Source organism: Schistocerca piceifrons, chromosome X, assembly GCF_021461385.2.
Source record: "Schistocerca piceifrons isolate TAMUIC-IGC-003096 chromosome X, iqSchPice1.1, whole genome shotgun sequence".
Taxonomy (NCBI): Eukaryota; Metazoa; Arthropoda; class Insecta; order Orthoptera; family Acrididae; genus Schistocerca; species Schistocerca piceifrons.
Genome location: NC_060149.1, coordinates 530,676,333 through 530,748,421, shown reverse-complemented (window position 1 = coordinate 530,748,421; position 72,089 = coordinate 530,676,333). Strand labels below are relative to the sequence as shown.

At 41.7% G+C, this 72,089-nt stretch overlaps 1 protein-coding gene and 1 non-coding gene across 2 annotated transcripts; one reads left to right on the top strand and one right to left on the bottom strand.

Moving 5' to 3' along the window:
• Positions 1–29,226: 29,226 nt before the first annotated feature.
• On the bottom strand, positions 29,227–29,301 carry Trnai-uau. The gene has a single exon. It is a non-coding gene; the product is annotated as a tRNA-Ile (tRNA).
• A 3,166-nt stretch (positions 29,302–32,467) lies between these two features.
• On the top strand, positions 32,468–50,296 carry LOC124721538 (adrenodoxin-like protein 2, mitochondrial). Its single transcript, XM_047246567.1, has 4 exons — positions 32,468–32,815; positions 32,896–33,008; positions 33,374–33,506; positions 49,165–50,296. Exons 1-4 carry the CDS (start codon positions 32,673–32,675, stop codon positions 49,253–49,255), a joined length of 480 nt encoding a protein of 159 aa, XP_047102523.1. The 5' UTR covers positions 32,468–32,672; the 3' UTR covers positions 49,256–50,296.
• Positions 50,297–72,089: the final 21,793 nt, after the last annotated feature.

Sequence of the window (72,089 nt, the reverse complement as noted above, 5' to 3'; positions counted from 1 at the left end):
TGCAACAGCACCCTAGGGTTGGAGAGGAGAGGGGACACAATAGGATTGTTGGAGTCGCGTTTTTGGATTGTGTAGATTATCTGGAGGTGTTCTATGTAAGTGAGAAGAGAGGTGAATTTGATGAGTTGGTAAATGATCCTTGTGGCGAAAGATAAGCAGATACAGAAAGTGAGGTGGAAAGCATGGCATTCGAGGCTCAGAAGGAACTTATAGAACTTGGGTGAGGCAGATATCCATGTGTCATTGGCATAGCAAAGGATGGAGTGGATCAGGGATTTGAATGTCTGAAAGATAGCGAAAGTATGTAGTCCTCATGTTCGGCCAGTTAATCGTTTCAGTCTGTTGTTAGCTTTCTGTTCGATAGTAAATGAGATTTCCACGTTAGTTGCCAGTCGAAGGTTAGTCCAAGGTATTTTAGTGTGTTAATGAGCTGTACAGGATGCTTGTAAATAGTGCGGTAGAAGTCATAAAGACAGAAGCTACGGGTGGTAAGTCCGATAACTATTGCCTAGGTTTTGAAGGGGTTCATCTTGAGGAGCCTTTAGTTACACCAGAAGATAAACCGATTGAGGCAGAGCTGGAGTGATCTTTGGGACTTCTGGAGCATAGGATAGAGAGAGAGGAAAGCGGTGCCATCAGCATACCGAAGGAGGTGGAGAGGAGAGGGTGGTTTGGGCATGTCGGCAGTGTATAAGAAGTAAAGAGGAGGGGAGAGAATGGAACCTTGAGTCACTTCTCCAATTGGGTGTCAGGTATGGGAACAAGTGTTGTTAATAGTGACAAAGGATGGGCGAGTGGAGAGAAAGCATGCAATAAGGCGGACATACTTGACTGGAAGTGCATAATTCTGGAGTTTGAAATGGAGACCAGAGTGCTGTACACAGTCATATGCTTTCTCTAGGTCAAGGGAGACAAAGATGGCGGATTTACGGTTTTTGAGCTGTTAGGAGAGGAGATGGATGAGGTTCAGGAGTTGGTCATCAGCAAAGGAGGAGGCATGGAAGCCACACTGGGTAATAGGAAGCAGATGAAGTACGTTCTATGTCCTGTGCTGTGATTGGTGTGTTTAATTCTGTATCTGGTATGCTGTTGAGATAATGGAAGCTGGGGACGAGGGGGGACTGTTGTGTCTGTATGTCCATTGACATTAGGAAAATGGACTGGCCTACTACTACTTGGCGGAGTACAAACGTTTTCATGTGTGTGTGAATTCCTAAGGGATCAGACTTTTGAGGTCATCAGTCCCTGGTCTTAATCTCTACTTAAACTAACTTATGCTGAGAACAAAACACACACCCATACCCAAGGGAGGACTCAAACCTCCGGCAGGAAGGGCTACACAGTCCATGACATGGCACCTCAAACCGTGTGGCCACTCTGTGTGGTGGTTGTTCATCATTACAGGTGTTGCAGCTGGGTGGGGAGCCTAGGTTGGAACATTACTTAAGGAAGTGGGTCTGGAGATTGCTTACAGTGGGGACAGGCAGGAGGATTCCTACAATCTGGAGTAAGATGGTCATTATAGGGGAGGCATTTTTGTCATCGCTGCTGGGAGCATGCTCTGTAAATATATACATGAGGGAAGTGGGTCCAGAGTCACTGAAGGTACAGCAGGCAGTGCAGATTTCTGAGGAAGAATTGGAGGTAAGTTTCGGGCTTTCAAAAGAAAATGTGCCCCTCAACTACGTACTCTCAGACTCAGAGTTGAAATATTAAAAGTTTTGACTGGTTTCGTTGTGTAGGGGCTGGGATACGTAATTGCCACATTTCATGCCAGATACTGCTGAGTCTACAGTATACAATATAAATACACACATGAATCGAATGATCGAAGGTTACTATCACTCGGCAATTGTGAATTTTGAATGTAACATAGAAATTTATGAACGAAAGATTGCACATAAATAAAATCTGCAGGTACTATTTTAACGACTTTAAATGATGAGTACGCTAGCAGAAGTACCTTTAAGAATGCCATTTATTAGTGCACAACACTTACTGGTGTCGATGGTCCAGCAGTTATCGTATAAGTGGAATAACAGAGAAACAATGGACTCTTACTTCACGTAATTAGTTATGAGCAACAACGTAGCTCACGAGATATTCACTTCTAAATGCATACTACGTCTTCACTGCAGAAGCCACGGAAATCTCACAAGTGCACAAGTCAGCACTACGAAATATTTCTATCTCCCGCGACCACGCGCAAACTGCTCAACATTCTCCAAGTATTTCCTGCGACTGTCCGTCACGCCTTCCTGTCCAGCACTCTCCATCTCCCCCATTGACTATGGTAGTGGCCTACTCTAATTGGCTAGAGCGCTCCCGCCATCTCTCCAAGCCAACGCACACTCACAAACATATTGAAGCACATACAAAATACAGGATTTACATTTAAATAACTTGAAATTAGATAAATATTCCTACGGCTGGACCATAAACACGCTCTAACACACATTATTAAATACATAAACAGATTAAATAATCATATATCAAAGGAACAGAAACAAAAGTAGGCCAGTAGCCTAATACCTCTGCGTTTTCTAAAACAGAGTAAATTTTGACCAATTTCTTCATGAATAGTATATATCGGATATAAACAAAGACATAGACGAATAAATATTTATAAGCACGCTGCTACCGTTTTTCTTGTGTAACTATGGAGTACTTATGGCCTGACGCGATCAATAGTTCAAATGGCTCTGAGCACTATGGGACTTAACATCTGAGGTCATCAGTCACCTACAACTTAGAACTACTTAAACCTAACTAACCTAAGGACTTCACACACATCCATGCCTGAGGCAGGATTCGAACCTGCGACCGTAGCGGTCGCGCGGTTCCAGACTGAAGCGCCTAGAACCGCTCGTCCACACCGGCAGGCGCGATTAATAGTAATCGGCCACTTTGACCTCCAATAACTCATGTACTATTCAAGTTACATGCCTGTAATTCATACAGTTTAGGTTTACACTAATAGCTTTCTAAAGACATGTCGATCGACAAAACTTGATGAACAGTTTAGATTTTGGAAATTCGTCTTTGGGTGTTACTTGTATAATTTACAGTCAGATACTAAACTTTAAACTAATATAGATATTGAAAATCTGATTACACCATCAGAATCGTCGAGCAAATAATGGTAATATACATGTTTCTTTTTAAGGTATCATGATTTCTGTGGCTATTATTAATTTCTACATGAACTGTGAAATGTCTGCCGTTATGGTTTCACAAAGTCCGCTATCTTTGGCACTCATGGCATACAAATCTCCTTGATCAACACAAAGCACAGTCCTCGACACACCGTCAACATGGAATTCCCAGCCATGCTGTTGGCCTGCACCACGCGCTGGGGCTAACCCTCTTGCTCCGGCTAATGTTTGGCACCATGCGGTTGCTGATGAGCACTGGCTTGCCGAGCGGCCCGTGGAACCACGCCAACTCCGAACTTAGAATATTTTCAGGGCGCCACAACTCGCTCGTTACGCCACAAAGTTCAGCGACCACCTCCTCTGCCATGATCTCTGTGCCAAGCTTCTTAATCACAGCAGTGAGGGTGGGGGGGGGGGGCAGTGGATATAGGAGGGCTGGGGTTTTTTGGATGTGGGGTTGATGTGGAGAGGTGGTGCAGGGCAGTTTGAAGGTGATGTAAGGGAGTTTGAGGAGAAGGTCTGTGTAGAAGGTGTGATTGGTCGATTTTATGAGGACAGTCTTTACAGGAGATGATTTAGGTGATAGCGAGATGGAGATTCTTTCTGATTTCATGGGTGAGGTATTTGGCGTTGAGGAATACAGGGCCAGGTGGGATAGACTGAAGGTGTGGACAACTGGGAGAGAAAGTGTGTGAGAAGGAGCGGTGTCCATTTGGTCTATAGGACCTGGGTCAGTTTGATGTTTCTTGGTGGTAGCGGTGGCTGTAGTATCTGTGTTGTGACGCTTCTGGTGTGAGTTAGAGAGGGTGGAATATGGCACTGACAAAGTCCTTGCATTGGGTTGGAACCAGTGCAGCTGCTGGTGGACGATGTTGCGGTGTCTGGCATAGTAACTCTGGCCCAGCAGGAGGTAATCCACGAAGGTATTACTGGTGCACTGGTGAGTGTTGGAAAGGATGGGACTGGAGGGTAGGCAAACGAAAATGTGGGGGTGGAGGGGGTGTTGGGGGAGAGGGTAGGTGATGGATGTGACTGTTGATGGAGAGAGCTGTGGCGAATGGGGAAGTGGACATATTTGGTGGGCTGGAGGAAGTGTGCTGGGAGTCATTTGCTGAATCTTAACGGTAATGACCCAAACACTAAAGACTGACAGGTTGGTGAGCTAAGGCACAAGGATATGTCAGGATCAAATTCATTTGCATGGATTTTTAGGGCGGTATAACCCACCCACTAAGAAGTAACAGTGTAGGCGGCGAGTGTCCGCGATTCCTGTCGCCTGGAGACTGTGGCACTACAATTCAGATCGAGGTATAAGAGGCACTAAGATGGCTGCTGTTGCTCGAGGAAACATCGACATTGATAGTGTGCATGTTGGAAGCTCTGTAATATTGGTAGAATTGTATTATAGAGGTATATCCCAACTGAATAACAATGATAACTTCTCATGAAACACAATGCTCTCAGTGAAGACACTGATACCATTATGATGTTGCATATGTTGCACAGTGATCATTGAAATAAGATAAAGGAGATTAGGATGCGTAGAGGGACATATTGATAGACAATCAGTCGGTATTGTCGGTGTTGACGAATGGCAGGTATCTCAGATTTTCTTTGTGCAGTCCTCGTATAGTAAAGGTGCAGCTCTAGGGAGTCCATGGCCACTAAAAAATCTACATATTGCGTAGCGATCATAGAGGAGGTTAGGGTATACGCAGAGGCATATAGACATTTTTACTTGATAATTACGTATGTGACTGGAAAAGGAACGAAGAAATCGAAATTAATGCTAGGATACAGTACATACTGTGCATTGGTTTGCAGAACACCTGTTTTGAAGTAGACTTCTCTCTATAGCAGGGTTGCGACACTGGTAAGCTGCAGCGATTTGCAGAGTACTGGGAACTGGCAGGCATTGGAGCTGAATGTAGATAAATGTAACTAATTAATCTATAATAGCTGAAGAGATCTACTACTGTTCTATTGCGTAACTGACCACAAATTACTAGAAGCAGTACTAATAGTAAAATGTATCTGGACACGAGCATCCACATGCGAGAGAATTAGCTGGGGTCTGTCACTGGGCAGAGGATGTCTCTTACTTGTCAAAATCATGTGAATTCAAATGCTATATATTAAACACTGGATGATTCGTGAGAATGTGATAGTAGTGGAACAAGGGTGGTGCGGCCCCACTCTCCATTGTTGCCAAATTTATTCAAGATGGCAGCGATAGATATGGCTATGTCTCAATGGCGAGAAGTTCAAATTTTGGAGGGAAGCTAGGTCAAACGGGCTATCTCCACTAACCTAACCCCTCACCTCCCCCTCCCCCCTCCCCCAGAAAATGGTGGGAAGATCAAATTCCACACCATAGCTACTTCCACTTACATAAGAAAATGGTGGGAAAATAGGTCACTTGGGCTACCTCCACTAACTCATCCAACCGCAACCTCTTCCTAGGAATTGGAGGGAAAAGGACTCAGCCTGTGCTGGATAGGATGGACATAAGTCTTTATTTTCAGTCTTTATTCAAACAATTAGAGGCAGTACCACCCTCAAGTGTGTTCACCATGAGGTCCGGAGTCCAACTGACCTAGAACACAGTACTGCCACTAGAGTGCACTCTCATCTCATGGCGGTCTGCAGGGGAAAAATGACAGGGAAATGACTCAACCTGTGCCAGGCTGCTGGAGAAAGGGAGGAGTGTACTTTGTTTATTTTTGAGCAATTTACTTAGTGACGGATTTGACATAGTATATTTATCACACTGATACAAAACACTCGCCCTGAGGTGCTTGGGGTCACAATACACAGCATAAAGACAAACAAACTGTTGTGGACTGACAAGACAGCCAGTCCACAGTGACGGGTAACCGAAAGGCACGCGTTATACTCACGCAGGCTGGCGTGAGGTCTGAAACAGGATACGTAATGAATGCTATAAAGGAAAGTACGTAGCTTCTGGAATACTTAACTCTAATCCACATTTGTAGAACATCGCTCTTGATGATACATGTTATAACCACAATATATATAGCAAAGGATTATGGTGCCTTGCTAGGTCGTAGCCATTAACTTAGCTGAAGGCTATTCTAACTATCTTCTCTGCAAATAAGCGAGGCTTCGTCAGTGTTGCCTCGCTAGCTAAGTCGTCCGCACAACTGGGGCGAGTGCTAGTAAGTCTCTCGAGACCTGCCGTGTGGTGGCGCTCGGTCTGCGATCACTGACAGTGGCGACACGCGGGTCCGACATGTACTAATGGACCGCGGCCGATTTAAAGCTACCACCTAGCAGGTGTGGTGTCTGGCGGTGACACCACACAAACAACTCGTAAACCACCGAAATAATGCAGTACACTGATGTGCAAAGACGCAAACAACTACTAAATTGCAAAAATAATGCATGTAAAACGCTCTGCAGACGCTAATCAACTGTCGAAATCCTGTATTGCACAGCCTACAGACATGCTCGCAAAATAATGCAACAGACACACAAACAACTTGCAAACTGTCAAAAATAATGCATGTGTAATGCTATTCAAACATGTGCACAACCCTTAAACGCCCGAATATTGTTTAGCATACAAACATTCGGTGCACGTAAAAAACGCAACGTATCAGCGAACTGCTCCAATGCATGTACGTGCTTTGCAGGGCCAGCCGGATACAAGCCAGCACTGTCACGCCGCTGCCGATAGCAGGTGAGAGTCGTGTCTACAGTTAGAGTTCTTCGACTGTTATACTGACGTCATATGTCTATTTAAACAAGTGCCAAGTCACCCTCTTTACTGTGCCCACATGTTCACTGTTGCTAGCGCGATCCCTCTCCCTATCTGTGGTCCAGCGAAGACCTAATTGCCGAGGGACTCACCCTTGCAGAAGCTGCAGAAATTCGTTCCTTTGCTTCCCAGAATAGCTGCATTGTTTCTAGCGATCCTAACGGGACATGCGAGCTCCGACTAGCCGTGCATGCGTGCTTACCTGTCCAATGTGGCTGATGCATCGTCACAGAATGTTCGTGCAGCGACCAGGACCTGTTCACGAAAATAGCCCAGAATAACACCGACTGCATTGTTCCTGATGGTCCTAACGAGACATCACGTGTTATCTTCCTGGAAAACATGAAGTCCTGCTGTCAACATACGTCTCAGAAACGTTAAACGTTCTCACTGCTAAAAGCCTTCATCATCTGTGCACACTTGCAGAAACACCATTAATCATAAAAGCAATCTTGTTCGGAAAGATAGCATTGTCTAAGCACAGAAGGGTGGGGGGAATCAGAACAATTATGCAAATAGAATTTGAAGTACTCTCCTACAGAAGAGAAAAATGGTGGGATTTTTCGATATCCTACAGCTACTGGTCTGGAGATCTCCTAATGCCACAGTGGCGGATGAGTGACGGCATCCCCACCAGAGATGGATGGTCTGCTTCAACCAGTCTTTGAACACTTACTTTCTAAGAACTCTCTGTAGATACCTTGCCTCCATCTTGTTGGAATCAGTTTGTAGAGACTCCTGTGTTTCGGCAGAAAGGATGTCTTGTGAATGAATGGAGCATTATGATTGGCTCGTATTGAATTTACCTACTGAATTACTAATACCACAGGTGTGGAAGCACTGTCCGTCTTTTTTTTCTTTCTGCAGACGAGACATTCAGCAGTAAAAAACTATTTTGTAGAGATCACCATATCGCACCAACAATTAAACCCTGCGAAGTGGCCTACAGATAGTGAAATACGGGAAGACTCTTAATCAATTACACTGCTCTGTCACTGAGGGCGGGAGCTTGAATATTAGAGTGTGAAACTGATATCCAACCCACCAATATATCACTTTGTACTGTGTCGATGTAGTAAACATACAATTCGTATCCTGCACCATACAAAATCACCCCTTTTACATCATTTGTACAGCTATCGACCACTAGATACTCGTACATATACCGCGAAGACAGACAGCACCATATACAGGGTGTAAATTTTGAGTTGGCAAACCAGAATAACTCGAAAAATAAGCTTCACAAAAAAAGTGTAGAATCCAAAATTGACTACTTTTGAGGGAGGCATCTGCTGGTGCTAAAATTAGCCTGCCACCCCAGCCCACTGTTGGTGGGGTGGGAGGCAACTTAAAAATTTCAAATGGGAACCCCCATTTTTTATTGCAGAATCAGACTCTATATAAAAAAACTACATACATTTTGCCTTAAACATTTGTTTTGATTCTTTGTAGTTGGTGGTGTAATTCAAGGAAATCCATGTTCTCATTTTTGCATGTTCTCATTTCCACATGACTGATAGGTCAGAAACTCAAGTGATCTAACATTATAGCCTGTTTTAAGTGTGGAACCATGCAGCCTTGGGAGTAAGTGTGTTTATGTGCTCTCTTACGAATACCCTCCTGGTACTGATCCCAGACACTAGAACAGTACTTTGAAATTGATAGCGTAGTTGATTTACCTAAAATGCTTCGAACTCCATCTGTCTGGAGCTCCATCATGCATAAAATCACCCGTTTCTTGTTCTTCTTAACCGTCTGCTATTATATCACAATACTTTCAAATCTGTTACTATACACCGGTAAGGGGTGCTAACCTCCTCGACATGGGCACATCTGCAGAAATCTGGTGTAATTGGATGGGCGATGACTCAGCTAACTCCATTCAAGAGACATGGGATGTAGCAGTCTACATCTGGTCAGCTACAGATTAAATCGGTAATAGTGCAGCAGGTTGGGCTGATCAAAGACAGTGCGAGGGGATGTTTCAGTGTCTAATTTTATCCCAAGACTGCGAGAATGCCCTGTGACTCTCATCTGCATAGAGATAGATTGTAAATCATGCACTATGCTCGAGGTGCTAGAAATATGTAGAGCACTGTCTGATATACTTTGATGTTGTATGTGTTCATGAATTAGCAATGAATGGATGTACTGCACAGTCACCTCTCTACATTCGCAGTGATACTAGCAAAGTAGAGAAGTGGTGGTTTAGCTATGATACGGAAAGTGGGAAACATGCTGTCACACCATTGTTTGGTATTGAAATTACTGTAAAATTGCTAAAATTGTTCGCATTATCAACTGTGATGCTAATTATTAGAGTACATCAATAGTGTCTTTTCCATCCCATCTGTCCAGAGGTACACTGTTCGTTATCAGTTAATGATTGATTGACATCACTTGTTTGAGTTGGAGAAAGAGTTTTTGGTGGAGGGGCAACACCTTCTGGGGATGGCTAGCACCAAAAGATTGCATACATGACTCCAATATAAGGAATCAGTCTAAATGGAATGCAGAGCCATCAGCTATTCCGTTACTGTGACAGATGAGTTTAAATGTAGAGGTCGTCAGTCACCTTTGGACAGCAGTTTGGAACCTCTCCACAATGCCACCAAACTCTTCCAGTTTCCTTATGTTGTAACTGGCTTTTATTTAAAATCCTCCAGTGTGTGTGTGTGTGTGTGTGTGTGTGTGTGTGTGTGTGTGTGTGTGTGTGTGTGTGTGTGTGTGTGTGTGTGTTATGGCAGCCACAATAACAAATGATTTATGCCATGTGACGTCTAGTTTTGTGAGAGAAGCAATGGATCAAAACGTGTTAATGTCAGTTTAGAACCTGCCACAGACCTCAAAGTCATGGCGGAAAACAAAATGGATGGCAGTGTACAAAGCGTGTTAAAGCATAAAAAAAACAATGTTTCAAACAACGACACAGGGAGCATCTCTTGTGACTTAATGTACAGTCTATGGGATATGGTCATCCTCCTACAGTACAGGTGATGAAACTTTAAACTAGTCTGTGCAGTGGATCAATACCTGTATATTTAATAGGATCATCATCTGTGTTCAATGCCAGCATGCATGTGGTATTTGTTTTCGATATATGGGAGGAAAGAGATGCAGTAAAAATCTCATTGATTTCTCTATAGCATGAAATTAGTGGAGCTTTTATAGTTTGTAAGTTTTCTGTGGTGGATGATACAGAACGACGATGATTGAATGTTGGAGTGATAGACGTGAATGGGCCCTGAGGGACGTGAATCTGTAGTACCTGTTTGCAGTTTGGAGTAGCACCACAATGCAGTAGCAAAATCCATGTTCTTCCCCCAGTTCCCATACTGTCTTTTATACTACTTTGTGCTGCAGGAGCAGGCTTCATTTCCACTGAATGGTCAAAACACAGTTCTGTTGCAGTAACTCACCTTAGCCTGTTTCTACACAGATTGCAGAACGTGATATAGCTCTCTCCAGCCCCTACTCAGTTCCGATATACATTAGAACGATCGCATGCGCAGAGCTCCAGGGATGGTAGCGCGGAGTGTGAAAGGGTAGTTGCAAGATGCTTAGGGTCTACCTAAAACCACGTTGGAATTTTGCTGTAGCAGATTGGTTCGATAAAGGTGACTCGTTTCGAGATATGAGAGTGTCAGGAATATGATTCACTAGTGGCTGGAATCATTAAAGGATTTCTCCATACCATCCAACACAGACATATGGTTGAATGGAAAGACTTGATTCCGAATCCCAGACAGCACTTATACCGGAGAGTCACACACTAGAGATCTGAAAACCGTGTGTACGTTTCTTATGACCTCAATCAGCACACCATCACCTACTGTTTCTGATCCTTCTCAATCAACCATTGCATATAGCCCAGTCGATATATCACCAAAACTCTGACATGGCATCAAGACAGAATACGTTACAAATACTGGAGAAATATCTAGTGACGGCATGAGGGAATTGCAAATACCGGCTTCATACCACGCTACTTAGCCGAATCACTTCCTAAATTCGGTAATTTTACCACGAGGTTGCACCATTGGTGACGTGTAACTGCACAGCTGGTGGGATAATATACACTCCAGCGATCTCTGTCTATATTCAGTGTAACGGTATTTGTCGGGAAAAACCACTTCATTCGGAGGTAATGCCATACCTCGACTTATAAAGCCCGTAGAGCTTTTAACATGGATATTTGTGTGCACCTGTAGAACCAAGACCGCTTGTGATAGTAATATGGTCGTGTTTTCTAACATCTAGCGGTCTGTAAGACGATTACGTCTCTCTTTCTAAGATACAATGGTACCACTCGCAAGAAAAACATATGAGACATGTCCACCCAGTGCTGATTTTTTGTCAGTATTATTTCGTATCGCCGTCAATCAGTTATTGCCGAAGTACTATACTTTGTAGTAGGGGTTGCGTGATAGGTTCGCCATGAGTGTCAGCCTTATAAAGTACGTGTGTTTATGTGTTCCGACATGTGCAAAGGAAATGACTATGTTCAGTCATATGGAAGGTATGGATTTGACATGGAATACTGTAATAGCAAAGGGAAGAGTGTGTCAAGTCATAAGAATGGTACAGATATTACTATTTCCAGAGCCACAGCCGTCAGCAGGGTGTATTTCCGATACTTCGCTCATTGTTGAACGTTGTCCAATTGAGACTGCAGTCGTAATATTTCATTGTAAAGTACAGGGATAAAATATATATGAGGCCGGTTTCTTTTCCTAGGACGGTTCTGTCTATGCACGCTCGGCGTGCAGTGCTGGTGACCTGTGGTGGAATGATGCACTTTTCCGGGTAACGGTAAGAACTGTCCAAATGGAGAGGCCTGTTGGGGTGTTCGAATGTATCTGACTTAAGCGTGTCGTCATCTAGACATCCGAATAGTGAACTAACACTTAGTATGTGTTGGACAGCTTTTGTGATCGCGTGGAAATTTGAGGAGATTCAATATGGAGGTATGTTTACGGAAGACCGTTATTCCCTCTCATATAAATTGTTCGGTTGACTGCTTCTGCACATTTCGCACTTTCATTTAGTTCAGGGAACATCGATTGTGGTGTGTGCATCTAGCAGGTGAAATACAGGTGGAAGACACGCGTTTGCTGGTTCTCTAGACATGAGAAACACCTTAGTTGACTTTGTAAATTATAGGGCTGATTTGGAAGAATCATTTATGTCAGTGACATTGATATTCATGAGTGGAAATACCAGTTTCCTCTATTTGTTTTTCGAGTTCTCACGTAAAGGTCTTCATAGATGGGATAAGATTCTAATCACTCAATGGTTTACAGCATGCTCCATCTTGCTAAAGTTCCAAGTTTGTAGAGAAATAATTCCCAGTCTATATCTTCGGAATCATGTTGTGCAAGCAATAAGTAGGATACTGCTGTGTGCTTGACATCGAGAAGTGTCATGTAAATGTTATAATATTATGGCAAACCATGTGAAAATACATGTGTTCTCGTAATCCCAGAGTCTGGAGATGTTTGTAGAAAAACAAGCAAGCAAGCAGGTCGGGTCGGGTCCAGAAACAGTAACGCGTTTGTGCTGAGGGTAGCCGACCCAAAATTTGTAGAACAGGTCTGAGAGTGACTACGGTCCACTGAGGGCACTCTGGTCACACGTAAGGAGTGGGTGACTTGTGACTGTAGGCTGCAGGAAAATATCTAGTGCTACGAGGACTATATATGGTATGCGGTGATATATTGCATGGTTGGAGATTGGTTTCACACTCTAATATTCAAGCTCCCGCCCTCAGTGGCAGAGCAGTGTAATTGAGTAAGAGTCTTTCCATATTTGACTATCTGTAGGCCACTGTGCAGGGTTTAATTGTTGGTGCAATATAGTGATCTGTACAAAATAGTTCCTTACTGCTGAAAGTCTCATCTGCAGAAAGAAGAACAAAGGCAGACAGTGCTCCCACACCTGTGGCATCAGTAATTCCACAGGTAAATTCAATAAGAGCCAATCATAATGCTCCATTCATTCACAAGACATCATTTCTGCCGGAACATAGGAGTCTCTACAAACTGATTCCAACAAGATGGAGGCAAGCTATCTACAAAGAGTTCTTAGAAAACAAGTGTTCAAAGACTGGTTGAAGCAGACCATCCATCTCTGGCGAGGATGCCGTCACTCATCCACCACTGTGGCGTTGGGAGATCTCCAGACCAGTAGCTGTAGGATACCAAAAATTCCCGATATTTTTCTCTTCTGTAGGAGAGTGCTTCGAATTCTATTTGCATAATTGTTCTGATTTCACCCTCATCTGTGCATAGACAGTGCTCTATTTCCAAACAACAAGATTGCTTTTATGATTAACGGTGTTTTCGCGAGTGTGCACAGATGATGAAGACTTTTAGCGGTGAGAATGTTTAACGTTTCTGAGACGTATGTTGAAAGTAGGACGTCATGATTTCCAGGAAGGTAACATGTGATGTCTCGTTAATACCATTGGGAAGAATGCAATTGGTGTTACTCTGGCAATTTTCGTAAACAGGTCCTGGTCGCTGCACCAACAAACATTTTGTGGCGATGCATCAGCCACACTGGGCAGGTAAGCATGTGTGCACGGCTAGATGCAGCTCGCATGTCCCATTAGGATTGCTTGGAACAATGCAGCCTGTGCCATTCTGGAAAGCAATGGAACGGATTTCTGCAGCATCTGTGAGGGTGAGTCCCTCAGTAATTAGGTCCACACTGGACCACAGGTAGAGAGGGAGATCGCACCAGCAATGGTGAACATGTGTGCGCAGGTTGACTTGGCACTTATTTAAATAGACATGTGACGTCAGTATAACGCTCAAAGAACTCTAACTGTAGACATTACTCTCACCTGCCATCAGCAGCGAGGTGACAGTGCTGGCTTGTGTCCTTCTGGCCCTGCAAAGCTTGTACGGGCATTCAAACAGTTCGCTGATACATTGCGTTTTTTATGTGCACTGAACATTTGTACACTACATTATTTTCGGGCGTTTAAGCATTGTTAGCATGTTTGAATAGTGTTACACATGCATTATTTTTTGACAATTTACGAGTTGTTTGCTTGTCTATATGCTGTGTATTATGACCCCAAGCATGTCAGGGCGAGTGTTTTGTATCAGTGTGATAAATGTACTATGTCAAATCCGTCCCTAAGTAAATTGCTAGAAAATAAATAAAATAAACTCCTCCCTCTCTCCAGCAGCCTGCCACAGGCTGAGTCATTTTCCCGCCATTTTTCCCTTCCAGACCGCCATGGGATGAAAGTACACTCTGGTGGCAGTACTGTGTACTGGGTCAGTTGGACTATGTACCTCATGGTGGACACAGTGGGTGGGGCTACTGCTTCTGATTTTTTAAATAAAGACTGAGAATAAAGATTTTAGCCCAATTGACCTATCTTCCCACCAAACTTTGAAGTTCCCACCATGACATCATTGCGACTTTGCAATATCTATCGCTGCCATCTTGAATAAATTTGGCAACAATGGAGAGTGGGGCCGCACTGCCCTTGTTCAACTACTTATGATGAGTAAGCAATGTTCTGACAAGGGGGGCAGTCAAGAGGTGAGCTCTATACCGCTTCTTCTAAGTGTTGTGGGCAAACATGTTACAGCCTCTCACATAGCTCTCATGAAGAAACTACAGTGAGAAAATTAGAGGCTAATACAAAGGTTTTTACTGAAAGATGATCAGCAGCAGAAGTTCCTTCTTCTGTTTTCTCGATAAAGAAGAGATAATATTCTTCAGGGAGTTGTGTATACCTATAAATGGATGGACTGATATCTTAATAGATAGACTATATTTAAATCTACATCTATATGCATACTTTGCAAGCCATCATAAGGTGTGTGGTTGAGGGTAACCTGTACCACTACTAGTCATTTCCTTTCCTATTCCACTTACGAATAGAGCAAGGGAAAAAAAGATTGCTACATGCCTCCGTATTAGCGCTGATTTCTCATATATTATCTTCGTTGCCCTTACGAGAAATGTACACTACTGGCCATTAAAATTGCTGCACCAAGAAGAAACGCAGATGATAGACGGGTATTCATTGGACAAATATATTATACTAGAACTGATATATGATTACATTTTCACGCAATTTGGGTGCATAGATCCTGAGAAATCTTTACCCAGAACAACCACCTCTGGGCATTGAGTCAAACACGGCTTGGATGGCGTGTACAGGTACAGCTGCCATGGAGAGTCAACACAATACCACAGTTCATCAAGAGTAGTGACTGGCGTATTGTGACGAGCCAGTTGCTGGGCCACCATTGACCAGAAGTTATCAACTGGTGAGAGATCTGGAGAATGTGCTGGCCAGGGCAGCAGTCGAACATTTTCTGTATCCAGAAAGGCCCATACAGGACCTGCAACATGCGGTCGTGTATTATCCTGCTGAAATGTAGGGTTTCGCAGGGATCGAATGAAGGGTAGAGCCACGGGTCATAACACATCTGAAATGTAATGTCCACTGTTCAAAGTGCCGTCAAAACTGGCTCTGAGCAATATGGTACTTAACTTCTAAGGTCATAAATCCCCTAGAACTTAGAACTACTTAAACATAACTAACCTAAGGACATCACACACATCCATGCCCGAGGCAGGATTCGAACCTGCGACCGTAGCGATCGCACGGTTCCAGACTGTAGCGCCTAGAACCGCTCGGCCACTACGGACGGCAAAGTGCCGTCAATGCGAACAAGAGGTGACCGAGACGTGTAACCAATGGCACCCCATACCATCACGCCGGATGATACGCCAGTATGGTGATGACGAATACATGCTTCCAATGTGCGTTCACCGCGATGACGCCAAATACGGATGCGACCATCATGATGCTGTAAACAGAACCTGCATTCATCCGAAAAAATGACGTTTTGCCATTCACGCACCCAGGTTCGTCGTTGAGTACACCATCGCAGGCGCTCCTGTCTGTGATGCAGCGTCAAGGATAACTGCAGCCATGGTCTCCGAGTTGACAGTCCATGCTGCTGCAAACGTCGTCGAACTGTTCGTGCAGATGGTTGTTGTCTTGCAAACGTCCGCATCTGTTGACTCAGGGATTAAGACGTGGCTGCACGATCCGTTACAGCCATGCGGGTAAGATTCCTGTCATCTCGACTGCTAGTGATACGAGGCCGTTGCGATCCAGCACGGCTTTCCGTATTACCCTCCTGGACCCACCGATTCCATATTCTGCTAACAGTCATTGGATCTCGACCAACGCGAGCAGCAATGTCACGATACGATAAACCGCAATCGCGATAGGCTACAATCCGACCTTTATCAAAGTCGGAAACGTAATGATACACATTTCTCCGCCTTACACGAGGCATCACAACAACGTTTCACAAGGCAACGCCGGTCAACTGCTGTTTGTGTATGAGAAATCGGTTGGAAACTTTCCTCATGTCAGCACGTTGTAGGTGTCGCCACCGGCGCCAACCTTGTGTGAATGCTCTGAACAGCTAACCATTTGCATATCACAGCATTTTCTTCCTGTTGGTTAAATTTCGCGTCTGTAGCACGTCACCTTCGTGATGTAGCAGTTTTAATGGCCGGTAGTGTATGTGGTGGCAGTAGAATCCATCTGCAGTCAGCTTCAAATATCGGTTCTCAAAATTTTCTCAATAGTGTTCCTTGTACAGAACGTCAGCTTCCCTCCAGGGATGCCATTTGAGTTACCTGGAGAGAGTAATTCGACTGCAGGAAGGAAAAATTGGCCACCATGCAAAGGGACTCTCATTATCAATTTAATTAATTAGTCAAGTTGATATCAATAGCCCTATCGCTGGGCATGTGGAAGCCAGGGTGAGAATGAAACGGATATAGGATATAATTAGCGAGTTGGAGCAGTAATGAGGCGTTTCTTCGTTGCAGCGAGATGTTTTAACGAAATTTCAACTTGCCCATCGTAATAAAATCAGCTATATTACCGAATTAATACAGTGACACGTAGTGTTCCAACTCTTCTGTGCTGCTGTTTGCCTGCCTTAAGAGACTTCGCAGATGATGAGACATTTGACTACCTTAAGAGAGTACGAAAGTGAGGACGCGTCCTGCGACAGAGGTAGAACGTTCTCTTAGCACTCTGTCATGAGCCAAAAATGAGTTTAATATTCTAATCCTTTGATGCAGTGACAGATATACAGATTTTTTTTTACCAGATGAGAGAATATTTAGGGGAAATATAGTCTGAGCCATACTGTTGTAGAGAGTTTTCACAACAAGTAATGATACTTTAGAAATGTGAAAACGCTTGTAAGCTCTGATTTATTCAGTCTTCGAAAATAATGTGTATAAAAATGGAGGGATCTACACTGGTGTCCAAAATTAAAGTAAGAAACGATAATTTTGGAAAGTTGCGCTTATTTTGCCACAAAACAGTGTAAACAGATGACAGTAAAGTAGAAAAAATGTAAAGAATAGAGAATGTAAACAACTGCAACACCCATAAAGATATACAAAAATGTTCTTCGTTTTTGCCAAAGTAACATATTTGCACACACATTCCGATAACTGGATAATGTGCTCAGTATGGGGTGTGACCAACTCTGGTAGCAAAATAGGCCTGACACTGACTGGATATACTTTGAATGATGTCATCAGTATCATGTTGAGGCAATCACACAAAAATTTGTGGTAAGGTGTTATGGGACAAAACTGCTGAGGACATCGGTCCCTAAGCTTACCCACTACTTAAACTAACTTACGCTAAGGACAACACAGACACCCATGTCCGAGGGAGGACTCGAAACTCCGATGGGGGGAGCCGCACGAACCGTCACAAGGCGCCCTAGAGTGCTCGGCTACCCCCTGCGGCAGGCAGTCACACCCATTCTTCCTGAAGAGCTGCTCGCAATCTTGAAGAGTGGTTGGTGGATGCTGACATGATGCAAGCCATCTTCCTAGAGCATCCCAGACATGGTTTACAGGATTCAAATCAGGAGAGTGAGAAGGCCTCGCCATGCATGCAATATCTTCCATTTCCAAGTAAACTTCAGTCACCTGTGCTCTATGAGATCGAGAGTTATCGTCCATCAGTACAAAGTCTGGGCCCACACATCACGTCACGATACCTGACAGCAGTTAAAGCTTTCCGATTCACCCATACAATTTCATGAAGAGGGTTTCGAGTAGTAAACATAATCCCTGCCCACACCATCAGGGATCCTCCTTGAAATCGGTCTGTTTCCACAGTGCTTGGGTCCAGAAATCGTGCTTCACTTTGCCTCCAGATGCAAATCCACTGATAATCACTCTCCAGCCGAAATCGGGACTCATCTGTGAAAACAACATTGGCCAACTGTTCGAACATCCAGGTGGCATGTCCACTCTACACGTCTCTTTCTGTGAAGACGTGTCAGAGGTAGACATACAGCAGGTCTCCAACAATAAAGGCCACTCTGCCAAGGCCTTCTGCACACTGTTTGCCTCGATACAACACGTCCAGTGGGTGCTGCAAGCTCACGTGCCAGTTGCTGCGCAGTATTAAGGCGGTACTGTTGTGCCCTTACAGCTAAATAATGGTCCTCTCTTCTGAAGTCACATATGGTTGGCACTGCCCTGGTCTTCAGGACACAGTTTCAGTCTCTATAAACTCGTCACATACGAGAAACAACAGTGATTCAAATTAAGCCATCGGGCCAAATCAGTTTGCGACAGTCCTGCTTCCTTTAGACACAGGATGGGGAAATAGCGGTTTGTTGCTTTAATTTTGGACACCAATGTGCATTTTGTGTGAGAAATGCTAAGTGTGTGGACAACAATATCCCCATCTCAGATTGGGTAAAGTGGTATTTTAGACTGGGGAGTCTATGTTGGGGATTGAATTGCAATTCGAACTTTACATCCTGCTTGTCTCGCAGTGTGCTAGGAGTTAGAGAGGCCATCCACAGACAGCAGCAGGTGTAGCCACAGGGCTTTGTCTGACTGGAAGTCCCGGTTTAGCGTCTTGTGGCTGACTGGTACAAAGAAAGGCTCCAACCTGTCAGCTCTTCCAGTACACAATACGTTAGGCAGACGGCGCTGGACTAGAATGGAGACGACTGGACAATTTTTTCGTCTTTAGATGCCACTATTTAAGTAAGATAATGAGCACTACACTCATAAAATGCATCGTACGCTGTATTTCCAATGTTTCTGTTGGCTAGGATGCGACTTGCGACTCGTAAATAGGTATAAGTATGTTTCATTCCACAATGTTATTGCTACAAGACTCCTGTATATACATCAATTTATAGCATCTCTGAGACAGTTGGACCCTGTCCTAATATTGTTATCCATCCTTATGTTCTTCCCAGCAGCTGCTCATTTGCAGATCAGCAGGAGGCTACAGTGATATGAGCTGTCATAATATTATTACCCATTTTTCCTGCATAGGGTTATTGTCTAGACTGGCTGGAACAACTATATAGTGCTAGACTAATAGCAAAAGCATCTTCTCTACACCCAACAGTTGTTGACGAGACTGGCTAGAGCTACTCTCTAGTGCTGAATCAATGGAAACTATCCCTCCCCAACTTCTGTGTTTCTCAGGCAGAGGAACAAATTTGAATTTTCCATCTGATTTTTTAATTTCTGTCCAATTTTTCAATTTCATGCCGGTAGGAGGAGGGTAGTTAGACTGTGTCAGTATTGTGGTTTGACCACCTTGGATTTTAATGTCATAGTTGGACTGTGCCAGTATTCCAAAACCGATGAAATAAAGATGGTATCCTACATTCTGCCACATTAGCGATTTGCACATTAACTTTTTAAAAATAGAGAATGTATTATTAGTTATTATTATTATTTTATTCTCTGCAGTGTACCGTGTTACCATTTGAATTTACCACCAAAATTCGAATTTATAACGAATATTTGTATTCCCCACCAATTTTGAATTTCTACTGCTTTTTGATTTTCCTGTCATTTTTCTGAGAAGTGGGGAGAGAGAGGAAGGGGGGAGGGAAGAGGGGGGAGGGGAGATGAGGGAGGTGAGGGGGAGGAGAGGAGAAGGGAATGGAGTGGAGGGAGGAGTTGACAGTAGGGGTGGAGGTGGAGGGAGGGGTGGGGAGAGGGGTGAAGGGAGGGTGAAGTGATGGGGCAGACTGAAGATTTCCAAGAGGGGAGGAGGAGGAGGGACCCTCCAATGGGCTGGGGATTTCCCAAAGGGAGAGGGGTAATTTATTGATCAATTTAATTAATTAGTCAATTAATTTGGTATCAAAAGCGTCCCAGAATTGTAGATGGGGAGGGGCTAGAGCTGGAGATTTCCCAGAGGGCTGGGGATTTCCCAGAGGGGGAAAGAGAGAGTCTGCAATCCTGAATACATTAAAACTGCACCATAACTGCCTTTACCCCAAAGCTGCAAAACACTGTTGAAAGCCTCACAAGATGCTATCCAGGAAATGCTGCCAGCTCTGGGTAGAATTCGAAAGACGAAACGGTATATAAATGCTCTCAAAAAGCTCCAAGAGCGTGAAACTTGCTTTTTTCTAAATGTCTTCAAGCACCACAGGAATCTTTGTGAACAGCTTCATGCAGTCAGTTTTGCTAAATATAACAGAACCCGTCAAGGTGTGACTAAAATACTGTAGCTGTGTACCACACCATTTGTACATTTAAGGTGTGTTAGTCCCCACATGGTCACAACAAAATGTCTTTCTTGGGGACTAAGTGCATGGCAGAAGCCATGGGTTGCTTGATGGTCAAATGATGCCTTGTCACAACATGACATTGAACTCTGCCTTTGCTATGATGAGACACTCAGGCACAACTCAATGTAGATAGCATATGTGGGTGGATAAGGTGTAGGTATGATGTGATGGACCATCAAATGTCCGATGTCCCTCAGTACAACAGATAGGCGAGTGAGTTCAGGAAATTTGTTCATGATGTCTACATATGGTCTGGGTCACTTCACTGGATTAACACTGAACAAAGATTCCTACGTTGTTGAATATACCAGCTGGGCATTCATGATATTGGCTAGTAAGTTGTAGTGGCCTACGAAATCTGCATGCAGGATTGGCTCATTGGCGTCAGCCACAATAAATGTCCACACCAATGTGTGCCACAGCCCAAGCTCCAAATTTTGGTAGTGTGTGCCACAGGTTTTTATGGTTGAATTGTTTGCTGCTGTAAGAGAAAGTGACTCAGCTTTCCGGCAGTCTTGTAGTGTAGATTGGGATACAGAGATAGATTGGAACCTGTGTTCACAAGATACTTCACATTGCCAGCCTTTTCTGTTATGAAGAGACACGTGGATATTGTACTACAGCCCAGTGCGCCTAGATCTGGTTGCAGCTGACATTTGGGTTTGAGCAGTGAGGCTGACACTTTGTTGCTTTATTCTTGAAGTGAGCATGATACAAGCAAAAGTCACTTGGCTGCTGTTCAGACACAGGTGGCGTACCAGACGAACAACTGGTACTGGTTTGCCAGTTGCACTTGCAGGTTTGGCAGTAGCTGGACATAATACTGCTATGGTGTCTGCGGCCCTCTGTCTGTGTGTGCACCAACCTGTTGGCCTGTATACTTAGTGTTGCTACTTGCATAGCCAAATTCTGAACTAAGTGGCGCAGGTCATCGCCATCTGAGGCAGTGGCTCCAGGAGACATGTGTCACTACAGAGTGAAATTGCTGGCGAGGCTACAGCATCATGGGGTCCCGTGGCAGCGGTATTGGGTGCCATTGTCAGCATGTCATGCACCCAATCAGCCAATTCTCTGACAACCTCCAGCAACACTTCTGCCTGTGTGGTGATGACCACTTGCACCTGTGCTGGGAGGCTGCGCATCTAGATAGAATTAAACAGTGAGTCTGGAACCTTGTCTGACTGTAAGTCTCTGCCGGTGGTGCAGGAACTGAGATCGACTCTTGTCGCTGCTATGCTCTTTGTGCAACAAGTGATGCACCCATTGTTCCAGTAATTATGAAATTAAACAGATTAACTCCTGTATGGAGACTTTGCTAACGGGGCAGTGATTATGTTCCACACTTCAGTCAGTTTGTCTTGATCTAGCTGGCTCACAACTTGTCCAAATTTGACATGTGTCGCAGGTGATGTCCCATGATTGCGTCACGAGGCCAAAAAGGGTGGCAGCCTAGCCAACACGAATCCTGTGCTTGCCACTGCTCCAATAACAGTGTAGTTTCAGTGTGGCTGTGATTTATGCACTGTAGTTTTCCATAGGTGGCTCTTGGTGAGCAGAATCTGTGCATGGGGAGAGTCCCTGTAGCTCGCACTTCAGCCTCTGTTTGCACACTAACAACTCATCTACTGTCTTTTGCAGTTCCTGCAAGATTGCGTTCTTGCATTAGCGTCTACGTCTCTATGGTTTGTCCACAAATAAATCACTGTTTGCACGCAATGACATAAGGGTTAGACCACTCACAGTTCCATGTCACTCGTCACCATGTGTTTAACCTGTAAATCACAAGTGCAACGGAAATGCATGCTTTCCCCACTTACATGTCTGTTATATCCTGCCCCAACTTTACTGTCGGACACATGAACTACGTTCAGGACCAAGGCAATGATGACAGTGTGGTCACATGAATTGATAAAGTACATGTTTGGAGTAAATACATGTATTCTACACAAAAGATTAAATGAACAACTGACAAATTAAATGTTTCCAATGTCTATAAACTGGTGATTGCAATGGTGGTGTTTTGTACAATAGTTCTACTTGATCACTTCTCTGAAAGGTATGCACTCCACAGTGGTGAGCGCATCGACCGATTATGTGATTGCGAGAAAAGAATGGACTTGTGTCCAGAATGAAGCCAACTTTCTTCACGGTTGCTGGCCAGTGTACTACGTGGAGAAGAAAACGAATGGAGAGCCCCAAACAAACTTCCTTATGTGTCAGTGGGGAGCTCGCACTGGGCTCGATCTATGTGGTCCATGGCTTCCAAAAATAGAGTCTGGGAAATGCATCTGCACTGTATGGTGTCTCATTTCACACTTTCTATTAGCTGATGAGCAAATTTTGTGACATTATCCACAATAAAAATGGCAGCCTACAGCTAACCACAGCTTAGAACTCAGCCATTGGAAGGCTGAAACGGGTGTGGCGGGCATGCAACGAAAACATTACCTTATATGGCGTTGGAGCGGGCAGCAGTGACAACACAGAAGGCAGCATAACTACTTTAGGACAGTAACAGCAACCAAGAAACAGTCACCACATGACAATGCCCGATGAGTACTTGGCCAAAAGTTCACGGATTTTAAACCACTTGACGCAGCTGAAAGATAGAGAGAATTTTATCAATATACACTCCTGGAAATTGAAATAAGAACACCGTGAATTCATTGTCCCAGGAAGGGGAAACTTTATTGACACATTCCTGGGGTCAGATACATCACATGATCACACTGACAGAACCACAGGCACATAGACACAGGCAACAGAGCATGCACAATGTCGGCACTAGTACAGTGTATATCCACCTTTCGCAGCAATGCAGGCTGCTATTCTCCCATGGAGACGATCGTAGAGATGCTGGATGTAGTCCTGTGGAACGGCTTGCCATGCCATTTCCACCTGGCGCCTCAGTTGGACCAGCGTTCGTGCTGGACGTGCAGACCGCGTGAGACGACGCTTCATCCAGTCCCAAACATGCTCAATGGGGGACAGATCCGGAGATCTTGCTGGCCAGGGTAGTTGACTTACACCTTCTAGAGCACGTTGGGTGGCACGGGATACATGCGGACGTGCATTGTCCTGTTGGAACAGCAAGTTCCCTTGCCGGTCTAGGAATGGTAGAACGATGGGTTCGATGACGGTTTGGATGTACCGTGCACTATTCAGTGCCCCTCGACGATCACCAGGGGTGTACGGCCAGTGTAGGAGATCGCACCCCACACCATGATGCCGGGTGTTGGCCCTGTGTGCCTCGGTCGTATGCAGTCCTGATTGTGGCGCTCACCTGCACGGCGCCAAACACGCATACGACCATCATTGGCACCAAGGCAGAAGCGACTCTCATCGCTGAAGACGACACGTCTCCATTCGTCCCTCCATTCACGCCTGTCGCGACACCACTGGAGGCGGGCTGCACGATGTTGGGGCGTGAGCGGAAGACGGCCTAACGGTGTGCGGGACCGTAGCCCAGCTTCATGGAGACGGTTGCGAATGGTCCTCGCCGATACCCCAGGAGCAACAGTGTCCCTAATTTGCTGGGAAGTGGCGGTGCGGTCCCCTACGGCACTGCGTAGGATCCTACGGTCTTGGCGTGCATCCGTGCGTCGCTGCGGTCCGGTCCCAGGTCGACGGGCACGTGCACCTTCCGCCGACCACTGGCGACAACATCGATGTACTGTGGAGACCTCACGCCCCACGTGTTGAGCAATTCGGCGGTACGTCCACCCGGCCTCCCGCATGCCCACTATACGCCCTCGCTCAAAGTCCGTCAACTGCACATACGGTTCACGTCCACGCTGTCGCAGGATGCTACCAGTGTTAAAGACTGCGATGGAGCTCCGTATGCCACGGCAAACTGGCTGACACTGACGGCGGCGGTGCACAAATGCTGCGCAGCTAGCGCCATTCAACGGCCAACACCGCGGTTCCTGGTGTGTCCGCTGTGCCATGCGTGTGATCATTGCTTGTACAGCCCTCTCGCAGTGTCCGGAGCAAGTATGGTGGGTCTGACACACCGGTGTCAATGTGTTCTTTTTTCCATTTCCAGGAGTGTATATTACCGCGATATCATGTATTTATATCCCTAAATTTCTTGTTTAAGAAATCATTCATGTAAGAGACAAGAGACTCGTACGTTCATACCATTGTTAGACTGCTGCGTAGATTCCCTTAGGGAGGACATAGGAATAGGCATTCCTGACGCTGAGAAACTACTCAAACAGTTGAAACCAAATAACTCACTAGGTCTGGATGGAAGCCCCGTTTGGTTTTACAGAGAGTATTCTTTGTCTATAGCCTCTTACATAGCTTGCATATATCGGTGGATCTCTTGCCCACCACAAAGATTCAAGTAACTGGGAAAAATTGCAGGTGATTCTCATACACACTGAAGAGCGAAAGGAATTGGTACACCTACCTAACTAATATCGTCTAGGGCCCCCAGGAGCATGCAGAAGTGCTGCAGCATGACTTGGCATGGACTTGACTAATGTCTTAAGTACTACTGAAGGGAATTGACACCATGAATCCTGCAGGGCTGTCCACAAATCTGTAAGAGTATGAGGAGGTGGAGATCTCTTCTGAACAGGACTTTGCAAGGCATCCCAGATATGATCACTAATGTTCATGCCTGGGGAGTTTGGTGGCCAACAGAAGTGTTTAAACTCAGAAGATTGTTCCTGGAGCAACTCTGGAGCAATTCTAGACGTGTGGAGCATCACATTGTCCTGCTGTAATTTCCCAAGTCCATCTAAATGGACATGAATGGATGCAGGTGATCACATAGGATGCTTATGTACGTGTCAGCTGTCAGAGTCATATCTAGACAGATCACAGGTCCCATATCACTCCAATTGTACATGCCTCACACCATTACAGGGCTTTCAGCAGAACTGAAATCTCAAGCAGTTTGTGGAATGGTTGGACTTCAGTCGTCATTGGTCCTGTTCTTCCAGGAACTTTATCAGGCCGCAGCGATGCTGGAAATTTGAAGTTTTACCATATTCGTAATATTCACAGTACACTTGCGAAATGATTGTGCAGGAAAATCCCCACCTCATCGCTACCTCGGAGATGCTGTGTCCCATTGCTCGTGCACTGACTATAATACCACATCCAAACTCACTTAAATCTTGATAACCTGCCATTTCAGCAGCAGTAACCAATCTAACAGCTGCGCCAGACACTTGTTATCTTATATAGGCGTTGTCGAATGCAGCGCCGTATTCTGCCTGTTTATATATCTCTGTACTTGGATACGCATGCATATACCAGTTTCTTTGGTGCTTCAGTGAATAAGAGAGGTAAAAGAATGGACCTGCAAATTACAGACGAGTGTCCTTAACGTTGGCTTGCTACAGAAGTTTTGAACACATTCTGATTTCGAATATAATAAATTTCTTTAAGACAGAAAAGCTTCTGTCCACAAATTAGCACAGATTTAGACAGCATCACTTGTACGAAAATCAGCTTCCCTTTTCTCTCATGATGTCCTGTGTACCATGAATGAATGATAACAGGCAGCTTCATTATTCCTAGAATTCCAGAAAGCATTTGACACAGTGCCTCACTGAAAACTGTTAACTAAGCTCTGAGCATACAGAATACTCTCTCAGATGTGAGTCTGGCTAAAAGACTTCTTAGGTAATAGAACCCATATGCTACCCATGACAGCGAATATTGAACAGAGATCAATCAATAAGGAGTGCCCTAGGCAAGTGTGATACGATCATTCTTGTTCTCTATACACATAAACAATCTGATGAGTAGGGTGAGCGGCAATCTATTATTGCTAGCTGACGACGCCGTATTGTACGGGAAGTTTCGTCACTGGGTGACTGTTGGTACAGGATGACTTAGGCAAAATTTCCATTTGGTGCGATGTTTGCTCTAAATGTACAAAAATGTAAGTTAATGCAGACGACTACTAAAAATAAACCAATGGTGTTGGAAAGTAGTATTAGTGATGTGCTCACAGTCACATCAATTAAATACCTGAACGTAACACTGCAAAGCAAAATGGAACAAACATGTCAGATTGGTAGTAGGGAAGGCGAACGGCCGACTTCTGTTTATTGGGGAGAATTCTAGAAAAGTGTAGCTCATTTGTAAAGGAGGCCGTGTGTAGAGCTCTAGTGCAGCACATTCTTGAGTACTGCTCGAGTGTTTGGGATCCCCACCAGGTCTCATTATAGGCAGACATTGGATCAATTCAAATGCATGCTACTCGTTTTGTTACTTGTAGGCTCAATAATAAGCGGGCATCACAGACATACTTCGCATAATCAAGTGGGACTCCATGTAGGAAAAAGATGTTCTTTTTGTGAAGCATTATAGAGAAAATTTACAGAATCATATTTTCAGCTGACTGCAGAACGATACTACTGCTACCAATGTACATTTTGCACATGGACTGCACAGACAGGATGAGAAAAATTAGGGTTCTTAAGGAGGTATATAGACATTCGTCTTTCCCACATTCCATTAACGAGTGGAATAGGGAAGCGAATGGCTAGTAGGGGTACAAGGTAGACTAATGATGATTTGAACAGCATAGTGCTTTACTAGACCTAACCCAATTAGTGTTGGTATCCCCACCACCTCTAAACCAACTTTTGTAGCTTATAAGGGGGCCTGAAATTTAACACAAACTCAGAAACATAGTGCAAAGTGGTATTTTTCACATTTACAAATAATTTTTGGTGAAAAAATAAGCGATAAGTGATAGGAAGAAACCTAAGATCTACCAGTGAAGAAAGTCCAGAACTTTCAATACGTAGTCTGGCGCTTACCCAGTCGGCCACCAAGTCATGCTGCCATATCTAGCATTAATTAAATATTTATGAAACAGAAAGATTGCTACGTGTCAGGACCTAATACAGGTTATACATGACACAGTGCAGATCACGATACAAACAAAGAACATGCAGTGGAAGTCTATCTATTCATAACTTAAATGATGGATAATAAATAACAAACAATTATTTATATTCACAGGGATGAATAGTCCCTTTATCTGCAATTAATTTATTTGCAAAAACAAATGTTTAAGTTATCTAGTTGTTTTAGGAATTATCTAGATAGAAATTTACTCAAGTAATGCCTGTATTTAACTGTTTAAAATAATACTTACAAGATATTCCAGGCATGTATCAAATGGCTTCCTACTACCAGATAAAATAATTTTCTGGCTCTATGAAAATACTCAAGAAAATAAAGCCATATCTATATCTATATATTCTGCAAGACTCCTCCAAGTTTATTTCGAATCCAGATTCATACCCAGAAGTATAATAGATGTGGACTCAGTTTCAGTAATGGATGGCCTGAAAACAATGTTCACAGTCTTTTCATGATTATTAGCTCATACATTAACTTCAAATCAAGTACTTGATAACTTCAGGAACTCTTCGTTTTGCAGCTTTTATTTATTCACAGATTTTCTAGAATTTATTAATGTTGTGCCATCCTCATTTTAAGAGGTACAATTATACATAATGGTATGATGTTGTCAGTCATACTCCTTATGTATCACTGGTTCTCTGGAACATTCAGCCAGCAGGAGGTGTTGCTTTTTTCAGCAGTGCCCAAACATTGTCACATGACTATGAGAGGCTAATGCCACCATAGTCCAGGTTTCGTGTGCAAAGATCATATGCAGTTGAGTCGCACCAAGAAAGATAGAATTTTCAGATGCTGATAACACTTGAGTTTGAAAGTTTTATTTCGATTGGTAGGGCAACAGTGGGTGATTAACCTTTTTTTTTTGTTCATGGAGAGTATGCATAATTACACATGAAATTAGTGGACATACCAGTATCATCATTATTGGTCAGTAACATCCAATGGTGGGCTCTGTTATTATTTAACAACTGTTAAGGCTACTGTGAACAGTTATCGTATGATAGTTTAGTTTGGAAAAGCAATGCAGCAATGGTAAACTTCAGTGCGAAAGTGAAACTAAATTCTACTGCCAATATAAGCATGGTACAGTCGAACCATTGCTAGGAAGTACGTTATTTTCGAACTCGATAAACAAAGTAACTGGTGAACTGTGATTCTTTCCTAGCAACTTATTCACTTAAATTGAAAAACTGATGACCTCAATATTTATAAACAAAAGAGATACTTTTTCGTTTTAGGTAACACACTCAGATTACCTATGAAGCACATTCTCTCTATTGACCACCCCTTCCCCATGACCAAAGACCAAAATGAACATTGCCTCAATTAAAAATCAGCAAAATATATTGAGATGAAGTTTACACCACAAATTACAGACTTATATTGCATGAAAATTTCGATAAGTAGCAGTGGTCCAAGCACTGCTACATTGATAATGCCTTGGGAAACACTCAGAAACTGCAACTTTTCATTGTTGTAGTTTTCCATTACTGAGATAGGATTCTGTGAGGAAGAGCTCCCAGTTGTAATGAGATTTATTCCATATTTTCTCTAGTAATGTTTGATGGTTAACAGAATCAAGTTATTTACTCATATCAACTAGAGGAATTTGTGTACAATCTTTTGATTCAAGAGAGGAGTATACAAAAGAAATAACATTTTCAAGAACGAAATGATAATTAAATGGACACCCTAGCTGCAAACAGGCGTTGGTATACTTCATTGGGGACTTGTTGAAAATGTGTGCCCTGACCGGGACTCGAACCCGGGATCTCCTGCTTATATGGCAGACGCTCTATCCATTTGAGCCACCAAGGGCACAGAGGATAGTGCGCCTTCAGGGACATATCCCTTGCACGCTCCCCGTGAGACCCACATTCCCAACATGTCCACAACACTACATTCGTAGTGCGCCTTATAAATGTTTCCCATCATACTTATTACTCATTATACTGTAACAAAAACAGTTCTAATTCTTTCTACTTATTATGATCACAGTTGCAAATTTTAATGATGAACAAAACAAAATATCTCAGTGTAACACGTGTCTTCTCCAAGAACATAATTTCTCTGTGAACGTACAAAAGCTAATACATATTTGTCTCATTAGGAGGAATACTTTTAATCTCCCAAGCAAATCCCAAATTGTTTGGGAAAGAGATTAAAATTTTCTGTTTTACACATTTCCAATTATTGTGGGAGATACTGGAATCAGAGAAACTGGATAATAATTATTGGTACAAGTTTGTCAACATTTTATATAGGGGAACAACAATTACCTATTTTAGACAGTCTGGAAAATACCACTAGCAAATAACCAGTTTATTAATGTGCACAGAGGATGTAATACTAACAACATTATGTAATTAATCACAAAATTTGCCAAGGCATAAATATATTCAAACTTTGCGCAGCTCAGTTTTGTGATTGATTTAATGTTACCACATATTATCTACGTATGTCACTGATCACAAAGTTTTGCAGAAACTGTCTAGCATGAACAGTCAGTATGGTCTGACATCTTACTACCAGGATTGAGGAAAAAGGCCTTTCTGGCACTAACAAAAAAGATTTTGAATTCACATGCATTCAATATAGTTTGTAGTTTTCCACAGTTTCTGCATGTACCTAATTCTGTGTTAATAGTAGTCTAAACAGCCTTAAGTTTGTTATGAGTCTTCAATATAGTCAACACTTGCCCTACATCCGGTTAGCTAAATTTCTTATGTGTATTGTGTTTTGGGGCTAATTGAGCTGCCTTGTCTGCATTAACAGTTTTAACTTTATCATGGCAAATCATAACTGAATCTTATTTTCTGAAAACGAGGTGGGAACCACTTATGTAAGATTTTATGTCCATGTCTCTTTAGTTTTATAATCATTAGGCAGGTGGCATTAAAAATTTTGGAAACTTGGTGATAAACTTGTCAAAGTTATTCTCAACATTTTTGATGCATCTTAATTTGCAAACCATAGTGAAGTGCATGGCACAGAGTATGTCCCATTGTACCAGTTGTTGGGGCTTTTTCTTGTTCCCTTCACTTATGGAAAACAGAAACAATGATTGTGTAAATGTCCCTGTGCACTCTGTAATTAGTCTAATCTTGTCTTTACAGTCCCTATGGGAATGATATGTAGGGAACTGTAATATGTTCCTGGATTCAACACTTCAAGGGTCCACCAGTTCAGTTCCTTCATCATCCTCATGGCACTCTCCCATGGGTCAAACATAGGTGTGACCATCTGTGCTGCCCATCTCGGTATCTGTCCGGTATTCCCGGTTAATCCCATTTGGTACAGATTCTGCACACTTGAGCAATTTCTAGGATGGGTCACACGAGTGTTTTGTATGCAGACTCCTTTGTAGACCGGTTGCATTTCCATAGTATTCTACCAATGAACTGCAGTCTTGCACCAGTTTCAGCCACAACTGAGAATAGGTCATTGTTCCATCTCATAGCCCTAAAACATGTTACACTAGGTACTTGTATGAGTTGAGTGGTCCCAATTGACACATTGCAAGGGCTCTCATACCTCTGAGGGAAAGGAGAAAAATATAGTGTAGGCAGGTGTTTTTCCTTCAAGAAAATGATTGAAATGTCGGTAATATGCAGATTTGTAACAGGGTCAGAAATGGAATTTCTTATGGCTACTTACAAGTCGCCAGTCGCCTTCCAAAGTACTAACAATACTCCACACCCCCATATTTAGCCCCCCTGCAAATTATTATATGGGTGCCCTGGACACATTGATATAGTCATGGGATACTGCGTTTTTTCGTTTGTGAAGTGTAAAATTTTACATTTCTAAACATTTAAAGCAAGTTGCCAATCTTTGCACCACTTTCACATGACTAAAAATTTGAACAACTTAGTTTCAGGCGGTGTTTCAGATAACTAACTGCATCATCTTCGGAAAGTCTGAAGCTACTTAAAAAATATTGTCTGCAAGGTTATTAACAAATAAAAAGTATAGCTTCGCTGGAGCACACCCGAAGATCATTCTAAATCTGTCAGTAACTCTCTGTCCACGATTACGTGCTCACTTGATACAGTACCCAATATGCTTGTGCTTTTGGTAATAAGTATATATGTGATACTGAGTCAAAAGCTTTCTAGAACTCGAGGAATATTTCTTCTACCTGACTGCCTTGATTCACTGCTTTCAAGGTGTCGTGTGAGAGAAGTGCGAGTTGGTTTTCACATGATCGATGTTTCTCTTCGAGGTACCTCATTACGTTCGAGTTTAGAATATGTTCTGCATGTATAACATTATTACAGTTCACCACCATCAGTTTATCCCTAAAGTTGTTAGTGTTCATATCATTTAGTACGACATCCTAACAAACTGAATTCGTTCACAATCTTTCTCTGGATATTTCCTTTTAGTTTTAGCTACATAACTGTATAGTCTGACAGATAGTCAACATTAAGTATGGAAGTTTAGTTCGAAGTCCTTTCTATATACCGTACATTTGTAATGAAACTTATCAAGAGAGGAAAGATTCCTTCCAGGATTGTATCTGTAATAGAAGAGATTATGGAATATTATCATGTTAAGCAAATTAACTTTCCTGAATATCTTTTCCCTTACATCCAAATTTAAACCGCCAAGTGCTCGTTGAAGTAACTCGAGACTAATGTAAGACGACTTTGTTTTCTGGTGGCGTTGACGCTGTCTTTAGAAAGTGTAGCTGAAGTAAAATTTGGTTCACTTTCCAATCTTCCGACTTTATTTACCTGAATGGATGACATTGCCCAATAATCATGAGTAGTAAAACGTCAATATCGTGTTGTACAGATTTTACGGAGAACGTTAGACCTTCTTTTGAATCAGTTGTACAGTTCATACTAACAAGTTGTGTCACTCTTAGTGGAGGTACTGCGGTTCACTGTTATCTGTAGTAATGAATTTCTATTTCTGTATTCTTATTGGCAATGATATTGTTTCATAAGTCACTATGTGATATATCTTTGAGAGATCTTTGAGTGAACGTCTTCATAAAGGTCGTCAGCTGATTGGCAGAATGAACAGAAATTCGTGGCTGCTGTGTAGCTGCTGTCGACTGTTATCAGACAAGATACTTGTTTATCTCTGCCAGTCTGCTATGAAGGGATAAAACACTTTGTTGCAGCTAGTGTGTTGTACTTTAGTTGTGCTCGTTAGCTGCAAACTCAGTTGCCTGCTGTTATGGCATCTTTACTAGTGAAAAGCTTTTCCCGAAATTGGCGCGCGGTTTCCAATATAAAATCGTCTGCTATTCGTCCGGCGTCTGCTTCACTGGAGAGAAGTATTCAGAGCACAGCAGTCCAACATGACATTAAAGCTGACAAGTGAGATATAAATCAAGTTGCGCTGACATATGTTGGTGAATTATTTACGAATTCTTGTCAATCGAGTATTTTTTTTCCAGGGTAGAGGTGACATTTGTGAAAACTAACGGCGAGAAGATTAAAGCGGTTGGTAAAGTCGGTGACAGTCTCCTGGATATAGTTGTGAGCAATAGCATAGATTTGGATGGGTTTGGTAAGTACTGAAATGTATAACTATTACGTAACATTAATAAACGAATAAAATAACAATGTTGGTGTACGGACACAGTTACTGACATCGTGTGTGTAGCAACCTAGGCACTGGCATGAACGCTGATAATTGTCTTAAACTGTTTTGCAGGATTTTTCGTGTTTCCATGTAGGTGTTTTCATTTTGCTAATGCTATTGAAGTCTTGGGACTAGTGTAGCAGGGGATACAACCCGTCGGCTTCCTTTCAGTTCTTACTTGTCCCTTCTGTCAGCTTTCCTGTAATATAATACCTATCAAGTTAATTGGCAGTTCATCTGAAATGTGCTTATAATTAAAAATGCTAAAATGTTCTCTCTTTTCCCTCTAGGTGCATGTGAGGGAACCTTAACCTGTTCCACATGCCACTTAATCCTGAAAAAAGAAGACTATGATCGTTTGCCAGAGAAACCCACAGATGAAGAGCTAGACATGCTTGATTTAGCGTATGATCCTACAGACACGTGAGTATTGTCCCGCAAGAATGTAGTTAATGACACAAAGATACAGTTTTTTGTTGGACAAAATGTTATGTGGGTGTGGGGAAAATACTGTCGTGCTTATTTGTGATACTAAGTTTATGTTGCTAGTTGTTGTATGTGTAAAAATCTGTGTCCTTTAACAGGATAAAGAAGAATGTATGCAGTAGGTGCACTGTTCTAATTACAATGCTTTAACCTCCTATTGTTAAATGTCTTTTAACATCTCATTTCTCTGTGGTGAGGCAGTATGAAGGATACACGAATTTACCTTTGTACAGTTTTTTTGTGGGTAGTGTGGAGCAGTTATTCAAAAACTTCTACATGTTTGAGTTCCACCAGGTGCAAAAAATTTGCATCATGCCTATTTAGGTATCAACAAATACGTCTAAACAAAGTACTGTTTCAGTTACAATAAGAGTTAAAATATTGTGTGTTCATATTTCACTTTGTGTTACATTTGGGTACGTTTATTTTTTAGAGTAGTGCCTTGTTTAAAGTTGTTGAACTGTGTGTTCAACAAAAATTCTTTGCAAGTGTTGTATATTTAAATCTTTGTCATTACTATGGAGAGTGGCAGGAATAGGAACCCAACAGGTGTGTAATGAACCATTGTTATTTTAATCACTTTGTATTCCTTTAACATACAATTCACGGAAATAGATGTCACTTCTTCCCGTATGGGAGCTTATGAATGTATGTAATATGAAGCAACACAACTGCCACAGGCATAGTGTCTCCAACAATTAAGTTCAACTACGTTTGCTCTTCACATAATTACTGGTCCCGGAAACAAACAAGTCAACCTCTTGACATATTTTTCATATTTCCATATGGTAATGTGCAAAGGAATAATTTTCTGGGGTCACTAACCACTTAGAAAGTATTAATTCCCCAAATGCAATGACGACCTCCAGTTATTATGGAGGCAAAATGTACACCAACAACACACATACTCTCCAATGAAATTGGTCATAAATAATCAGTCACAATTTGGAAACAATGTTGATGTCCACACTTACAATACTACAGATTTTGTGCAGTCAATAATTTATCTTCAACTGATGAAATGACATAGAAAACTATTTCACAAGACATTACTGAATGGAAATATGCAAAATGTCAGAAGGTTGATTTGTTTGTTTCCAAAACTAGCAACTACATAAACAGCAAAAGTAGCAGAGTGTAATTGTTCAAGAAGTGCAGTATGCCTGTGGCGCTGACTATTGTTGGTTCATACTACATACACTCCTGTGCTCCCAGTTGTCTTTTCACTCCAAGGTTAACCTTCTGTTGTAAAAGCATATTGGAAAAAAGTGAATACAGTTGTGGTAAGAGCCACAAGCATCATCTGCACATACTGTTATTGATGTATGGTCTGCCATGAAGACAATGCATGGTGTGTAGAAGATTCTTCTCGCTTTTTCCCACTTCGTCAAAATAACAATGAGCTTGTATTGCTATGCATCCCAAACCTCTTGCCTTGTATGGAACCTGCTATATTACCCATGACCGCTCTCAACTTTGTTGATGAGAGCACATGTTTGTAGACCAATGCAGAGTCACATTTCAACAAGAACACTGATAAAGTGGGTCAAATAAGTCTGCTATACCAGGTGTCTTTGTCCTTTATCATAATTATGAAGTGCATAATGTCATGTATACAGAAGCAGAAAGAAAAGAACACTTTCTGCAACCCATCTATGTCCTTACTAGTTTTTGGAATGGAAGTTGTGGTGATTGACTGATTTGTAGTGTAGTCTGAGGTGTAGGTTAGGTCGAAAGGTGACACTGTGGTTGACTTGGTGAAGCATTATCAAATCTCTAGTTAATTTGATAAGGTTGTCAATAAGATTATATGGCTACAATCACGCATGGTATTAATAACACAAAATACATTGAACTGTTATTTGCAGGCAAACTGACATTGCGGCATTGACTTTCAAACTTACTGGATTAATTATTCAGGCAGTTTACTTCTTGAAGTTTTGAAATTTTTGCAACAGGAGACCTGCTTTAAAATATTGGTTTGGTTCTTACATACATAGTTAATTTCTAGTTAAGTGCATATTTCTTATCTGTCGGGATTTTGTTATACAGTATGTTGCTGAGACGTATTGTTTGATGATGTTAACCCAAATTTCACTTCGTTTCTGGGATGTGGTTTTTGACATCAGATTCAGTGGTGGGACAAATGCATACCTTGCAACACATTAAGTTGTGTAGTGTCTAGATTCTAATGTCGTCTCAACCCTCTTAACTTTCTATCCTCGCATAACAAACTTTTATTCTAGATATTTCCTGGGGTTGTTCTGATGGCAGTCCCTTCAGTTGCTGAAAATTTCACAGTTTACTTGTCGGCTGTTTTATACAAATCCCTTGTTATGATGAAAATTGTCAGCATGGTGTCAGTTCATTACATGTACACAAAAAAAAATGTGGCATTGCTCCTGCATTCCTTTGATACACAGCTGGCCATTGCATTCAATGGCTGCTAGCATTCCACCCTGCCTTAAAGCTGATATGTGGTGTAAATTGTTAGTGGCATTAGGGAAGCCTCTGATTCCACCCATCTGCTTTGAACGATATCAGTATGGAGGAAATGCCTACTGGCAAGCATATACAAAATGGCGGGAATATTGTAGTTACATGCACATACCAACAAATGTGAACAAAAATAAAAATGCAAGAATGTCTCACCCCAACAATAAACTGAAACTAATGGGACAACTGTGGGAAATAGGGGGTTTAGGCAGGCACAAGGTAAATATTTAACAATACAAAAAACCACGCCATCCCAAAAAAATCTCAACTTACGACATAGCACTTCAGCCCCAAAAACCAACAGGATTTGTACACTTCTCTGTACCTCTATAGCTCAAACCTATTCCCTGGCACATAAAAAAACCAACTTCTGCAGTTCTGAAAAGTGGAGTCACATTTTCTTTGCCGTGTATAGCTCAACGACAGCTTTCGATACCTACCGGCAAACCACAAATTGAAGACCCACAATTACAAACTTCACACACCTACATAACTCGTGAACCACCAACCGAAAACAAAACCCTAACAACTAGAAAGCCCATCAACTACCATCTTAACTAGATCACTTTAAACACAAGCAAAATACCATAAATATAAAACAGACCAAACATCAGAAATACTAGAGAATAAAACCAAAACAAAAATTACTTGCCAACAAAAGCCTCGAACAAAATAACCTAGGTTGGCTGGCACTCACACAAAAACCAAACTAATCATGCCTAATAAAAGCACCACACCCATAAAGAAAATAAAAAAATGTCACTGAAAATGAAGCAATAAAGCTAGAGCGCTGACTAGCCAGACTCAAGCCTACATTTACAGATGCAACAAAGTAATACACACCCACCCCCTTTTACATATCACAATAATAGAAAATATACTGTAGAATAGGAATTGTCAAGGAGGAACTCCTTCAGTTAATTTTCCAGAGTTTGCTCTTCTGTCTCGGACATTTTATATCTTTGGTAAGTGATCAAAAATTTTGGTTGCAGCATTGTGCTCTCCTTTTTGTGCTAAAGACAACCTCAGTGTTCAATGTCAAATATTTCTTCTTCTGGTGTTGTAAACATCTATACTTATTCATTTTGAACTGCAATGAGTTATTAACAGTAAGCTTCATGAGGGAATAGATAACTTGGGAAACAGTAGTCAAAATGCCGAACTCCTTAAATAGAAGTCTGCAAGATGGTCCTGGGTCAGCACCACATATTATTCTTACAGCAAGTTTTTGAGCAGTGAAGAATTTCTATTTTGAAGTTACCACAGGATATTATTTCACAAGACATTACTGAATGAAAATGTGCAAGATGTCAACTTACTGCTTTCTCTCAAAGATTTTTCATGATTCTATGTGTAAATGTGGCTGGACTAAGTTGTTTCAAGAGATCCAGATTGTACTTTCCCAGTTTAAACTCCCATCAGTATGGGACACTTTTAAAGTTTTGGCCATATTTGTAATTTCCTCACCACTCATGATTTGTGTTACACTTATAGATACAGGTATAAGCTGTCTCTTTGAAATTAGAGGGTGAAACCATTCAATAATGTCAAGAACTTTCTTCAACATTTCTTCTGGTGCTATATGTGTGCTTGTATTCGTCACAATATTAGTGTCACTGGCAAAAACAACTTCTTTGACTTGTTGTATATTGGATGAAAATTGTTTACATATATGGGAAACAATAGCAGACTGAAGAGGGAGCCTTCAGAACCCCCATACGGTAGGTTTTCTTCCCAGTCGGAATAATATCCCCTGACTACATTAGTTGAATTACAAAGTAAAACTGTCACCATTCTATTGGTCAGCTATACCAATGATCTGGTAAAACCTCAGTTTAACTAGGAGAAAATTTTGATTTGCGCAGGCAAATACCTTAGATCCATCACAGAAAATATCAACCGGTGCTATTTTGTTGTTCAATGCTAGTGAAATTTGGTGGAGGAACACACAAGTGGCATTCTCAGTAGAGCAAATCTTCTGAAGCACAAACTGCAAGCTGCTGAGGGTATTAATTGTTGATCAGGTGAAATGCTAATCTATAGTGCATCACTGTCACAAAAGTTTTGAAAGATGACAGCAGTGAAATAGATAAATACTTGACATTTCTCCCATCACTTTCTGTAATGAGGGTTTCACAGTGGTGTATTTGTCTCTCTGAAAAAAATGCATAGAGTTAGTGATGCAGTACATATTTCAAATCTGAGAGAGTTTTGTTATATGGGAATAAATCTGTGATACATCCTTGGATTTCCCATCAAAACCAGATGAGCTTTTATTTTTGAGAGACTGTATAAAATTCTTAATTTCAGAGAGAGAAGTTGGTGTTAAATTCATATGATTGACTTCTACAAGAGATGCTTGTTCAACATAGAACTGTGACTCTTCTGTTCAACTGTTTGTCCCTCTATTTTTCGTTATATTTGAGAAACGATTATTAGACAATTCGCTGGCTGTGACCCATCATTTACAGTCCTTCTGTGTAATTAAACAGTGATAAATTATTATCCTGCTCTTTGGCCAATTGTCCTATCTCTACTTTGTCAACATTCTGTATAGCCTCACGCCTTTTGTCAGAATTGCTGATTTATGACATTATGTGCATGTTCGTACGGTTTTTAATAACCTTTCTTAGTAATTTTGAGTAGTTTTCATAGTGTGCAATTACTGCAGGATCTCTGCTTGCTCTAGGCCAACAGATAAGTTCTCATTTTGCTTTCAAATTATAGTTTAATCCCTCTAGTGAGCCACATTTTTTTACATGGCTCTTCAGTGTCCTTTCTGATTAGCTTATGTGGAAAGCTATTTTCAAATAATGATATGAATTTATCTTGGAATAGATTAAATTTGGGGTCAGCATTTGGTTTACTATACATTTCATCCTAGATTGTCTCTGTAAACTATTCCTAAAACATTTGTCCTGGCATCATTAATTATTTTGATTATAATAGAGGAATATAATACAGTAAAGCACTACCTTACTTGTCCTGACCGTGCATCCTCATCAGAGTGAATATTTGTTACTGGGTATACATCTATTATTTTCATGCTTTGAGCTTCATCTAAGAAACCATAATCAGTGAGGATCCTACTGTCCTCATCCACCTGTGTTGAAAGTTGATTACTGAGATCAAATTGTGTACCCAGTTAAGGTTTTCAAGTCACCTTGCCTATCGGAATCTTTCAGAAAACTTATATTAAATTTCCAGACTATTAACTGCTTTCTGTGGTCTGACACTTAACATAGTAAGGAATCCACATTCCAGTTCACAATTTTCCAGTGGGGATCTCCATGTAATGACAATTAAAAGTGAACTACTTTAGTATCAGTTCACAAGGGCACACTTTTTTGAACATTTTTTCCCAATGTTAATATAAGTAATGAGTCCTTTTTCTGTATTCTCTCTATATGGGTAAGATAGTAAGATTCTAGAGTGTAATGCCTTTTAACTACTGTAAACCTGTGGTTATGCTGTGCTTAGGTAAAGCACAGGATGTCCATCCTCTCAGAACTGTCAAATTTTCCAATCGGACAATTAACCCTCTAATATTTTGATGAAATGAACTAACTTTACTTTTCTGCACATTATTAAGTATTTTATGGGGCTCATCTGTTATTTTAAATTCTTTCATAATGAAATGCCTGAATACTGACTAACAAAACAAAAAGGCATCTCTTTAACACATATACTGTATTTACTCAAATCTAAGCCACGCTCGAATCTAAGCTGCACATGAAAAATGAAACTCGAAATCGAGGAAAAAAATTTTTCCCGAATCTAAGCCGCACCTGAAATTTGAGACTCGAAATTCAAGGGGGAGAGAAAAGTTTTAGGCCGCACCTCCAAATTGAAACAAAGTTGGTCCATTGTAATATGAGACACAATTTAGGTCGAATGAATGACGATACAGCTACAGTAGTTTGGTTAGAGTCGTGAGCTTAGCAGTTAAGCTGTACCAAGTAGCCTTTGATATGCGTCAGGTGCTCCGTCCGTATTTATACGGGTACCCTTCCTTTTTCACGTACTTCGTCTGGTTTGAATTGATTGCTTTTTTCTTTCGTCTGATAAGTGCCGTTACTTTGTTATAGGTGTTTACGCCACTCTAAGCTGAAAATGCATTATTGTACTGTGTCATGCATCGTTTGTCTAATTCTGATAATGAGTGTTTCCGACCTGTCGCAGCTCGCGGCATGGTCCCACCTCCTGCAGTGTTACAGGGCATTTGTTGGTTCATTGTTGGGTTGCAGCAGTGTGGTTTATGGATTAGCCTGTATTTCGTACATCAAGATGTTAGATGCTGTCTACCATGATGGCGTTCAGATATCGACTAGAGCCTACTGGACCAGCCCAGCCCAGTTCAGTGTCTGTGTGCAGAGTTTGGTGAACCACCTTTCTGGATTTGGCAGTGCCTTCTCCTGACTTGACAGGCTCTGAAAATTTGTTGCCTTAGTCATTTGCATTTAGTGTGACAGTCCACAGTGACTTTGAATAGCAATTCAGGAATTGGCACCCCAAGACAAGATGCAATACATGCTGCTAACTGAAGGATCTTGATACGTCAGGCCTCTGAAAACACAGCCAGGGATTTAATAAATTGCTGCCGTGATCTCTTCAGAGGCCCAATGTGATTTTAAGCTTGACACAGTACAAGAAAACTTGTACTCCAGATTATGTATTTACAACTGTTTTCTTCAATTTCAAGTATGTACCACAGTTTTACCATTGTTTGTACAGATGGATTTCATCAAGAGAATGCCCTTGGTTGTTCAGCTGTCTTCCGTGATAGGGTTTTCAAAGCGCATCTTCCAGAACAATTTACAAATTATGATACGGTGTTATATGGCATTATGGCGGCATTGGATTAGATTCACAGGCATCACAGTACAAGGTTTCTCATCTGTTCTGACTTGCACAGTGTGCTACAAGCGTTTCCCCAAATGTATCAGAGTGACCAGCCGATTCAGCTCCTCCATGACCATTTACAGTTTCTCAAGCACTGTTGAACAAAGGTGATCTTTTCCTGGGTACCTAGGCACATTGGGATATGGGATAATGACAAAGCAGGCAAAAAGCATGTCAGGATGGTGTTGTGAGTTGATGTACCTTCCCCTTACCTGCTGTCATCTAATTATCTGACAGAGAAATCGCGCATCAGTGGGAAACTGAATGGTTGGAGGTGGCAGTAAGAAACTATGGTCACTCGAATCGACCACACACATGGTGGACTTCATGCGGACCTTACCAATGGAAGGAAGTGCCACTCATCTGACTGATCATAGGACATAGCTCTTTAACACATGGTTTCCTCTTCTGTCAGGATGATTCACAACTCTGAAGTTTGTGGTGGGCCAGTTTCAGTTGAATGTATTTCAGTTACATGTGTGTTACATACTGACATCAGAGCTGCCCTCAGTTTGGCTGGACATCTTTGTGCAACACCCTTGCCCATCCTGACGCCAGTGTTACACGGGTTCTGAAATCTTATGAACTGTCGAGCCTTATCCATAAAGTGCTGTGAACAAGATGCAGATGCTAATGGATTATAAACTATTCCACATGTGGAAATGGCCGCCTCTCCCCACCCTCCCCTCTTCAGGAGAAAGGCATATGGCGTTCTTGTTTTCATCAGGGCACTGGTGACTATGCTGTTGAGTAGCCCACATGTAAAATACACACGAAACGCAGGAGGAAGAATGTGTCCAATGACTACATAAGTGAGTCACAATTGTAATCAAACTCAAACATTTGAGTGTAGAAATTCACAGGGGTATGAAATGGAACAACTTCATAGGCTCGGCCGTTGGTAAAGCAAGTAGCAGATTTTGGTTCATTCATAAGGTACTAGGAAAATTAAATTGGGAGATTTCATACAAAACATTGTTGCAACTGATGCTAGAATATTACTAAAGTGTTATGTACCCACACCAAACAGGGAATAGGGCACCAAAAATAGTTGCAGGTTTCTTTGACCTATGTAAGTGTGTCACAGGGTTGTTGAAAAAACTAGCAGATATTTGAAAATGCATATTCTTGTCACGTTAAAGGTTACACACAGGGTTTGAAGAACCTGCATCAAGTGAGGAAACTACTAGTATAATAAAACTGCCTACATATTGCTCTCGTAATGATCCTGAAGAGAAAATTACAGTACCCCCTAAGGCATTTAAGCAGTCATCCTGCACATAATTGTGTATATCTGTAATTTCAAAAATGTAATAGGTCCCACAGTTTGTGTTAAAGAAGTACATTTTTATTGGTTGTGGAGTGTTAGGAAAAACACTTAACTATGTGTACCAAGTCTTGTCAAAATTAAATGATAAATTGCCTTGAACAATCTGCTGACATTTCTGAATCTCTCATTAGCTGTTTTTTTTTTTTTTTTTTTTTTTTTTTTTTTTTTTTTTTTTTTTTTTTTCATTAAGGTGACTGCTAATATTACTTACTTGTATACTTCTGTTACCTTTTTGTAGAAACTTCTCTCAGTGCTGTAGTGTGAAGTATTAGATATCTCAGAAAATTTGGGGTTATCTTTGACCAGTGAACTATCTGCCTCAAAAGGAATTACGTTTTTGTGCTCAGTTTTCCTCTTTAGTTTGTTACCATGTTCAAAATAGATTTTACCTTGTTCCCTGCAAACTTACTAATTCTTCCAAGCACATACTGCTTTGTGCTCTGATCACTTTACTTAAAATGTTACAGTACAGATCATAATTTTATTTAACCCTGCCATCTGTGTTCCTTGATGCTAAGGACAATTTTATTGTAGCTTTGCACGATTCAGTGCAATTTTTTTTTTAAACAGTTCCCGGTGTGGCTTCTGACTGTGTTACAGAATAAGTTAAAATTTTAATTAACTTCAAAGCTATTTTGTGCACCGCTTTCGTATTGCAAGTTTGCTCCTTGCCAGTTTCCTTTGGAAGGATGGTACTGACATGTTGTCACAATGGGTGCAGTGAAAGAGAATTCAGAATTAGTTATTTAATTCCATGAGTTACAAGCAGTGTCTTGACTTGCTGTTTACATCAGCTGTCAATGCCTGTAGAGCAGTCCTCTCATAAGCGGCCTTTCAGTCAGCTGATGCTGCACACCCATTCCTCATCTGCTGCTGCAGTGGTGGTTGCCACCTGCGATGGCTTCAGTGGTGGGCATCCCCCGATACTGTGGCAGTGAGTGAAGGTGGAACATGTGTTTGACTTGCGCATATCGATTTTGGCAGATGCTCTGTCCCCTCCTGCTCACTGCCATTCTTCACCTGTTGAAATGCAATGACAGTTGTCATGTAACCATGCAGTATGACAATCCTAGCCTGCTATTAAGGTAGGCCCTGGTCCATCTGCCAAAGTATCAGGAACACTGGTGTCCTGAATTGGATGATAAGGAAGAGCCCAGAGTCCATCCATCTGTGATAGTGGCAGACTGTGGTGTTGAACTCTGCAGCTAGTGATTATGGTGAGGTAGCCATCTCTCTCAGTAGTGGCTGTCATTGCTCAGTAGCATGCAGGATATCTAGAATGGACTTGTTCTAGATGTCACTTTGCTGTAGTCAGGGAACAGAGTGCAAACAGTATATACGCCTTGAATCCATCTGATAGACTGCATTAGGAGCTAAACTGCTGGGGGTATTTATGGAGTGAAGGCTATTTACCCATTGTCGCTTGTCATAACTGCATAGATCTTGTTATTAAGGTGTCAGTAGTTCTTACCCTGCTGTGCTTTCTTAATGAGTTTGTTATACTATGAGACTGGTTTGTAAAAGCTCTTTGCATGTGTCATTGCCTTAGTAATACCATTTCTTTCATCACATAATGAAGGTGACGTGATCTGGTCTATCTGCTCTGCCTACTGCATTTATGCTTAGGTCCGCTATCTGGCTTTCCAGAAGTGCTGGTGCCGTTTTATCCGCTGACCCACTCTCAATGTTGAAATGTTATTCTTCGTGCCTGCCAGATGTTGACACCGCTGTAATGTAGGAGTGTGTGTTTCACTCTGGGACTTTGAAAATTTTAACCATTTGCTGCCTTGTACAAGGTTGGCATGCAACAGTATTCATATAGTGTATACATTTGCTTTAGAAATTAATTGTGCATGCGCTTAATCACATCCGTAACAATAAAAAATGGGAAATGTTCTTGGCAGTGCTATTGACACTCTGTAATTGACATTTTACATCACTGCAGTGAGAGCAATATCGTTATTGTTCACTTTGTTCTTTACATTTTTCGGTGTGTAAAACTTGTTCTGCTTTACAAGTCTACATTGAAGGTTGTTCATTTAGAATAGCTGCAAACAGGAAGGCTCACAACATGCGAGGTCTAGGCATTCAGAAGGTGGGTTTATTGGTAGTTGGGAGCTCCAGTGTTACACGTGATAGCCTCTTATGGTGACTTCGAGGTTCAGACGATATTATGACCATGAAAGCTGCATATCCCTTGACTTGTGAGTGTGGGAAAGAATCTGACCTGAAAGTCCTCAAAGAAAGTGCTGAACCAGGAATGGTTATAGTTACTAAAAGCTGACTGTAGCCTGAGACAAGTCCAGCTGTAAAGGATAAATTAAATTCAGTTGGCGATCACAAGTTTGTTGCTGTAGAAGTGGTTATAGTGAAACTCAAGTAGATAGTTACTGAGATTCTACTGAGGTTCTACTTGATAAATGGCTGATTGGTAACTGTTTCCTCTTACCGACACTTTGTCTCAGATGGTACAGTTTATGAAGGGTTCAAAGAAAATTTGAGTCTCATTTTGGATAGGTACCCCCACTCACGCAACAAGAACACCTTTGTTCCAACTTCAGTCAACCTGCTGCTTTTGTGAAAATACAAGTGGAAAGTGACTGGTAGGCATAAAAATCATCCTAAATTGTTTTAAATGCTTTCTCCCAAAAGTATTTTGAGTAATTAATTCAGGAGTTGAAATGAATTGTAAATGGTTGTAGTAATATACCTTCTAGCCATAAATAATCCTAAGAGTACAGTGTGTCATTATATATACAGGGACTAGTGAGCACAAGACCATTGCAGCAACACTAAATATTGTAACATCCAAATCCACAAAAAATGAACGCAAAAATAAAATTCACTGTATCTCTTCGTAAGAGAGAGCCTCCACACCTTCCAAATTGTGTAAGTGTAGACCAGATGTGGCTTAACTTTTAAAGAAATAGTATTGATAGCAATTGAGAGTATAATATATAGTAAATTAATAAGAGACAGACCAAATGCCCAGGCCAGAACACTTGCAAAAAGCAACAGAAAAGCTTGTTAATAAAAAAAAATGCAAAAGACAAAGACTGACGACATTATCCAAAAGGTTGAAATTCAGTGTGGACTTAAATGCTGGATGCTTTCCTGTTTTGAAATTTGGCAGAAAATCCAGAGAGATTCCAATCGTACACTAGCTGCAAGACACAGTAAATACCTCCACTGTGTGATGGCAGTGTTATTGATACTGATGACAGTGCCACCAAAGTGTAGTCACTAAACATGGTTTTCCGAAATTCCTTCAACCAACAAGGTGCAGTAAATATTCCAGAATTCAAATCGAGAGCAGCTGCCAGCACGAATAATTCAAAAGTTGTTACCCTCAGTGTAGCAAACAAACTCGAATCACTCAATAAAGGGAATTCTTCCATACCATACTGTATGCTGATAAAGTATCTCACTTCGTACCAGTTGTATACAACCACTTGCTCGACAAAATACCTGTACCTAAAGACTGGGAAACTGTGTGGGTCACACGAATACACAAGAAAGAAAAGTTAGCTGAAATGTAGACCCATAAAAGTGTGAAGCCCTTCAGATGAGCTCTAAAAATTAAACTGAATTTAAGTTACACAACAAATCGTACAAATTTAAAGCTTGTCTTATTCAATGAAATACCAAGGGATTATAATTATGAACAACTTAAATTGCAACCATAACATAGAATAGGTTGTGGCAAAGGTGAACCAAAGACTGTTTTATTAGCAAAACATTTCGAATGTGCACACAAATCTACTAAAAAGAATGCCTACCTTCTGCTTGTCTACCGTTTTCCAGAGTACTGCTGTCCAGTATGGGCTTCTTACCACATAGGACATTGAAAAATTCCGAAGAAGGGTAGATCATGTTTTAATGTTGTGAAATAGGGGAGGGAGTGTCATGAATATAATTGAATATAACAAAGGTAGTGGGTGGAAATCATTAGAACAAAGGTGTTGTTTGTTGCAGTGAGATTTCCACAAGTTTTCAATCACCAACTGGATGCGAAAAATGTTGTTGACTCCTATCTACATAGGGATAAATGACCATCATAATAAAATAAGAAAAAATGGGGTTTTCATCAAAAGATTTAAGAGTTCGTTTTTCCCATACACTATTAAAGGAAGAACTGTACAGAATTTGTGTGGAAATGGTTCTGTGAACCCTCTGCCATTTACTTAAGTGTGAATTGCAGAGCAGTCGTGTAAACTGTAGATTTCCAAAACACTTGGTTGCTTTTCTGTCAAATCAAGTTTCTCGCTCATAGTTAGCATTTACAATTTGATTACCATTATTTATTTACAACTAAAGTGGTCGTAGGTATCATTTCACATCTCAGCCTTAAGGCAAGCATATTCATCAGTAACTATTACAATTGGAGATTCCCCCATTTTAGAGTTTGTCTCGTGCAGTATAATACTGTTTTACATTAATTTCTTAAGGTAAAAATGTTGAATAATTGACGTTGCCCTGCTAGTAAATATTTGTTGATTGGCATCTTCTAAACACCATGAGCTGTACTTTATATTGTAGCCAAACTGATATTTAGGTGTATAACCCATTGTCTGTGGCATCTGATGGAGGACAACAGAAAATTGTACACATAGGTTTCGCATTAAGCCAACTTCCTCAGTGCGTAGTTTGTGACAATCAACGACAGTTTTTATCTATGTTGTATATATTTTACGCTTTTCATTTATAAATGCATGTCATAGATAAATATAAATATGTGATATTTAGACATATACACTGTGTGATCAAAACTATCCGGACACTCCCAAAACCATAAGTTCTTCATATTAGGTGCACTGTGCTGCCACCTACTGCCAGGTACTCCATATCTGCAACCTCACTGGTCATTAGACATCATGAGAGAGCAGAATGGGGCACTCCACGGAACTCGCGTACTTCGAACGTGGTCAGCTGATTGGGTATCTCTTGTCATAGTCTGTATGCAAGATTTCCACACTGCTAAACATCCCTTGGTCCACTTTTTTACGATGTGAAGTGGACATGTGAAGGGGCACGTACAGCATAAAAGTGTACAGGCCAACCTCTTCTGTTGACTGATGCACACCGCCAGCAGTTGAAGAGGGTTGTAATGTGTAACAAACAGGCATCTATCCAGATCATCACACAAGAATTCCAGACTGTATCAGGATCCACTGCAAGTACTATGACAGTTAGGCGGGAGGTGAGAAAACTTCGATTTCATGGCCGAGCTGCTGCTCATAAGCCACACATCATGCTGGTACATGCTAAATGACACCTCAGTTGGTGTTAAGGAGTGTAAACATTGGCTGATTGAACAGTGGAAAAACGTTTGTGTGGAGTGACGAATCACAGTACACAATATGGCGATGCGATGGCAGGGTGTGGGTATGGTGAATGCCCAGTGAACATCATCAACGTGTGTGTGTGCAGTGCCAACAGTAAAATTTTGAGATAGTGGTTTTATGGAGGGGGCTGGCACCCCTTGTTTTGTGTGACACTATCACAGCACAGGCGTACATTGATGTTTTAAGCACCTTCTTGCTTCCCACTGTTGAAGAGCAGTTCGGGGATGGCGATTCAATCTTTAGACGATTGAGCGCTTGCTCATAATGCACGGCCTGTGGCAAAGTAGTTACATGAGAATAACATCCCTGTAATGGACTAGCATGCACAGAGTCCTGACCTGGATCCTATAAAACACCTTTGGGATATTTTGGGACACTGACTTCATGCCATGACTCTCCAACTGATGTCAATACTGATCTTCAGTGCAGCACGCTGTGAAGAATGGGCTGCCATTTCCCAAGAAACCTTTCAGCACCTGATTGAACATATGCCTGCGAGAGTTGAAGCTGTCAAGGCTAAGGGTGGGCCAACACCATATTGAATTCCAGCATTACCGATGGCAGGTGCCAGTCATTTTCAGCCAGGTGTTCGATACTTCTGATCATGTAGTGTATTATACTCTTTTTTTTTGCCTGTCTGTGAGTTAAGTATTTACATTAAAGAAGAGTTTGTCAAATGTGACAAAGAAATGACACTGCCTAATAACTCACAGCAGTAACACACAAAGCAACCTGTGCGCTGTGATATAGGATGGATTTCATAATGCGAATAGTAACATAGACATTGTTTTAGTTATATTCTAGGTATCCACATAGTTGTTTTCTTTCTAGATGAACTTAAAGTAGAACACTGGAAAGCATTCACTACTGACAATGTGTTTTGTAGAGATACATGATGGAAGTAGAGCTAAGTTTCTGCTATTATGTATACAGTTGTCATGTTGTATTGATGTACATACAATGGTTTGTGGCCCTTTGTATCAGATGCCACTGACAGTGAGTTATTGTCCCAGATACCTGTTTGCTAACAAATGTTTTAAGTGCAGCTCATAGTGTTTAGAAGCTGGCTTTTAACAAAATTTCTCCATGCTCACATTTGTGACCTTCCCCTTTGCTATACTATGCTCGAGTATCATGTCCTGCTGCACCCTTTCATTTGTCTTTTTGAATTATGTTCTTCATAGGTATAGCAGCAAACTGATGCTGTAGTGCAAGCAAATGATAACTGTAGTGGTTAGCATTAGATATATGCAGAGACAGCCTTTGTGTCTAATTAGTTACATGCTTCAAATTGGTCAAAGGATGTTCTGTGAATAGCCTTTTACTGCAAACAAGTGTGAACATAATTTATCATATAAACTCGTTTTAATTTTTTTAGCGAAGTGACATCTAAATAGTCACTCTTCCTTAAATGCTTAACTGGCACTATATTGTAACTAGATGCTGTGTTAGTCAAAAATGAAGTTACTTTATTCTTTACATATATTTGGTACTTACTTCTGAAATTTGACTTTGTTTGCAGGTCACGTTTGGGATGCCAGATCATTATGACAAAAGATCTCAATGGTTTAGAAGTAAAGGTTCCTGCAGGCATAAATGATGCACGCAGCTAACACGTGTGCGCCCCCCCCCCCCCCCCCTCTTACACACACACACACACACACACACACACACACACACACACACACACACACACACACACACACACACTCTCTCACTCTCTCTCTCTCTCTCTCTCTCTCTCTCTCTCTCTCTCTCTCTCTTTGCCTCAGTGACTGACTCGTAATAGGAGTGCTCTTGTTTAATAGATAAACAACTTCTTGATGTCATTGCAGGTAAACACTCACTCCTATTGGGTAATAGCTCCAAACATTTTTGTACCTACTGTTCTTTGTTGAAATTTGTAGTCACAGAACATGTCCTACTGCTCTCCAATCACAAATTCAGTTTCTATTCCCATGTCTTGAGGCTCTAGTTTATGCTAAACTATACTTGCATTCTAATGTGATACTGCTATTTTCAGAAGGAAAAAAAATGCTGTATGCCTTTGTTTAGAGATGTAATGATAACAAGCTGACTGCCATGGTTAGCGTATAAAATGTCCAGTGAAGTAGGGAATAATGTAAAATACAAAAAAACTGTAGCTTCAGCAACAGTGGCACTGAAAATATTCATGAAATCCCCTTGAATAACAACTGGAAGTTTGTCATTTCAAACTAACTTTATAATAATAAAAAAAAAATCTTGATGTTAGACGCTCAGCAGCAAATGTAAAGAAAGTTAACAGTATTGAATGATGCGTGTACTGTAGGATGACACGGATGTGTAAATAATGGATGAAAGTTAAGATATTCCCAAGTTTGGTTTACTATTGTCTTGAGAAACAGCTCAAGAAATGTGTGTGCTGTATTAATAAAAATGTACATTTTTGTGAAGCCTGTGTGAGAATAAGTGTCCGAAGACTGTACCTATCTGTATGTGGTAATGTGTTGTTGGTGTCGCCACATTTGTTATGTATGCTTCTATTTTAATATCTTCTCATACAGAATGATGTACAAATTCTTGAGGAGCAGTAAATATTATTAGTTTTGGATATCAACTATTTTGCTACATGAAATCAAATATATTTGTAATAAAGAAACTTAAAACTGAAATGTGTCCTACCACACTGAGTAATTGTTACAGTAAACACCTGGTACACAACAAAGTGGGTGACCTCTTCAGGTAAGTTAATGTTTGGTTTGTATCTGTTGCAGAGTGACTTGAGATTGTTAGGCTATGGATGCATTTCAGACTGCGCAACGTCTTTCCTCTCTACCCTCTTCCCTCCCTCAAGTGGCGAGGTAAGAACATCGCTGTTGGCGTATATTCTTGCAGGTTGCTGAACTACACGTCAAGAGACCCTGTCTTTAGAGATGGTTCTCCCCTTATCATTTGATGTGACGTCATCTGTAGTATTACTATGTTGCGTGAAAAAATAGTTATACATGTGTTTCACATTAAACTTAGTTCCCCATCCAGATATTATCCTTCAGGCAGGACACCCCCCGCCCCCCCCCCCCCCCCCCGCGCCAATTGATGTTTGTTCCATCAACAATGCAGTGTTATTTAGCAAACTAAATTCACACCAGTTCAAATGGAAAGAAGTGCCACTGGATGGTATATGTTGTAGGTTGCAAGGCTCCTCTTAATTTGGACAGCATTTTATTTTTTACATTTCATTGGGACACTGCAACTGGCAGTCCTCACTTCATCGCTACCTTGGAGATGCTGTGTGCCATTGTTTGTGTGCCAACTAGAACACCATATTTAAACTCAATTAAATCTTGATAACCTTCCACTGTAGTAACAGTAACTAGCCTAACAACTTACATAGGTGTTGCTGACCACAGCACCGTATTCTGCCTGTTTACATATATCTGTATTTGAATATGCATGCCTATACCAGTTTCTTTGGAACTTCACTGTATTGTTTAAGAAGTTTTTGAACTACTCACATATTTTGGAAGTTGATCAGTATTCTCGGATCTTCATTAACAGTCTGTGGTGGACACTGTCTAATGCTTCCTGGAAATCTAGGAATATGGAATCTGCCTGTTACCTTTCATCCATGATTAACAGCATGTCAATGTTAAGGATAATGGCTGTAATTTTGCAGGTCCATTCTCTCACATTTCTTTAGTGCAGAAGATACCAGGACTTTCTCCCAGATAAGTGCAACTTAATATTGTATACCTATCACTGTCACATTATTGGTCCAATGTATGAGAAATAATAGTTTCACCTTGATACAATATCCTGCAGAGATGGACTCTGAGAATTTACCACATGGATAATAGTTAAATGCACCATAAATTTCCTTATCCAGATGGTGTTGTAACAAAACACCCTCATGTGACCTTACAGTGTGTGGTGGAGGCTACATTAACACATGACAGGTAAACCTACAAATCAGCTCTAATTCTTCATTGCAGCCATTTCACAAGGTGTTTGTGGGAGGAGTAATATTTTTTGCAGAAGGCAATCTCCCTGATTGTTTCAACAGTAAACAGCCATGATGCACAACACCTCTCTTGTAGTAATGTTTTTCATGCGAGTGTGATCGAGGGTCTTAGGTATAATTCGATCTGCCTGTCTTAACTGTCAAACTGCTCTACTAAAATCACGATGAAATTCTTTCAAATTACCTGTAGGATACAGACTTGGTCATGTAACCATCTACAGCTATCAGTCCATATGAGTCCGCAGCTCGTGGTCTCGCGGTCGCGTTCTCACTTCCCAAGAGCGGGGTCCCGGGTTTGATTCCCGGTGAGGTCAGGGATTTTCATCTGCCTCGATGACTGGGTGTTTGTGTTGTCCTCATCATTTCATCATCATTCATCAAATTGACAATATTGTGATGAGGAAAGGTTGGGAATTTGTACGGGCGCTGATAACTGCGCAGTTGAGTGCCCCACAAATCAATCATCATCATCATCAGTCCATATGATGTAGTTATGGTGGTGTCAATAGGCTGTAATATCAAACCTAACAAACTCTGAAAGTTGGTAGACAGGCGACATCTATCACAAAAATATACTAGAGGCTTATAGTAATGTTGCATCATGTGTTAGGGCCGCGTATGTGGCTCATGGGGGAAACACTATCTGCTAAATGAAATATAGGAAGGACATTCAAATGAGAACATTTTAGGCTTTATTGTGACTGTTGTTGATACCAAGTGAAACAGGTTTACTGTTACCAGTCACTGTTTATTTCCACAATTCGTTTCAAAGGTTTAGACTCCAATCAACAGGTTGATTTATTTGTATTAATATGACAGGAGCTACATAGATTTAACCAATTTTGTAATTTGTAAGATAGGTTTAATAAGAATTAAATATTACTGAAAAATATCGTTTAAATGAGCTATAAATCTAGCGCCACGCAGAAAGAAACAAGCCAGAGGCTGTAAAATGAAAACTGCTGAAGGGACCATAATGCCATCGCCTACGGAAGAAGTTATGGACCCTCCCCTACAAGAGCACTGAGAGGCTAACTCACAGTTGGAGGGACTCTCACGTGACGAAAGAGTTAGCACGTACACGTTTCAACTGCCAACTGCACTTATTTGTACTGAAAACAGAGAAATGGAGGCTTCAAAAGAATGGAAAAGGGGTTTAGTGGGTTTCTTTACAGCGGAAGGATAGTGGGACAGGTGTCCATTGCAAGGTGCAAAGCGTGGCTTAAGCGATTCAAGGACGGACGGATGTTGTTGACTGACGACGCACGATCTGGAACGCTACACCTGATTACCGATAGCATTATCCAGAATGTGGATTCCCTCATTGTTGAATACCGGTGAGCTACAGTGGCAACATTGCCCCAGAAGTGGAATTGAGTATCAGAATTGTAATGTACATTCAGTGCTAGTTATACTTGAGCCACTCTCCTATGAATTTCTGTTCCTCACACTCCTCCTACTGTCAGGAAATGTACTAACCTCTTCGCTCTTCTTTTGAAACCTCAATTTCTTTGTTTTCAGCAATAATGAGTGCAATAGACAGTAGTTGCGTGCACCAACTCGTGGTGTCGTCACATGTTTGTGCACCCATGTCCTTCCAGTGGCGAGTTTAGGGCCTCAGCACTCTTATATAGAGACCTAACTTTCTTCTGTAGGCAATGGCATCATGATCCCTTTAGCGGTTTTAATGTTCCACCCTTCGGCTCGTTTCTTTTCGAATGACCCTAATAGACGAAACGATACAGATAACCATACCGTAGGTGCAACCACTAAGCAGTATCCGTGAAGAGGCCAGACTAACCCATGGTCCCTGAAAGGGTGCAACAGCCTATTCAGTAGTTGGAGGGACAACAGTCTAGATGACTGATCTGGCGTTGTAATATTAGTCAACAAGGTCTTGTTGTGCTGGTAATGTGAACAGTTGAAAGCAAGGAGAAATGCAGCCATGACTGTTTTTCAAGGGCATGCTGCGCTGCTGTTTGGTTAAATGATGTCATCCTCTCAGGTTCAAAAATGGCTCTGAGCACTATGGGACTTAACTTCTGAGGTCATCAGTCCCCTAGAACTTTGAACTACTTAAACCTAACCAACCCAAGGACATCACACACATCCATGCCCGAGGCAGGATTCGAACCTGCGACCGTAGCGGGCGCGCGGTTCCAGGCTGTAGCGCCTAGAACCGCTCGGTCACTGCGGCCGGCTCCTCTCAGGCAAAATATTTCGGATATAAAATAGTACTTAATCTACATGGCTACTCTGATATTCACAATTAAGTGCCTGGCAGAAGGGCCATCAAACCACCTTCAAACTATTTCGCTACCATTCTACTCTCGAACAGTGTGCCGGAAACAAGAACACTTAAATCTTTCCGTGTGAGCTCCGATTTCTTTTACTTTATTGAGATTTTCATTTCTCCCTATGTAGGTGGACGCTAACAAAATATTTTCGGATTTGGAGGAGAAAGTTGCTCATTGAAATTTCCTGATAGGATCTGGGGGCAAAGCAAAACGCCTTTGTTTTAATTATTACCACCCTAACTCACGTAACGTGTCTGTGACACTCTCTCCTCTATTTCACAATAATACAAAATGAGCTACCCTTCTTTGAACCTTTCCAATATCCTCCGCCAAATCTATCTGATAAGGATCCCATTACACACAGCAACATTCCAGAGCAGGATGTATAACAGTACTGTGGGCAGCCTATTTAGTAGACCAGTTGCCTCTTCTAAGCGTTCTGCCGTCCTCTGAATGATGTCGTGTTCAGGAAAAACTAAACTGGTATTGTGAGGGTCGGAGCATGGAACATAAGATCCCTTAATGCGGTAGTTAGATTAGAGAACTTAAAAGGGGAAATGGAGCGTATGAAGATAGATACATTGGGAATTAGTGAAGTGCAGAGCAAGCCAGATCAGTACAATTTTATCACTACAAAATGGGATAGGGTAATGCAGTGTATGAAGAGATAACGGAAATTACACTCCTGGAAATTGAAATAAGAACACCGTGAATTCATTGTCCCAGGAAGGGGAAACTTTATTGACACATTCCTGGGGTCAGATACATCACATGATCACACTGACAGAACCACAGGCACATAGACACAGGCAACAGAGCATGCACAATGTCGGCACTAGTACAGTGTATATACACCTTTCGCAGCAATGCAGGCTGCTATTCTCCCATGGAGACGATCGTAGAGATGCTGGATGTAGTCCTGTGGAACGGCTTGCCATGCCATTTCCACCTGGCGCCTCAGTTGGACCAGCGTTCGTGCTGGACGTGCAGACCGCGTGAGACGACGCTTCATCCAGTCCCAAACATGCTCAATGGGGGACAGATCCGGAGATCTTGCTGGCCAGGGTAGTTGACTTACACCTTCTAGAGCACGTTGGGTGGCACGGGATACATGCGGACGTGCATTGTCCTGTTGGAACAGCAAGTTCCCTTGCCGGTCTAGGAATGGTAGAACGATGGGTTCGATGACGGTTTGGATGTACCGTGCACTATTCAGTGTCCCCTCGACGATCACCAGTGGTGTACGGCCAGTGTAGGAGATCGCTCCCCACACCATGATGCCGGGTGTTGGTCCTGTGTGCCTCGGTCGTATGCAGTCCTGATTGTGGCGCTCACCTGCACGGCGTCAAACATGCATACGACCATCATTGGCACCAAGGCAGAAGCGACTCTCATCGCTGAAGACGACACGTCTCCATTCGTCCCTCCATTCACGCCTGTCGCGACACCACTGGAGGCGGGCTGCACGATGTTGGGGCGTGAGCGGAAGACGGCCTAACGGTGTGCGGGACCGTAGCCCAGCTTCATGGAGACGGTTGCGAATGGTCCTTGCCGATACCCCAGGAGCAACAGTGTCCCTAATTTGCTGGGAAGTGGCGGTGCGGTCCCCTACGGCACTGCGTAGGATCCTACGGTCTTGGCGTGCATCCGTGCGTCGCTGCGGTCCGGTCCCAGGTCGACGGGCACGTGCACCTTCCGCCGACCACTGGCGACAACATCGATGTACTGTGGAGACCTCACGCCCCACATGTTGAGCAATTCGGCGGTACGTCCACCCGGCCTCCCGCATGCCCACTATACGCCCTCGCTCAAAGTCCGTCAACTGCACATACGGTTCACGTCCACGCTGTCGCGGCATGCTACCAGTGTTAAAGACTGCGATGGAGCTCCGTATGCCACGGCAAACTGGCTGACACTGACGACGGTGGTGCACAAATGCTGCGCAGCTAGCGCCATTCGACGGCCAACACCGCGGTTCCTGGTGTGTCCGCTGTGCCGTGCGTGTGATCATTGCTTGTACAGCCCTCTCGCAGTGTCCGGAGCAAGTATGGTGGGTCTGACACACCGGTGTCAATGTGTTCTTTTTTCCATTTCCAGGAGTGTACTCAGATAATTAAAAAGAGATGAAGATTCAATTGTGATTAGTGACAGGAATTTGGTAACAGGAAACTGAAGAAAAAGAAAACTGGTAGGAGAACATAGAATGGGCAAAGGAATGAAAGAGGAAGCCGCCCAGAATTATTTTGCTCAAAGCATAACTTAATCATTGCTTAGCGTGGTTTAAGAATCAGGAAAGGAGGTCGTGTATGTGGAAGAGACGTGGGGCCACTGGAAGTTTTCAAATCAATTATGTAACGGTAAGACAGAGATTCAGAAACCAGATTCTGAACTGTAAGCAGTGGCGACTCGTGTTCACAAATTTTAGCTTCAGACAAATTTGAGAGAGTGAAATTAATAGCATCTACTGTATAACAGTTATGCTCATTAACAAGTTTATACAACTACTGTATTATAATAATAATTCCCGTGGAGGCCCGGGAAAAGAATAGGCCTCCGGTATGTTCTGCCAGTCGTAAAAGGCGACGAAAAGAACAAACCATTAATATGGCTAACCCCCATTTTAGTGTGATTAGTTGGTTCAGGACAGAACTAAAGAAGCCTCGGACAAGCGCCGTCATGGTCGGGGACGACGCTTGGACCCTGTGCCCGCCCACAATGGTAACGACACTGCTAGCCAACTGGAAAATGATTTAAATCCAAATAGAGGTGTTTTGCAGGATATGCTTCCTGCAACCACCCTAGAAGGAAAACAAAGACAGAGGATGAGATGGTCAGATGAAGTTAATCGACACCTCATGTTCTGTTATTACCAAGCAACAAACCTAGGAACCAACACAACTGGATACAGATCACAAGTATACACAACATTTATTACCAGATACGCAAATTAAAATTTTTAACAGAACAACGACTAGCTGATCAGATCTGTGTAATAATCAAAAATAACAGGATACCTCAGTCAGAATTAGAAAACATCAAACAAGTACAACAAATACTGGAACAAAATAATGTGCAATCAGAAGAAGAAGAAGAAGAAAATACAGTAATGGGCTCAAACATCCCAGAGCAAACAAACAAAGGACAACACGCATCAATTAAACAATCAGAGGAAAACGAAATCTTAAGTCAGCCACCAGAACAAGCACAAATAGAACACGAAGTGACACACATGTTAGATATAGAAGAAAAATTTCAGCTGACATATATAGAATAGAAAGACACAAATACAGATATTAGACCATTCTTGCATAGACCGCCAAATAACCCACAAGTCGAAACAACGATAAAAACTATCAACACAATCATACACAACAAAATAAATGAAAATACAACTATGGAAGAGTTACAACTACTGGTTTATATAGGAGCACTCACTACACTAAATATACACACTAGGCAGAGATCAGAACCAACCAGCACACAGAAGAAACCCACAAAACCAGCATGGCAACACAGGCTACAGATCAGAATAGAAAAACTGAGAAAAGACATCGGACAGCTAACACAATTTATAAGAAATGAAATGTCAAAAAAAAAAAAAAAGAAAAAGGTTAGGTAAAATCTCACAAGAAGAAGCGATAGAGCAATTAGATGAAAAGAAGCAGAAATCACAAGCATTGGCCAAACGACTTAGAAGATACAAAAAAGTGAAAATAGAAGGAAACAAAACCAAACATTCAACACAAACCAGAAGAAATTTTACCAGACAATAGATAACACACACATTAAAATAGACAATCCACTAAACATAACAGACATGGAACACTTCCGGAGCAACATATGGTCAAACCTGGTACAACATAACAGGCATGCACGGTGGATACAAGCAGAAACAGACACATACAAGATGATAACACAAATGCATGGAAGAGCTTTCTGATGTCTTGCGGAAAAATGGAACCGATGTGCTCCAGAGCGTCACTGAGTGGCACTTTCGTAAATAACGAAACAACATTGATACATGTTCAATTACCCGAAAGTTCCTAAATGCAATATAACATATACCGTACAGTTAAAAGGAAGTCACGCTTGATCAAGGTCCGCGTCATTTTCCATTTTTGACCAGACATAACGTCTGAGAAAAGCAAGAAAGAATAATAATAATAATAATAATAATAATAATAATAATAATAATAATAATAATAATAATAATAATATGCGTAACTTGTCTGACAAAAGAAAGAATTATTTTTGTGGAATTCTCTTCTTTTGTACATAATTAATTAGAGTTTAGGGCAATAACGAAATAATGTGTAAGCTTTCGCAACTCTCGATTTCCCATTTCTGTGTAAGTGGGACTTTCCGTGTTTTTCCATTTTTTTTTCGAGAAAATGTACAAGATCGCTAACAGACGTATAAGTTCACGAATTTACTTCTGGGTTGAAAATCAGATATTCTAACGCTGCACCTGCTAACTGTACACTTTCCTTGTTAAATGTTCGCTTGTAGTCACGTTTGTTTGATTTCGTCACTTTCTCAACCAAAGAATCTGCTCTCCGGGCCCTAGGTCCTTTGTGGCTAACTTTTCCTGGTAATTTACTTTTCTGTTCCCGGAATGAGATTTTCGCTGTGCAGCGGAGTGTGCGGACCAAGATTCGAATTCGGGACCTTTGCCTTTCTCGGAGAAATGCTCTACCGACTGAGTTACCCAAGCGCACTACTCGAGAACCGTCCTCACAGCTTTACTTTTCTGTTGGCATTTAAAAATAGATTCAACATAGCTCATGTTTACATTGCACACAAAAGCTGATTTCCGCACAGTAAACAGCCAAATCCAAACACAAGCTGCTGTTTGTGGAAATGATTAAACTGTCTACCAACATGGGCACTTGATTAGAATATAAATGAGGCGCTGAGATCCATAAGAATCCAAAACACAATGCCGTTGATCCAACATTTAAGTGAATATGAGAGAAACAGTCTTTTGTGAGTTTTCATATGTACAGATAAAGATCACAGAAAAAATGACAACGTCCTTACGCCATATATGACTTCAATACAGGTTATGGAATTGGTTTACTTTTATAGCAGTGGGAAGTGGTCATACAGTGCCGTGCTTACAGAGAATGTTTTGCATTAGATGTTGTGCATTATGTGCACACATTAGGTGTTAAGCGTCAGACGTTGGGCGCTAGCTATTAGGCATTCGGCATTAGCTGGTACATTACTTGATGCCTTATTGTGCTTGCAACAAAAATTATGTTGTATTATATGGAAGATTTTGCACACCTTGCAGTCTCACTGAGGCATCAAATACCCCTAATGGTTAATACCGAATGCATAATGACTGTGCCTAACGGTTAAAACCTAATGCAAGACATTCTTTGTAAGAAAACTACAGTATGACCACCTTACATTGCTGTAAATATTTAACAAATGCTACAACGCGTATTAAAATGATGTATAACATAAAGACATCATGATTTTTTTCTGTGAGCTTATTACCCACCTCCCATCGCTTTTTGCTGAGCATGTGATCAGTATAGTGCAAGTGGCATTCAATAAACAAGGCAATACCTTTTTGTTCTCGGCCAGTTTCGGTTGAAAAGATCCGAAATTTGTAGTGAGACATCATAGAATACTCCCACTTCATCCTCTATAGTTTCAAGAAGTTCCAATAGGTGGCGGCGCTATCTGTAGCGTTCAAAATGGCGTCTGCAATGGAGGTGCGTTCCAAGCAGAGAGAATCATTGAGTCTGTTTTGGCGGAAAACCAGAGCATTGCAGATATTCATATACACTTTTAGAAAGTCTATGGAGACCTGGCAGTGAACAAAAGCATGGTGAGTCGTAGGAAGAGGCATCTGTCAACATTGCAACAAGGTCACGCAAACCTATCTGATCTCCCATGTGCCAGCTGGGTGCACACAGCTGTGAGCCCTGCAATGTTGGAACTTGCGGACACATTCTTTTGAGGTGATCGACGGACCACAGTAAAACACCGCACTGCTCAACTAGGTGTCTCTGTTGACAGTGCTGACATACTCGTCCTCCCCCATGGCGCAACAATCAACTCTGAAGTTGAAGAAATGACTTTTGATTGTTCGTCGCCATAAAAATGCCACTTCTTTTTCTGTCTAAGCACCCGAGAAGAGCTCACAAAACTTCCCTGGACAGTTCTTCCTTATTCACCCTCCCACCCAGATCTCGCACCTTCCGACTTCTATCTGTTTGGCCCAATGAAGGAGACACTCTGTGGGAAGCACTACATGGATGATGGGGAGGTTATTGATGTAGCAAGACATTGGCTCAAACGTCGACCAGTAGAATGGTACAATGCGGACATACAGGCCTTCACAGTAAGGAGCTTTGTTTTCAGCTACCTAGTTTAGACTAATTATCCAGGTCCTTCCTCTGAAGATACGAAAAGCAAAGAGCCTACAGTAGAAGATATTTGTTTCACAGTATTGAGGTTGAAGAACTGTTCATAGGTCTTAAGATAAGCATTTCAGAGACAATGTTTACTAGACTTTTTTGTTTCTTTGAATGATCCTGTCATATCCCTGAATGATGACCATCCCTCCTGGGATATCCTGTGTACACATTGACAGCAACTTTGAAACTACATATACAGCTTTTACAACCAAATATACTCCATGTAAATGCAAGACCTCCTGAGATAAGCTCACCAACTCCTTCTCCATGCTCCTATATTTGTCGTCCCCCCATCCATATCCCAACGCATTGCTTACACACTGAATGAGATTTTAAGTGGTGGAAATGGGCAGGCCAGTCCATTCGCCGCATATCGTCTCCATCCAATGGATAATCTACTTCGGCAGTTCAATACAGTCATGCATTGTCATTAAAAAAAATCACAGCTGAATGTATCCCTGAAAAGACGTCCATGGGGAAGGAGTGCAGTACAATATCACAGTAACGTTGACCAGTGAGAGTAGCATGTTGAAAGATTTGGAGGTCAGTATGCCCATGTCACCATACACTACAGCACATGAACCACCGAAATGGTCATGTTTGACTATGCTGGACATACTTTCATATGGCGAGTTCATGGTAGTGAGGGTGAACTAGTGCTCATAGCTCTTAAGGTAAGCATTTTAGAGCCCACGTTTACAATACATTTTTGCTTCGAATGGTCACTCCTGTCATATCCCCAAATATTGATCATTCGTCATATGACCCCCTGTAATTGTCTACAACTCGTCTGGTAGCTGACAGTTCATGTTACACTTTGATGAATGACAACAAAGAAAATCAATTAACTTCTAGATATTTTCATTACCAAAATTTGCTATAACTGTAGCACAAACGTTTTTCGACTTTCAGAAGGTGTACAGGATGAATGAGAACTCCGCCGACATAATTACAGAGCCTGTTCAGGGATGCTTTCTGAGTATTTTGGTATAGAGGACTCATGGTGTTTGGCAGCTCGTTATAGTTATTGCGTTTCATTGCGAAAATAACGAATTGCTCATGGCAGTCCTGTTACACGGACAACAGGGTCACCAGACATAGCACCAACGGACTCGTTGTTCTGGGACGTGTGAAGGACTGAGTTTTACACAGCTCCAATCGCCACTCCACATGGGCCCAGTTCCAGGGACCGTCACAGGTGCCCAACGAAAGTAGTACACTAATCTGCTGGGATTCCTCAGCGTGAAAGACATTCGAAGTTGCACACTGTAGATCGTCTGTGGTCACGATATTTGATACGAGTTGCAGAATTATTACACTTCATATTATATGCCGACGGCAAAAAATCGCAAACCAAGGGGTTGTAGACATAAATGAAAGTTGGCAGGTGTGTTTCTAGACCTAAAAGATGACTTCTATTCAAATTTCGCACCAGTCGCATACGAGGGGCGTTAGTAGCGCCACGATGAGAACGCAAATCAGGTTTGCTTCGAAATCACGCTGTAACGGTCGTGAACGTTAGATACCTTTGAGATTGGACGTGATGAGTTTATGTTAGTCAAGAATGCCTTTAAGGCGACAAAGACTGGCAGCAGTGGTCACGAAAATGTACAGTTGCACGAATACCGGACTCTGGGCAGTCACATGGTGCTACCGAGATGACCATCATGTTTGGCATATGGCTATTGCGCATCGTCATGCATCTGGAGCAGCAGTTTAAGCAGCAGTTGGCACCAGTGACGCAATAAACTCCGTGCCAGAAGCCCTGTAGCGTGCGTTCCATTGACCCCAAACCACCAACATTTAAGACTTCACTGATGTCAAGCGAGAGCTCATTGCAGGATAGAGTGGATATCTGTTGTGTTTTCTGATGAAAGTCGGTTCTGACTTGGTGCCAGTCATGGCTGTGTGTTGGTTAGATGGAGACTAGCTGAGGGCCTACAACCAACCTGTGTGCATGCTAGACACACTAGACCTTCACCTGGAGATGTCATCTGGGGTGGGATTTTGTATGACAGCAGGAGCACTCTCGCGGTTATCCCACGCATCCCTTCATACCAATTTGGTGATTTGACCTATCGTGCTGACATTCATGAACAGCATTCCAAGGGGTGTTTCCCAAAAGGATAACAGATCGCCATATACTGCTTTTGTAACTGAACATGGTGACATATTGTCTTGGTCTGCTCCATAACCGGATCTATCTCCAATCAAGCGAATTTGGGACGCCATCAGACGACAACTCCTACGTCATCCGAAGACAGCGTTAACCCTCCCTGTACTTACCGCCCAAGAACAACAGACATGGAGCTCCATCCCACAAATTGACAGCTGACACTTACTCAACACAATGCATACATGTTTGCATGCTTGCATTCAACATTCTGGCGGCTACACCAGTTATTAATGTACCAGCATCTCACATTTACAATGGCTTATCTTGCACTTACATTAACCTGTGATCTTGCAATGTAAATCACTTAAATATGTAATTTTGATATATGTATTCCTGAAATTTCATAACCCTACATCGATTATTTTTTGGTGTTGTGATTTTTTTCGGTGTAGATAAGTGACCTACCAGGTAACATCCGAAGGTTTTTTGCGAATACTGTTGTTCTATACAGACAAGAAGGAACCCTAGAAAACTGTAGCCAAATGCAGGAAGACCTGCAGAGGATTGACCGTTGGTTTTAGGATTGGCAGTTGACCCTCAACACAAATAAATGTAGTGTTTTGCACGAAATGGATTGAAAGGATCATTTTAGTATGATTACACTGCTGTTGAACAATCAGTGGAAGCAATCACATCCATAAGATATTCAGGATTATTGGCACGGAGCGATTTAAGGGGCAACGACGAGATAAGACTAATAGCAGATAAGGCAGATGACAGGCATTAGAAGAGTGGTCTGGAGGTGCAGTTCACTCACGAAAGAGGTAGCTTACGAAACGCTCATTCAGTCGATACTTGGACATTGCTCTCCAGTTTGATATCCTTACAAAGTTCTACTGATAGAAGAAATAGGGAAGATCTAAAAAAGAGGAACGTGTTTCCTTACAGGTTTATTTAGTAATCACAAAAGCGTCACAGAGATGATCAACCATTTCAACTGGCAGATGCTGCAACATACGTGTTCTGCTTCACGGCGTCACTTACTGTTAAACGTGCGAGAGTGTGCGTTCCTAGAAGGGTCAAGCAATATATTGATTTCCCCCTGTGTTCATCTTACGAGGAGACCATGAAGGTAGATTAGAGAGATTCGAGCTCACACAGATGCTTACCAACAATCGTTGCTCGTGGTTGCTAAATATTCATACGAATTATTTACAAAAGAATGGGAAAGTTGGTAGAGACTGACCTTGGGGAAGATCAATTTGGGTCCCAGAGAAATGTAGACATACTCAGGGCAATACTGGCCCTAAGATTTATACTAGAAGAAAGACTGAAGAAATGCAAACCTACGTTTATAAGATTTGTAAGTTTAGATAAAGGTTTTGACAATGTTCAAAAATGGTTCGAATGGCTCTGAGCACTATGGGACTTAACATCTGAACTCATCAATCCCCTAGAACTTAAACCTAACTAACCTAAGGACATCACACACATCCATGCCCGAGGCAGGGTTCGAACCTGCGACCGTAGCGGTCGCGCGCTTTCAGACTGAAGCGCCTAGCACTGCCCGGCCACACGGCCGGCTTTTGACAATGTTAACTGGACTACATTCGTTTAAATTTTTAAAGGTAATAGGGGCAAAATACATGATCCGAAAGGTTATTTGCAACTTATACAGAAACCAGCCTGCTGTTATAAGAACCTAAATGACAAGGGAGGCGTAGCTGAGAAAGGAATGAGTCAGGGTTGTATCCTCTCCTCGGTGTTATTCAGTCTGAACATTGAGCAAGCTGCGAAGACAACCAAGGAGAAATTGAAAAGAAAATTAAGGTTCAGTAAAAATTAATAGGAACTTTGTGATTAGCTGATGACATTGGAACTGTCAGAGACAGCTAGGAACTTGGAAGTGCATTTGAACGATTAAATAGGGCCACAAAAGAGATTGTAAGATGAACATACTCTAAGTAAAACAATAGGCATGGAATGTAATCGAAGAAATCAGACGTTGCTGATGAAATGAGATTAGGGAACGAGACAGTAATAGAAGTAGGTGAGTTTTGTTATTTGAGCGACAAAGTAACAGATGGTGGCCGCAGTACGAAAGAAACAAAATGCAGACTAGCAACAACATTTCTGAAAAACTTAAATTCATTAACGTCTAATTTAAACACGAATGTTATAAAGTTTTTCCTGGGGTATTTGTCTGGAGTATTGCGTTTTATGGAAGTGAAACGTGCACGATAGGCAATTCAGACAACAAGAAGAAAGAAGCATTTCAAGTGTGGTGCTGTAGTACAATGAAAAATATTAGATGGGTGTATCAATAGGGACAAATTAAATATAGGCACAACTTGACTAAAAGTAGGAGTCGGTTGGTAGGACACATCCTGAGACATCAATGAATCGTCAGTTTTGTACTGGGAGTAAGTGCATGTGAGATGAAGAGGCTCGAACAGGATAGACTAGCATTGAGAACAGCATCACATCAGACTTTGGACTGAAAACCACAATAACAGATGGAAAATATTGCCCATATGTACTTAAATGTATCACTGCTGTGTATTAATTACACATTGTACAAACATCCTTAAAAAACTGAAAGTTTTATTTTGTAAGTTAGCAACTGCACACTGATTTCAGTGTGATGTACAGTAAATGAGATCTAATTTGCCCCTCATAAATTATTATTAGTGCATAAATTCTTAATTGGAAGTACATGGAAAAGGGCTATAAATAAGTGTTGGAATCATCTTCCCATTCAAGAATAAACCTTTATTATAATTTTAATTTCCATTTCGTTGCACTGGTTCTGTAACTGAAGTCAAATTTAGCAGCTGTGTCGTATGCTATGCACTAGATAGCTCAATTTCAGGCTTTTATTGTATTGTATTGTATTGTAAAAATGACGGAGAGGCTTTGTCCCTGCCGGAGCCCTCACTGGTACACAAACCGCACAACAGGCTACAGCAGTCCACTCACCCCTCCGCCTCCCACACTGAACCCAGGGTTATTGTGTGGTTCGACCCCCAGCATCTAGCTCCAACTACCATTTTGCATTCAAAATCTGATGATTCCCATCGTGCGGCCATAGGCATGGAGGAAACATTTTCACATGAATCACATAAGTACAAATGACAGCTGCACCAATGCCCTGCCTTTTTATACATTGTGTACAAGATACTAACACCATCTGTAAGTGTACATATCGCTATCTCATGACTTTTGTCGACTCTCTGTATGTAACGATTTACGACAGAGAAAGGAGTCTGTGACTACTGGAGACAGTGCCATAGGTTACCCTAAATTCAAAACACAACACACACGTCATATTAATACAAATAAATCCTCCTAATGATGGAGGTTTAAACCTTTGAAACGTGTAGTGGACATAAATTTACGAGGACGTCCATGTCTACATATTTATTTCTCACCATATTCACCCTAGCAACAAACACATTTCCCCCAACTAAAGACCAGTTTATTGATAGCACCACTTAGAATGTTTGACTTTTTTTTATTTCTCCCAACGAAGGATCAGTTTATTGATACCACCTCCATAGAATGTTTGACTTTGTTGATGGAGCCACAACCTCACATCTGTTTGCACAGCTTTGTCACTATCAATGTGAAGTCATTGAATGTGTTCTTAAAGTTTTGGAAACAGGTGAATATCAGATGGGGCCAAGTCGGGACAGTATGAATGGTGATCGACACAATGAACTCAAGGCATTGGTTTGTTAGAGATGTCACGGTGCTCATGTGTAGTCTGGCATTGTCATGCTGAAGGAGAGGGTGCTCCAAGTGTGGATAAACTCTTCAGACTCATGCCTTCAGTTTTCTCAGGGTCTCACAGTACCTTGCAGAGTTTATGCTGGTGCCTTTACCCAAGAATTTCAATGCACCATACTTTGAACATCTTAGAACACTGTGAGCACAACTTTGCCTGCTGATGGCATGGTCTTGAACTTTTCTGGCGTTGATGATCCATTATGGTGGAACTTCATTGATTCTCGACCGTTTTTCTGGAAACAGTCGTATAAAGTATACAGATTCGTAATGAAAGAACCATTTTATCAGAATTTTTAATTGACAACAAGACATATCATCAGCAGCAGTACTAGTGATTGTAGGTAACTGAGAAATGTAACCTTACTCTTCATTTATTTTTGATTGAGATTTACATGCCTTGTAGAAGCGGCAGAACACTTAAAGCATTTTGGAAGATGCGGTGACAGTATGAGTCAGTTGCCATTCTAAGAGCCAATTCGCAGAAGGCTCCCAAGGGAGAGATAAGGGTCAATAGCCCAAGGCCAGCCCTTTGTAGTGCCACCACAGGACGTCTAGCTTCATGAACAAACACATATACGATCTCCAGTGGCGCAAGCCTCTGGTGAAGATATTTTACAACCTGGGGGTGGAGCAAGACGTATCTCTTTTTAGCAGAAGGAACTATTGTGCTCAAATGCAGAAATCTGATTTTTCTCTTGACGGCACTGGACGCCACAAATAAAAATATTTAAAATGGAATGAGGTCCCACAGTGTCGGGCGTTTGAAAACGTGATGCAGTGCTAGACTTGTTGACTAAAGTAAAAACAAATGTTTACATGAAATAAGAATTTCAGGGATTAGCTTCCTTAAAAAACTACAGGCTATACTCAGAAGTTTGGTTGTGGTGACGAAGACCCTTTCATTGGTCACAGAAGGTCATCGAGAAAAAGTGAAGCGACTTTTTTCTGTGCAAAATGCTGGGATGAACGTTATTGGTTAACGAAGCAGAATATAGCTAGCATGTTCAAAGAAGCATTTTTATCGGTCGGTGTTTGAAAGGTCCAGAAAGAAACGTGAACCATGCCAACGCAAGATCTCCTTGTATTCGAGTAGAAATCAATTCCTCATGTTCTCTTTCATTGTCAACTTCATCTTGAACTTCATTACCTTCAGCTCCATTGCTGGGTCACTGAGAGCCGCTGGCCTGCTGCCACCAGAGGTGATGTGTCGAGGGACTTAGAAAAATTACGGATTGATTTACTCTTTGGTGCCGACGAGGGTCGTTGGTGCCGCCAACGACTGATTTTGCAACCACTTCAGTCTCCACCTACAGTACTGTGGTCAGATCGAGTCACAACCGTGAGACGAGATGTAGGGAAATTAAATTTTGTAATATTTCGATCACTTCATGCTTCACTTTGAAGACTTGAATTTCGAATTAATGAACAGTCTTCTTTCAGCTCCAACCACAGATGTGTAGTACCATCCGTTTCCAATTAACATCATGACAATCACTGAGGACTTGGCTAGTGCAATTAACCCAGATGTGCGATTAGCGATTATTAGCATTCCCCCCTCCCACGTCCCCTAGATCATAACTGCCAAGGCCATATTATATTAATGTTGCCATTGTTTCTCATTTTTTCTATAATTTTATCAGAAGAAATCAAAGTAATAGGAAACTGTATCTTATTTGGTAGTCATATGTTTCCTCATTTATCATTTCAGAGTGTGCCCTAATTTTTGCGACGCCTACCAGGCTTACAGTTCATTTGCACCAGGGCCGTCTTGCATTTTTGGTGATGCCTGCCTAGAAGTCGCTGAGTTGTGGTCTCATGACACTATTTAATGTAAGGATGTACGTTACTAACTTGAAAATAATTAAATTCGCAAAATATAAAATAGGTTTAAGCAGTGGCACACAACTATTTATGTAATTTTTTTTCGGTGAGACTAGTTAGTATTTATCTGTTATTGTCGAGCTGAAGAATTGTTGAAACTTCAGAAAGGAGTTTACTTATTTTATGTATGTGTGTTATATGTTAGGAGGGGAATGAGTGTTAGTGTGTGCATGAAGACTGAGAAATTCAGTGTTAAGTTGGTCAGATTTGTTTTGGATGTCAGGCGCGTTCAGAATTTAATATTTGTTTTTTAGGATTGCCAAGGTTTATGAGAGTGAGGGCGTGAAGTTTAACATGAACGAGTGAGATAGAGAGGGCAATTTATAATTTAAAAATGTTTAATGGAAATTCGGATATGGATTTGCCTTAGTGAAACATACATGGAATAGGTAACAGAATACTGTATGAAGAAGCGTCTCATGAAAAAAACCGTATGATTAACAAAGGAGATCTGGGACAAGGCAGTGGCGAAACATCAGAGGTAGAAATTAGAGGAGCATGAAAATTCACCTGCAATGGAAAACTTAAAAAATATGGGACATGAAAGAGCAGCACAGACTGATGCCTGTCATGCACCCACACAACCAACACCTGCAATATTCGACTTGCGGACTTTCCTCCTTGAACAATTTAAAAAGAGTCACAAAATAAATGATGCAAGAGTAGTGGTGCAAAGAAAGTAGAAGTACATTTCGTTTGTGCATGTTACATACATTCAGCGACAAACTTGATGGGTTTATGACTGCTCCCCTTAATCTATTGTTATGACAATTAATTTATGACTCCCTGGGGGTTGATTTATGACCGCCTGGGGATAATCTGTCCTGAGTGAACCCTCCCCCTGCCCCTCCTCCTGCCCCACCTCTCTTGGAAACTCCTAATCACCATACTTCCTCGCCAGTGTAAATGCACCTTGATTATCAAATTCACATCAAATTAATTATGTAAATTAATTAAACTGATCAATTAATTACCCCCACCCCCTTGCTGACATCATGGGTTTTCCCCATCGGGCGCTTTTGTCCCTTCCCCTCTTAAGGAAATCCCAACCCCTTGCCCATCCCTTCCCTCTTCCTCCTCCCCCCACTCCACCACCCAGAAAAAAAATTGTGAGAAACACACTCAGTCTCTGTTGAGCTGCTGGATTGGGAGGATCAATACAGTATTTATTTAAACGATTTTAGCCCTTTTGTTTATTTATTTAAACAATTAGGAACAATTTTACACTGTTTATTTATTTATTTAAACAATCTTATAGAGGGGTTACACACTCACTACCGAGTATTCCTGGAATAATTAATTAACTCGATAAATTAATTATCCCCTCAGCCTCTTGGAAAGCCCGCAGTAATCCCCTCAATCTGTGCTGGAGAGGAACCATCTCATGATATGAAGTTGAAATCAATGTCAATTACGTAGCGGTGGGTATAGTGTTTATTTATAAAATTCAGTTCAGAAGGATTGCATTTCTCTCTGATTTGCTGAGAAAAGCTCACATCCAGCAATTACATGTTCTAATTACGTAGTTGCACTGATGCAGCTCAGAGCTGCCATCTTGTTGGAAAAAATTTTCATGTGTGTGCTTACCTTGATGTGCAGAGATCGACTGAGCTATTGCACAGTGTGATCACCAGAGGACATCCCACCCACCCCACTCCTTGTCCTTTCCCTCCCCACCTCCCCCAGAAAAAACTGGTGGGAAAAAGGCTCACTCTGTGCAGGAGTGGAAGGATCTCAAGCCACAAAGTTCAAATCAAAGTCAATAAGATTTTGCTTACCAACAAGCAGGTCCTGTTTGTGTAGGTGAAACTAACTTCCCCACATGATTAACATGCCTCCTTTAACCTTAGCACGTTTTATTGTAGCTCTCATGTATTGTGAACCCCTTTTAATTCCTTTCCTCATTGTTGGTAGTAGGGTAAAGAGAGAATGGCCTCATTCTGCATGTTGCCAAATTTATTCAAGATGGCAGACCCAAGATGGCGGCCATATATGTGGCAATGTTGCAGTGACATCATGGTGGGAAGTTCCCCCATCCCCTCCCCTCCCCTCCCACATCTGGAAATTGGAGGGAAAAGGATTCAGTCTGTGCTGGTCTGCCAGATAGGATGGATGTAAGTCTTTATGTTGCATGCATTGCTCCCCTCCCCCATTCTCCTCCATCAGGAAATTGGTGGAAAAAGGACTCAGTCTGTGTTGGGCTGCCAGATAGGCACATGGCCTCCTCCAATGGGTGCAGAGACTAAGGAAGGGACAGCGTCAGTTCACGGCACAGCCACGCAGTATCTCAGGGCTGCACACTAGGTATTTCCTGTCATGTTGGAAATACCCAAGGCCCTCCTCCTCCTTCACATATCTGGCGCATGGATACCCTTTGTCACTGAACATGAACTGCTTCAGGAATGTTGTCACATACATAACTTGAAAGATTTTTCAAAACTAGTGAATATTCAATTTTCAGTAAAACAATTGAGAATCTGAGGAAACGAAGTGAAATTTTGAATAGATCCGAATGGGATCGGCGTTATGGCGTAAGAAAATGCATTAATAGATCAAATTTTAAGCAAGTTACCATAGTCAATAAGAACTTTGTTGCTATGGAGATGGTGAAGACTGCAGAAGAGTTAACGAACTTATTTATGTGGGGGTGTGGGTACTAGACCTATCCAAACTCCTGATGTATCACTTTCATTATGACTTGGCGAAAACTCATTTCGCAGATCCTATATTACTTCATATGGATGCAGATAGCTTCATCTATTGGGTGAAGAACTGCGATCTGTATGAAGTAATGAGGTGCCACTAATGAGTTCGACATGTGCTCATACACGGCCGATTATCCTTTTGGTATTGTTCCGCAGAAGAAGAAGGTTATCAACCTTATGAAGGACGAGGCAAATGGATTGCCAAATGTGGAGTGTGTATGTCTCTGATCAAAGATGTATGTGTATTGCACATTGGAAGGTGCCACCCAGAGGCAGGCAAAGGGTGTGTGTTGTATGGCACTGACAGCCCTCTCTATTGAAAACTATTTGTGGTGCCTGTATAGCGGTGTTCATGGTGCTGTACCGCAGTCGCTGAATACAGTACAGCAGAGTAGTATTCGGTTGAAACGACACGAGGTGTACACTGTGCTGCAGTCTGAAATCATGACAATAAAAGGGTCATTTGTGATGACAGAATTGAAATTCTCCTGTACTTGCAATACTCACTTGTAGCAAGAGAAGGGGAAAGGGACTCTGATTGAGTGACAGAGAGAGAGAGAGAGAGAGAGAGAGAGAGAGAGAGAGAGAGAGAGAGAAAGGGAGATTGCAGTAGTAGTAGTAGTAGTATGACCCTTTTGTCATAGTGCATGAGCATATGTGTGTGTGTGTGTGTGTGTGTGTGTGTGTGTGTGTGTGTGTGTGTAAATATTTATGTGTACTGTATACACACACACACACACACACACACACACACATATATATATATATATATATATATATAGAAAGTGTTTGGAAAATAGATAAAAAGTATACACAAACACACACAATGTGAAAGAAAAAAGTTTAAAGATGTTAAAAAAGTATAAAGAAAAGATATTAAAAAAGAATAAACAGAAAGAAGACATTTGTATATTTATTTATTCATCCGTAGCGTATGTGCAGCCTGTAAATATATACCTATGCACCATGTGCCTCTTGTAAATAGAGTAGTTTTTATGCTTTGCACCTGCCACTAGCGCCACTAGCCATCCAAGTCAGATTAGTATATACAGGATGGTCCATTGATAGTGACTGGGCCAAATATCTCACGAAATAAGCATCAAACGAAAAAACTACAAAGAATGAAACTCGTATACCTTGAAGGGCAAAACCAGATAGCGCTATGGTTGGCCCCGCAGTTGATAAATGGTCTATTTTAACACAGGTAATGTATCACGAAGCA

Excerpts from the sequence above, each read along its gene's own strand:
- LOC124721538 (XM_047246567.1), top strand. The coding sequence starts at position 32,673 with ATGGCATCTTTACTAGTGAAAAGCTTTTCCCGAAATTGGCGCGCGGTT. Across the intron at positions 33,009-33,373 it reads CATAGATTTGGATGGGTTTG|GTGCATGTGAGGGAACCTTA; the intron begins GTAAGTACTGAA and ends TTTTCCCTCTAG. Across the intron at positions 33,507-49,164 it reads GCGTATGATCCTACAGACAC|GTCACGTTTGGGATGCCAGA; the intron begins GTGAGTATTGTC and ends CTTTGTTTGCAG.